At 35.1% G+C, this 70,561-nt stretch overlaps 8 protein-coding genes and 1 pseudogene across 19 annotated transcripts; 5 read left to right on the top strand and 4 right to left on the bottom strand.

Moving 5' to 3' along the window:
* Positions 1-12,726: 12,726 nt before the first annotated feature.
* LOC147478529 (WRKY transcription factor 28-like) lies at positions 12,727-14,917 on the bottom strand. Its single transcript, XM_086584535.1, has 3 exons — positions 14,301-14,917; positions 13,725-13,868; positions 12,727-13,213 (listed from the first exon to the last, which is right to left on the bottom strand). Exons 1-3 carry the CDS (start codon positions 14,753-14,755, stop codon positions 12,856-12,858), a joined length of 957 nt encoding a protein of 318 aa, XP_086440661.1. The 5' UTR covers positions 14,756-14,917; the 3' UTR covers positions 12,727-12,855.
* Positions 14,918-28,631: 13,714 nt separating this feature from the next.
* Positions 28,632-30,599, top strand: LOC147478530 (F-box/LRR-repeat protein At3g26922-like). The gene is made up of 3 exons (XM_086584184.1): positions 28,632-29,829; positions 29,953-30,129; positions 30,220-30,599. The coding sequence occupies exons 1-3, from the start codon at positions 28,816-28,818 to the stop codon at positions 30,502-30,504; spliced, it is 1,476 nt and encodes a 491-aa protein (XP_086440310.1). The 5' UTR covers positions 28,632-28,815; the 3' UTR covers positions 30,505-30,599.
* Positions 30,600-31,270: 671 nt separating this feature from the next.
* On the top strand, positions 31,271-33,782 carry LOC147478531 (transcription factor MYB3-like). Its single transcript, XM_086583822.1, is given in 4 exon segments — positions 31,271-32,080; positions 32,209-32,338; positions 33,092-33,101; positions 33,103-33,782. Coding segments are annotated over 4 exon segments (879 nt in total). The 5' UTR covers positions 31,271-31,947; the 3' UTR covers positions 33,709-33,782.
* A 278-nt stretch (positions 33,783-34,060) lies between these two features.
* Positions 34,061-34,651, top strand: LOC147478532 (uncharacterized). Its single transcript, XM_086586259.1, has one exon. The coding sequence runs from the start codon at positions 34,061-34,063 to the stop codon at positions 34,649-34,651; it is 591 nt and encodes a 196-aa protein (XP_086442385.1).
* Positions 34,652-39,022: 4,371 nt separating this feature from the next.
* Positions 39,023-41,999, top strand: LOC147478533 (mitochondrial import inner membrane translocase subunit TIM22-4-like). The gene is made up of 4 exons (XM_086584477.1): positions 39,023-39,315; positions 40,099-40,289; positions 40,377-40,449; positions 41,587-41,999. The coding sequence occupies exons 1-4, from the start codon at positions 39,129-39,131 to the stop codon at positions 41,667-41,669; spliced, it is 534 nt and encodes a 177-aa protein (XP_086440603.1). The 5' UTR covers positions 39,023-39,128; the 3' UTR covers positions 41,670-41,999.
* Positions 42,000-43,671: 1,672 nt separating this feature from the next.
* Positions 43,672-44,243, bottom strand: LOC147478534 (vacuolar protein sorting-associated protein 28 homolog 1 pseudogene; annotated as a pseudogene).
* Positions 44,244-44,799: 556 nt separating this feature from the next.
* LOC147478535 (F-box/LRR-repeat protein At4g14103-like) lies at positions 44,800-47,155 on the bottom strand. 3 transcript variants are annotated; one of them, XM_086582507.1, is made up of 5 exons: positions 47,033-47,155; positions 45,984-46,550; positions 45,580-45,774; positions 45,310-45,453; positions 44,800-45,221 (listed from the first exon to the last, which is right to left on the bottom strand). In XM_086582507.1, exons 2-5 carry the CDS (start codon positions 46,536-46,538, stop codon positions 44,940-44,942), a joined length of 1,176 nt encoding a protein of 391 aa, XP_086438633.1. In that variant the 5' UTR covers positions 46,539-46,550; positions 47,033-47,155; the 3' UTR covers positions 44,800-44,939. The 3 variants fall into 3 exon arrangements, with proteins under 3 accessions (XP_086438633.1, XP_086438632.1, XP_086438634.1); XM_086582506.1 differs by having other exon boundaries at positions 45,984-46,544; positions 47,033-47,151; XM_086582508.1 differs by lacking the exon at positions 47,033-47,155 and adding an exon at positions 46,710-46,945 and having other exon boundaries at positions 45,984-46,544.
* A 123-nt stretch (positions 47,156-47,278) lies between these two features.
* On the bottom strand, positions 47,279-49,545 carry LOC147478536 (FBD-associated F-box protein At4g13985-like). Of its 4 annotated transcripts, none has more exons than XM_086582503.1 (4): positions 49,393-49,545; positions 48,243-49,142; positions 47,928-48,080; positions 47,279-47,836 (listed from the first exon to the last, which is right to left on the bottom strand). In XM_086582503.1, the coding sequence occupies exons 2-4, from the start codon at positions 49,125-49,127 to the stop codon at positions 47,555-47,557; spliced, it is 1,320 nt and encodes a 439-aa protein (XP_086438629.1). In that variant the 5' UTR covers positions 49,128-49,142; positions 49,393-49,545; the 3' UTR covers positions 47,279-47,554. The 4 variants fall into 4 exon arrangements, with proteins under 4 accessions (XP_086438629.1, XP_086438628.1, XP_086438630.1 ...); XM_086582502.1 differs by having other exon boundaries at positions 49,240-49,527; XM_086582504.1 differs by having other exon boundaries at positions 48,243-48,721; positions 48,976-49,519.
* Positions 49,546-62,278: 12,733 nt separating this feature from the next.
* Positions 62,279-68,548, top strand: LOC147478537 (putative F-box/LRR-repeat protein At3g44080). 7 transcript variants are annotated; one of them, XM_086583806.1, is made up of 6 exons: positions 62,279-64,378; positions 64,484-64,645; positions 64,745-67,443; positions 67,535-67,692; positions 67,779-67,931; positions 68,024-68,548. In XM_086583806.1, exons 3-6 carry the CDS (start codon positions 67,434-67,436, stop codon positions 68,357-68,359), a joined length of 657 nt encoding a protein of 218 aa, XP_086439932.1. In that variant the 5' UTR covers positions 62,279-64,378; positions 64,484-64,645; positions 64,745-67,433; the 3' UTR covers positions 68,360-68,548. The 7 variants fall into 7 exon arrangements, with proteins under 7 accessions (XP_086439932.1, XP_086439933.1, XP_086439929.1 ...); XM_086583807.1 differs by having other exon boundaries at positions 67,596-67,692; XM_086583803.1 differs by having other exon boundaries at positions 64,745-65,138; positions 65,297-67,692.
* Positions 68,549-70,561: the final 2,013 nt, after the last annotated feature.

Raw genomic sequence — 70,561 nt, forward strand, 5'->3', positions numbered from 1 at the left:
TCTTACAATTTTTTGGGCACTAGCTTTGGTCCATTTTGGATTTCAATTAAACCGTTAACAATTTAACCAAAAGAAATAATACCAAAATCAATATACTCCTCACTAATTATTGAACCGTCAATAGACTCCTCAATTATGGAAACAGCTTTATCACGAGTTTTGACCGTGGGGTTAGGGCTTGACAATACCGTGGAACACTCAACACTTTGCCTTCCCCCAATCTTAAAAAAAAAAAAAAAAAACTGGACAGTTTCTCCTTCCCCAGCCACCACCTAGCTTCGTCTCCCACCGCCACTTACCTTTTTATTCTTTTTCCTTCTATCTCTCACCTCAACAAGGTAAGTAAAGTAAAAATTTTATTTAAAGCACCGATTTTTTTTCTAGGGTTTTATTTTAAAATTGGAAGAAGCACGTTTTCAATTTTAATTCTTAGAATTTACTGAACGGGAGTTCTCTTATCCAAACGTGATTCTCCCTATTACTTTTGTATCTAGTTCACTGGAATTTCAGATCTACTGTAACACTCTCGAATTGAATTATCCTTTACTCTTTTCTCCTATTTTTTTTGGGCCTTCAGTTGGTTGTATCATATTGTATGTACACAAGTTCACAAGCGAAACTAGGATTAAAATTTCTGGTGGTGATAAATTAAATTGTGTTCATTTCGTAATGTCAGATAATAAAATGGTAGGAAATTAAGCAATTGAGAATGTTTTCTTCCAACTTTTACACAACATGGGAAGACCTTCCCGGTTCATGAATCAAGACGACTTCTCTGGCAGTTTTTGTGTCGCACAAGTATTAAATATCTATAGTCTTTGATTGTGCGTAACAATGACAATATGATTTCCTTCCTTTGATCTAATTCTAGCTAAAAGAACACTTCAGACTTCTGAAAGTCGCACTGCTAAAACAAATGTACTACAAATTTACAATGGCTTGAGATTTCCTTCAAACTCAGAGAAAATAGTATAAGCAGTAACACACTAAAATCAGAAGCTATCCACCACTGGCCCTTCAACACAGACGCCTAGCTAGCTATTACAATTCTGTACTTATATTTGGTTTAATATGGAAGAGGAGGAAGCTGGGAGGGTCAAAGATTTGAACAGGGAAGAGGTTAGATAATGCAACATTACTTTTTCATTTTTATTCAAGTTATTTATATGATCAGATTTTTGCGTTACCTTGAGTTGTACCCCATGCTTGTACTTATAAACCGTTTCATTGTCAAAGAAGTATTGGATCATATGTTGGATCATGGATTATGAGTTTGTTTGAAGTATGCAATTAATGTGTGATTGAGTAGTGAGAATATGTACAATTGATAATCTTTTGTATGTGCGGGGCATTTTCATCATTATTGTTTTATGACTTACGTTCCGAGTCGGGAGTAGTCTATGGAGACTTGGGCACATCTCCGTTAATGCCTTTCTATAATACATTCCCTTATGGAGTTAAGGATCCAGAGGATATAATTGGAGCTCTTTCTGCCAGCATACACACACACACTAGCACGTATGTCTCACTCCAGAATTAAGATATCAATCATATATTTACTTTAGGTCATTCCCCGTTATTAAGCAGAATGTGTGTATCAACATAGTGCTCGAGTCAATGCCACCTCATAGAACAAGATGCCAACCAACCTATCTTCCTTTGGTTCCCTTGTAGTAATTGTTTTTTTGGGTTGTAAAGGACCTGCATTTTACTTCTCGTAAATAAATAAGTTTTTTCTAAGCCATTCATTAAAACTCATATTATGTAATCTGCAGATCACACTGGTTAATTTGGCTAAGAAAAATGAAGGCTTTATTGTTCCTGGGTATACACATATGCAAAGGGCCCAACCGATTCTCTTGCCACTAATCTTGTCTTATGTTGAGCAGGTAAGGGGAGGTTTCTTTGCCGTGCATATATTATATAATGTGTGGGCATCGATATAGTTTGTAATATGTCGTGAAGTTCTTGGCATTTGTTGCCTTTTTTACTAGTTTAAATGATACAACACCCCCCACTCAGACTAGAGTTACACACAAACTCTTATTGTAATTGAGCTTAGTATCTTGCCACTTGTTTTCACTTCCATGGCATTGTCAGTGAATGTTGGTATTGGTGAGTCGAATTTCCTATATATATTGACATATCGTCCTGTTTTGCATAAAAGTTTGGCGTCTTGCTCTATGATTTCAGTCACATGACCATGGTACAACAGTCAGACTGGAGAACATTCAGACTCTCTTCACAAATGAGTTTAGCATCTTTTCCACTTGTTTTGAAACAAAATGTGAAATGGGTCCACTTGTACGTTCAGGACAGGAGCAAAAAAGATAGCTATACATCGCTAGTTGAAACTAAAATCTTGATTCAAGTACCTTGTTTGTTGTATTCTTTTTAAGGTACCAGTTGACTTTATCGTTGTCTTTATCAATTAACAATTATTTTGTTTGCTTGAGACTTGAAATGCTTACAAGGAACTAATCCACATAGCTTAGCTAGAACGCTAGTGTAGTAAATAATTTAATCAATAGCTTCAGATGCTTGCCTCACCACAATGTCGTGCATCCTAGTCGATGAGAGTGTTTCTCATTGCTAAAGTTAACAAGAAAATGAATGCATGGATCTTGCATTCAGATCTGTCTCTGCCCCTTTTCCTACAACATTCAGTTTTGAAAATGCTTGGAAAATGTGGGGTAGTTTACCATGTTTTTACAGGTGAGTCAAATGTTGTCTTTTCTCGTTCATTTAGCTTCCCGCGTAGTTAACTTTAGCAATATAAATGTTTTGTAGCTTGAGTGTGATGATGCCGGATGCCTTACTTAATTGCAGAGGACGCTTTGAACTTTTGCCCTCTAGGTGCATGTGCTCTGGCGGTAATTGGTCTTCCCATTGATAGATTTATGACCTCCAATGCTCTAGGATTTACCGCCCCAATGAGGAACAGGTATATGCTCACATAGTTTTTCTTCTTGCAATATATTGCTGCTTCTATCAGTTGAATCCACAAAAGCAAATCAGTGATAAAAGATTACATTAATGAAAAAGGAAACTGTAGCTAACAAGTGTGCCAAGTTCTTTACAAGACAGGGGAGCTAGTCCCAGAATCTGGGGAGTTCGAAGTTCTTTACAAGACAGATGGGAACTGAGAGCTAACAAGTGTGCCAAGTTATACTCTTTCTACTATATTGGCAGGGGCGGTTGCCAAGTTATTAGTAGCTAGGCAGCTAAAAGGCAAAGTAGTAGTTCAGGTCAGTCGTCGGGGCATGAAGCTACGTGTTCTATTTGGCGGTCGTGGAGACGAGAGGTCGAGGCAACTTGTTATATAGGTAGCCGTGCGTGTTAATAGATCTTCTTCTATACTAGTAGTAGCGATGAGTGGGTGAATCGGTTTCTTAGGTTATTAGGCTTAGTTTTTTATAGAAGGATAAGCCGCGGTTATTGCCGTTTGTCCCAACATCCACCCGAGGTAGGCTACTAACTTGCTCGTTAGAAGTAGTTAACGAACGGAAATAAGGCCATTTGATGTCTATAAGTGAAGATTGGATGGATGCCCGCTCCTTCAATACAAGCAGAGCCAGCCTTGCACTCCTTCAATAATCGACTCAAGACGCAAGTATTCATGGTGGTGGGACAGCCATATACCAAAAGAATTCAAAATGGCTTCGGAAAATCTTACGGTATTGCTTTCCCATTACCGCTTTGGCTACATTTCGTTTGAGAATGTTGCGTGTTCTCGATCCTTGTTCGTTCATATAGATAAAAAAAAAGTGCATTTGTCTGTTTTTCTAATGAGCGAAAAGTCGCGAGGTTTTTCCTTGCTAAAGGATTATATGATACAAAGGTTTAGCTCAGCAGAGGTTTCAAATGCATTAGTTTGTCTATCTTTATCCATTGTCGGTCCCTTTCCATTGCTCTCTCATCAATCGAAAACCGGTTGTTGTGTTCTCAAGTCGTTTTATCATGAAATTGGTACCTCTTGGAAATTTGTATTCTTTTGTATCAAGGTTCAAAACACACTTTGGTTTTATATACTTGCTCGGTTGCACCATAAAGGCATATCGTGAACTAATCCAATCAAAAACTATAATGGGTTAGTAATGTTCACCGTAATGATATGGATTTCCTACGATCAATGATGCACGTAATGGATTTCGATCAATGATGTTCACCGTAATGATATGGATTCCAAGGTCAAAGCAATGTTCAAGCTCATTGAAGAAGATGCGCATTCTTTTGCGAAGCGGGGCAGATGTACTACAAGAAACGCCCGAGCTAATGAAACCGGTCAAGAGTTCTACCGAGCTTATCGTGCTTTAGCGTAAAGATACGATCACGCCACAGAGCACTCCGTCGAGCCCATCGGACCATGGTAGAAGCGCTTCCCCAACCAAGTCCCCTTTGTATCGCCTCGATGATTCACCATCCTTCGCGAATCGAGACTAAACCGCGACACTCGAGATGACACACGCGCCCCGTCGCGTGCATCCCTTGACCCTAATGATTTACAAAAGAATGCTTTGGGTCCGTCATCGTCCCAGTTTTACCTCGTTAGTAGAAATGGGGCATACTCGATGAATCGATCACTTTATAAGCAAAAAGGGATTGAAGCGACTCAATGAGTTGTTTGGATCGGAGAAGGAAGGGGTTAGAAAAGGCCTCCATTTTCATGATGATGATGACGAAAATGGACTCGAGAGCCGTAATCTCAAGGCAAAGGTAGCCGCAGAGTCGGTAAGAGCAAGAAATGCCGAGGCCCGGGTTCGAGACCCCAAAGGATGCCCTTGCAAAATTAGAAGCGAGAAAAGGAGTGAAGGGCTTAACAAGCTTAACAGCTTGCTTTTTCTTGATCTTCCCTTCAGGCTTAACAGGTTGCTGTGGGTTAGCCAATTTCACTCTGTCTCTTCATCTTCTTTTTCTTTCTTATCCGAAAGGAGGAAAGGCTTCCCGATGGGGATCCCGAAATGTATTTAGCTCTTTCTTTTGATTCCTCTATGCCTAACAAACTAGAGCAAACCATTTATAGAAGAATAAAAAAAAGCCTTCTTGCTCTTATCTTCCTCCTTCGTGTAGTAAGGGATTGTAATAGGTAGCTAGCTTGAGTCCGACACATTCTCCCTTCTTGCCGATCCCCGATTCGATCCATTGGACTCTTAGCGGGGAGGGAGATGGCCCCTTGGGGTGCGATCTAGTTCTTGTCCATTTTCCTTGCTTTGCTTCCTTTCCGTCCTTCTTTCCCGGTGAGTGTAATAAGGCCCGTAAGCTTCTTGTTTTCACTTGCTAGTCTTAGATTGAATCATTCTCATTGCCTCTATCCCTATGAGTGAGTCATCCTTTCTTCTAATGCTTCCATTGGAAATTCTTTACTCTATCTCTTCTAGTATCGGGTCAGATTTCACTAAAAAGAGTTATCGCCTCCAGGTTAGGTTTTTTTTCCTTCTTACGGTTAGTTCATCTTTGATATGTCCTTGAGTCCAATGAGGCTAAAAGAGTTAGAAGTCTTAGACTCCAAGAGCAAGTGGTCTAACCCGAACTACTAGTAACGGATTTGCCCTCGCAATACACGAGTAAGGGAATGGAACTCTTGTTTGAGAACTTTAGCTACGGACTTAGGTTAGCTAGCTCTCAGCTTCTCCTATGGCTATTTGGATTAAGGAAGTAGGGTAATGCACATACAAAGAGGCCTAATCTAATAATGGTGGTGAGTCGAATAGCGGCAGCCGCTCCAAGGCTTTTATGCCACCTAAAGGCCTAAGATAGGAGAATGAGGTTCATGTTTAAGTATCCTCCGGGTTTTGCCTATATTCTTTGCTTTAGCGATTGAGTTCCCTTTTTCGAGTGGTGGTAGCCTATACCTTTTAGTGCTTCGGCTGGTTAGTACATATCGGATATATCCTACAGCTGGTGTAATGCGTTATTTGGGGCTTAACCAATATGATTCTCTGTTATAGTTGATTGTATCTCTTTCGTTTAGTAGTTATTGACTTAGTGTGCTAACACATTGTTTGTGTATTTTTTAATAATCGTAAAAAGTTGTTATATGATTATATTTTTAGTTTATTTATTAAACAAACTAACACATTCTTTTCATATTGTTTTTAGGTTAGAAGTGAGATAACACGGTAGCTCAATTAAGTTTGTTTGAGATGGATCGGTTGATTAGCAATTTGTTGGATGGGTTATGTAAATTACATTGTTGTTGGATTATGAGACTTGATTTTGAATCAAGTGCTTAAGTTATTTAATTTTTTTTCCGTTGAATAAATCATGTAATATGAACAAGTTCTTGGAATGATTTATGTTAGTAATAAAAGTATGATTCTTGTTTCCGTAATGGACTCTAGGCTCAAAAGTGTCCGAATGTATTGGTGGTGTCGGAATGTATGTATTGGTTTATAGGAATTTTCAGATTTAAAAAAAAAAAAAAAAAAAAAAAAGTTATGACGGCTTCCAAAGAACTGTCGTGTGGCATACCAATTCTTGACAGTTTTTAGTGTTAATTTCTTGACGCTTTTGTTTATCAGGATGACACTTAAATAAAAACAATTATAAATGAAGGTTTATTTTTTGACACTTTTTCTAATAAATTATGACGGTTAAGTAAAACATGTCATGCAAAAGGATCCATTTATGACGTTTATAAATGAGTTTTTATCATATTAAATTCGAGCTTTGATGTCAGCTTCTCTAGAACCGTCATCAAAATTATGACGCTTTTGGTTAACTTTTATGACGGGCTCTATAATGACGGTGGTTTTTTTAATGAAAAAATGTCATTAAACCTGTTTCATGACGGCTAAAAGCCGTCATCACAAGTCATTTTTTTAGTAGTGTAAGTTGAGACATTCTCGTTTATCTTTATTTCGGTTTGATGTTCCTCGACATATCAGGATGATTGAAATATGGAGGTTATTTATTTTGGATTTACGCAAGTATTCTTATTCCAAATTTGTTTTTTTGCTATAATTATATGCATGTTTATCAGAAATGTACGATCTCAATTCACGCCTCGGGATTTGTAGGATATGGATGATGTGGAAATAGAGTAAATATCTATTTATTGTCGATTCAGATTCTACGAGAAATCAGGGTGTGACAATTTGGTATCAGAGCATTTAGTTACCCTAGACTAGCTGAGTCTAGGTGATCCTCGAAAATATGGAATATGGATAAAAGATAAAGGAGTGCGTGGAAAAGTTTGAGGATATTAATTTGGGGTTTTCGTTTAATTGTAGATTATGGATGGAACACGAAACGACAGTGGTAATGGACCATCTGGGAATACTCCCAACCAATTGACACAGAACCAGTTAGCTCAGTTGTTGCAAGCTATGCAGAATAACTAGTCTGTTCGAGGTGATCCATTTGCTAAGCGTAATAAGTAGTTTGGTACTCTTGGTGGGAAACGATTTACTGGTACTGGGAACGCGATAGTAGCAGAGGCTTGGATCTAGAGTTATGAGAATGCTTTTGAGCGCATGCAACTTATTGAGGTGCAAAAACAAGAGTTGGCTGTTCATCAGCTGGATGACACTGCTAGGTTTTGGTGGAGGGCTCTCGTCCCTAATCTAAACACTAGTACCTTGACTTGAGAGGGCTTCAAGACTAGATTTGAGAGCAAGTTTAGTCTTGAAGCAGTAAAAGAGAAGTTGGCTCAATAGTTCTCTGAGTTGATTCAAGACGGAAAGTCTGTGACTAGGTATGTGACCAAGTTTAATGAGTTATCGAGGTTTTCCCCCCATCTTGTGAATACTGATAAGAGGAAAAACCAAAAGTTCATACGTGGATTAGAGAGTTACTTGGCCAGCAAATTGATTCCTTTTGACGGGGACACATTTGATCGTGTGTTGGATTTGGCATTGAAATATGAGGAGCATAATGCGGCCCTTAGAGAGTCGAGAGGGAAAAGGACGTTTGGAGAGCTACCAGCTATTAGCCCTCAACATTTTCGATTACGTACATGCCAAATGATACAGCTCAGAGCGGTCAGTTTCAGAGACCACCACCATCGAGGTTTCAGGGAGGTGGAATTAATTCTGGATGTTATGAGTGTGGCCAAACTGATCATCACGCACGTGACGTACTGCCCACAGAGGAGGCAGAACCAGGGTAGACAAGGACATAACCAAGTCAATAGGCCAAATCCGGGAGGACCAACGCCAGTTTAGATTGCAACTTTATCAGTGAGAGATCATGTAGAAGGTATCGCTGACATACAACTTTATAGTTTGCATGTTTTGTTTGATATTAGTTAGTTCCTTTTTAGGTGTGTATATACTGGTATACGCATACAATCTATTACGGTGTTGCATTAGAAAGGAACAATAGATTCTCTGTGTGTAATAGTAATTATTTGTCTCATTGTGCTTTGGCTTTAAAATAATAATAATAATAATAATAATAAATGATAATAAAATAAAAAAGTAAAAAATCCTTTGGATCTTGAAACGGGAATCTTTTTAGGTGTGTATATTGTAAAAATCTCGTTTTTATTTTACTAATTAATTGTGGTATTATTATTTATTTAGTTTTATTTATTGATATAATTTTTTAAAAATTTCAAAAATATAAAAAATAGAAATTTTGGTTTAGCAAAACTAGGAGAGAAACGTGGGATAGTTATCAATTATAACTCACGTATCTAACTTTTTTTTCCCCACGTTTTTGAAAGAAAAACCCTAAAAACCCTACTGAAAAAGAAGGAAAAAATAAAAGAGAAGAAGAAAAGAGAAAAGACAAACAAAGTATTGGGCCCACCGCACTATTGATATTACTAGTTGTTTACATCTTGTAGATTTAATAAGGTGAGTTATATTTAAATTTTTTTTGTTTCCATAGAAATAGGATATGTTGTTTGTTATGTGTGATCATATGGATTGTATATTGGGAGTATAAAGCCATTAATGAACTGTATAGAGTTTTGTGAATAAGATGAACAATTAACAGTAAACATTATTCCAGAAAACTTGCCTGCGCAGTCTTTTAATTCTGTTCATATGGAGATCTTTCCTTACTTGGATGTCTCTCAAATTTAATCCTTAGTTACCTCATACATTGAACTCTGACATATATAAAGTTTAGACAAATCCAACGGTGGAGTTTTTGTCGAGGCACGCATAAGCATGACTGGTCGTAGTATATACTACGCCAGAAAACTGCACTGCGCAATCATACGTTTAGGCGTAGATGAAGGATGACCCAGTATTGGATTGTCCTCAAATTTGAGATGTATATTTATAACACACAGTAGTCATACCCACTAATATTGCAGGCCTATCCGACGGTGGGATGTCAATTGAGGCATTGAGATGCAAGACTATTGATTTTTGGATAAAGTTGTGAATGGAAAATGGTTAATTTTATTGAATGGATTGTTGTTTATGATCATTGTGCATGATTTTCTCCTGCATGAAATTAGTATATTTACATCACAAGTGTAACCTTGGTTTATTTGAATATTAACATAGAATTGATTGAGCTTGTGTAAACTGTCGCTCTTGGGAGTGTGTTATAAGAAATATTGCATGGAAAGTATTGTTGATCGTGGAAATTTATTTTGTTTTGTATAACATATATACTATATGGATGTGAAATTATTAGAAAACCTATGACACTATCAAAATAAGATGGACATTTCCTATACTCATGATGATTACGCATTCCATCTTTAGGAGATATGACGTGAATGCGAGTAGGATACATTTGATGTTTAGACGCATTCCATCCTTGTGAGATGTGGCGTAAATGCGGGTTTGGATATGTTTTATGATGCATTCCATCATTGTGAGATGTGATGTAAATGCGGGATTAAAATTTATAACAAGGTTCCATCTTTTAGGGGAGGAACTAAATGTCCTTTGCCTCACTAAGGGATGTGACATAAACCTTGGATATGTGGATTCATATGATATTTTATGACGCATTCCATCCTTGTGAGATGTGACGTAAATGTGAGATTAAATTTATGGCAAGGTTCCATCTTTTAGGGGAAGAACTAAATGTCCTTTGCCTCACTAAGAGATGTGACATAAACCTTGGTTATGTGGATTTGCATGATATTGGTATTTCACACGGTTGTTCACCGTGTCCAAGCGGCCGTTGTGTTATTGCATTTCTAGTTGTAGCCCCAACAAAAATATGAGCATGAAATGGACTTAGGTGTGAATGAGAGTCATGCTTGGGCAGGGCATGTTCTGGCACGAGTTCAAAGTGCGAAAATGGTAAATGGTCCTTTAGGAAATAGGAAGGATGTCTAAGATAATTTAATAAATCGTGGGGGTGTCTTAATTAAAAAGTATATTAATAATTTATATAATACTTAAGACATTATTTTTATGTGTTATTATTATCATTGAATTAACCCTGTTTTGTAAGAGGGTGGGCTACCTAATCCTTATTGCAGGGATGAAGGCCACTTTAGACTGTTAGGCGCTAAGGTACTGTATACTTCTTGAAGTTATTATTTAGATAGTTGGTTACAATGTTATATTAAATTTTATGTATTATATTGGTATGTGCTACATGGATTGCACGTTAAGAGAAACTAAGTTTCTCTTGTCAGTTAGTGACAAGGGATCGATGTCTCTAACGCAGCCGAATGATGTAGACGTGGTATACGTAACTTCATGGTGATAATGTGTATTGTTATGAACTATCATGAGCATTGTATTTAGGACACTCACACCAGCATTTTTAATACTGACCCCAGTTTGCTTTGCATTCGGGGGTATGTTCCTTATAAAACCTAGACTTTTCGCAGGAACCGCAACAGTAGTAGCTGTTTGAGTTGAAAAACCGTGGAGCTACAGTTGGAATAGCTGGCTTTGCTTAGGAGTTGTTTTTTTTATAAAGATTCTACCTTTTTTTTTTTTGTATGTTGGATTTTGAGTTAATAAGTTGAGACGTTCTCGTTTATCTTTATTTTGGTTTGATGTTCTTCGACATATCAGGATGATTAAAATATGGAGGTTATTCATTTTAGATTTATGCAAGTATTCTTATTCTAATATTTGTTTTTTTGCTGTAATTATATGCCTGTTTATCAGAAATATATGATATCGGTTCACGCCTCGGGATTTGTAGGATTTGGATGACGTAGAAGTAGAGTAAATATCTATTTATTGTTGATTTAGATTCTATGAAAAATTGGGGTGTGACATCAGCATTCAAAGAGTGGGCCATTTAGCATTCAACGTTCAGAGGCTAAAAAAACACAAACGACCCCTTAGTATCAGCACTATTCTACATTTCTGGGTCTGTGTCTGTGTCTTCATATTGTCGTAATCGGCACTATTAAATAACTTCCATAGAAAAAGTGGTAGAGAATAAATTTCAAACTATTTCCTAGAGTCTACAGAAACCAGCTGACCAGTTCCAACTAGATTATTGAGAAGATTGAATTCCAATTTGTACTCGTACTGTTTTCAGCTTCAAAAGGGGACTAGTTCGATGAGCGACAACAAAATGCTCAATTATTTTCTTTTAGTGGTTAGTTTAGTTTGTAACTTGAATTATAGTATGAGGAGTAGAGAGACTCACCCTTCACCAGTTCACCCTTAACCATAACAAGAAATGTACAAATAGGAAAAATCCCTTACTAAGAAAGTTAGAATAGAGAAGTAGGTACAGAAAAGAGATGATTGAGTGTGGTGAACAACCACTAAGGCCCTATCATAATGTAATACAAAGAGCTGTATCAATCAAATCTGCATTGTCCAAGCAGTTCTTTTGTTGGATTCAATATCATACTGATAACTGATGAGAAGAAAACAAATGCCATACTAAATTCCCTATCACATCAAATGATTTGTAATCAAAATTAATTGAAAGGCTATGTTTCAGAATTCGTTAAGTAATTGGAATTCCTAAAATTTTGACAACTCAGTGCCCCCTATCAAATATAGACAGTACGTAGGAAAAGCATTTATGACATGTGGTTTAGTACCGAACTTGGCCCCTTAAAATGGTCTAAGAGATTCAAACCAGTCAATTAACTTGAAAGAGAATCAAGTTTAATTCCTAAATTAATGCTGTCACGACTTGGTGAAAATTGGGGAACTTCTAGTATAAAAGGATTAGGCAAGAAAAGAAGAGAAGAAGAGGTAATACTAGCTTCTAATTATTTTCAGTAATACTAGCTTCTAATTAAACTATTGATGTATTAGTATAACTGATCGAAGTTGCTAACCTATGTATAGAAAAATTTCAACATGATGTGTGTATAACTTGCCTGCGTGTTTCCGTAGTGTGTGAGAGTAGGTTCTATTCACTTTCATATTAACTTGTGCCATGACAAGTTTTGAAGTCAACAAAAGGACTATTGAAAGCTCTTGTTGTTTCTGTTGTTGTTTCTGGTGAGGCCCCCCATTCATGATTTCCCCTTTCATCATACTAATATATACATATCTTCTAACCTTACCCCCAAAAGTGTAGCTTTTCTAATTTTAACATAAACCAGTCATGTGGCTTCCCAACTCCATAATGCAAAATCACCACTTTATATCAACTAACATATTAAATGCTTTTGAAGCAAAAGCATGCATTCTTCTTAGCAATATACCTATACATAGTACCTCTATCAAACCCATCACCTCTCATTTGTAGCATCATCTCCAACATTAGCAATCCCAAATCAAACTGCCTTTCCTTGAACTGGAACAATTCCACTCGCTTTTTGACAGAAGAATATTAGTAGGTTTTGCAAGATCGAGAACATTTGCACTCTTAACAAGTCAGAAAGATAATAATATTAATGCTCTATGGCTCTATGTGTAATGCCATACAAGTACTATATTGGCTTCTCGATGAAATAAGTGTATACATGTTCAATGAGAAAAGAGTAACAAAACTCTTGAGTTCTCATTGCTGTTGTTGTTGTCTATGTGCGAAAGGAGGAACCATGTCTTGCAAAAGGCCATAGTCAGGAAGTTGGAGCTGCTGAATAGTAGTTAGGTTATGTGGGTGCATGGTACTTGTGTCACCTTGGTTACTAGTGCGAGGAACCTGCATCAGTAGCTCTTGATGAAAACTTGGTCCCCCTGGCGGTGAAGTGAACATCGGATTAGCCAGCATTCTAGAAGCATTTCCTCGCAGTGTCGCCGGGCTATGGTGGTTATGTTGGCCTTCATATGTGGTTATCACAATTGATGGATTCTGAAATGATCTCTCTACACGTTTCTTCACAGTGCACTTCTGGCTAGTGCATCTGTAATAGCTTCTGCAATGGCCAAACAAAGGCCTGTTAGACAATGAAATGAACAAAAAAGAAATAAGCAAGAGAGAAATTGTAGGGGTACATTCTTAGTGACTCAAGTCATCTAACTGAAGTTTCATTACCTTGTTGAAGAATCTATGATATGATGTAATGCAATTCTAGCTAGCATCAGACTATCAGTCATAGTGTTTGCATTCACATTAAAGCATATATAGAAGTATATACATTCAAATTAATTAGATAAGGATTGAAGTTCATTGATAGATGATCTTACATCCATTTTAGAACCTACAAGCACTACATATATATATCATATCCATCTGAAATATTTTACTAATAACCATATCAGTTTCAAACGGTTAGCAAACTGTGGTGGTTTCACTATATGGATCAAATCCATCCTTCTTTCGAAGAAAAAGAAGTATATATACAGTTACATAGCTTAAAGATAATCTTGCACCGTTAAAAAGGCAAGAGTGCTCATTAACTCTGTGTATGTAGTAAATTAACAAACCTTGGATAAGGGCTATTCTTGACAGCCTTCTGGCCATATTTCCTCCATCTATATCCATCTTCGAGATGATCCACTTCACTCTCAGTCATGAAGGCGACACGTGGTTCTCTTGGCCTTTTCTCTGGTTTCTTCTTGGGTTTGTTCCTGAAGATCATGAAACCAAATGAGTACCACATAATAAAAATATATAAACATCCAAAGGCTAGTATCCACTCACAAACTGATCGATAGAACATGATACATACAATTCAAAGTCCCTTGATGGATACATGTGTACATATATAGGTCAACATCAATCTTGTTTGATCGATCAATTACAGCCTTGACTGATGTTCAGTTCATTTAGAATATGAACTTCGACTGTCAAGTGTAGATAATCAATAAAAAGCAATGGCTAGAATCATTCATTATAAAGGATTGCTAAAGGTCCTTTAACTTGTTAGAGTGTGAAAGCTAGAGTATACTTTTTAAGGTTGAACTTTTTCATTTTGTGATAAAGAGAACTAAAGAACATAGAAGTTCCTATATGACAAGAAATATGCACTACAACTAATTCACAAAGAACCAAAAACCTACACTTTTTTAGACATTTCATTTCCATCTTCACAGCCTGCTTTCTGTTGACGGTTTTTCTTACTCTTCCCAGAATCTTCTTCACCAGCTGCCTCAGTGGACGACGAAGAAATAGAAGAGTTGGGGGTTGCAGAAATGTCACCACTTCCAACTGTTTCTATTGCACCACCAGTATTCTGACCAGTGCCATCAATAGAAGAGAAAACTTCAGATGATGAACGTGACAGGTCCAAAGCTCTTTCTAGTGCCCCATAGTCCACTGAGCCTTGGAGATAGTCAGTGAAGCTCATGTTCATTGGATCAAAGCCATGTTGATATTCATTTGCTGTCACTGATGGTATTTGATGGAAAGGTGAAGGATCAGTTGACATGGGAAAAGTACTAGTTCCAATGATGCCAGATTGATCTTCATGGTATATGTTAAGGCTGTATAGATCTCTTGCTCTATGATCAGACATGGATCTTTGGGGTAAAAGAGTACACAAATGAGAAAGCTTAGTTGAAGGTTTTGTTCTTGGTTTTATGATATGAGGAGAGAGAAAGAGACTTTTGAAATTTGGTAACAAGAGAGGATTCAACACATCCAACTTTGAATACTTTTTATGTTCATAAGATTGGTCTTGGTCATGGATACACAAAGAATGGTATATTTGAGATGGCATTATAAAATTTTGATGAAAATTACTTTACAAACCACATGGAAAGCTAGTTCAGGCCCACTGAGCTTCTGAATGTCTGGCCCAAAGTAGGTATTTATTGGACTTATGAGACATGTCTTTGCAGCTGAATGAATCCAATGCTGTTTAACTTATTTTTAACTTTTTAATTTTTTAGCACTCTCTAATCTCTAATTGGTTATGGTCGTCATTGTGATCTTGTATACTACAACAGTCTGAGCCTTTAATTGCATTCATTATTAGACTCTTAATTGGTTGCCAAACCCTTGGAATTATAATCAAATTGGAAGGTGAGCACCAACATTGTCAGATATTGTTGCTTCTACTGATAATTCAGGTGTGGATCTGACTTTGAGGATACAATAAGGATTAAGGAAACGATCATGTCATGTGTCATGACTTGATCTAACTAGACACCAAAGTAGTCTTGGACCAACCTCATACATATTGGATTATAGCCAATATATTGATCAATTAATTAGCAACTTTTTTGGTAACCGCAATTAGCATCTTTGGATGTTCATAATTTGCATGATGTGTAGACAACTAGACATTGCAATATACTTCAAAACCTATACCCACATAGTTATCTTATTAGATTAAGGCATTTATCGATCAGATTGATCACAGTACACAATCAGATTCAGAGCTGAAACTAGGTAGCTAATATCTCATCTCCATTTAATTTTAAACGAGAGTAGTGGACTTAACTATACATGGTTTTGTAGCTATGTGCAGATTATGTTTAGAAATCAGTGGAATATAAAGATAGCACGTCATTCATAAATTGAGCAAAAAGTAAGTGACTTCTACACACATACATAACAGAGTATGCATGTATTATGTCTAAGAATCAAGTATTAACATCTAAATTGTTGGATTTGTGATGGCTCTCAAGAAATGCATACTAACGGTTTTATGTATTAGAAATGTAGAACCCTTATATCCAACAAAGATGCATTAAGACCTAAATATTTTGTCAGGTCCTATACAACTTAAAATTGAGTGTAGAAACCATAATTTTATGCATTGACCAAAATTATTAAAAAAAAAAAAAAAAAAAAAAAAAAAAAAAAAAAAAGAAAACAATATGGTTACGTACCTATGTTTTTGTCATTTTAAACGATACACAAGTAACACAACCCTAATATCTACTTGACAAACTAATCACACTCAAATAAGGACAACCGGTAGCAGACGGTAGTTAGCTTTATTATTGGCCGTCAATATTTCATTCACACTGTGGTCCTTCTGTGTTTCGAATTACATGTGGCACCGGCATTTGACTGTAGCCGACATTTGACTTCCCACGTGGCGACCTGTAACAGTTTGACATGTGCTCTCTTTGCTGATTGATGCTGACGTCGCGTATTATCGGGAAAAAAAAATTTGCTGACGTCGCGTATTCTTGCTCCTAGAATCACGTGATAATGGAATGTCAAAATCGATTTTTTTTTTTTTTTTTTTTAAGCTTGGGAAAAGTGGGAAAACATTCTATGATCAGAAGCTCCTGTGGTAAGATCAAGGCCCAAAATATCCTAGATATATATCGTTTTTTTGGTACACGATATAGATATATTCGATATATTTCAACTGAATATGGATTTTTTTTTCCTGATATATATCATAATTTCTGATATAGTGATATATATCGACCGATATATACGATATATCTGATATAAATTATTGATTTTGACCGATATTGTTGACTTTGACAAAATATTATTGACTTTGACCGATATATTAATGGTATTTCTAATATAATCGATGATATTTCCGATATATCGACATACAAAACAAAAATTTGACTGGTTAACAAAAAAATAGATATATTTTTTATATTTTCGATATATCCGATATATATATCGGTTTTTGGGTACATCAAAATATTTCACCGAATTCGATATTTTGGGCCTTGGGTAATTAAGCTAAGCTATTCAGTGTGTGTGTGTCTTTGTATGCGTTCATCTGGTCAGAAACAAGGCCCAGGTATCCGAGATATCGTCGATATATCTCGTTTTTTGGGTATACCAAGATGGAAATATCCGATATATCTCAACCAAATATTGAATATGTTTTTTTCCCGATATATTCCCAATTTCCGATATAATGATATATATCAACTGATATATACGATATATTCGATATAAAATGTTGACTTTGACCAATAAATTGGTGATATTTATAATGTAATCGACGATATTTCCGATATAATCAACGATATATCCGATATATTGACATATAGAACAAAATTTTGATTGGTCAACAAAAAAAAATATATCTCCGATATATCTCAGTTTTTTGGTACATCGATATATTCACTGAATTCGATATTTTGGTCCTTGCTTGGTCAGAAACAAAATATCTATAGGATTTTTTTCGTGAGAGGGCCAAGGTTAGACACTATGTAAAAAAAAAAAAAATTATTCGTGAGAGGGCCAAGGTTAGACACTATGTAAAAAAGATTTTTTTTTTTTAAATAACAACAAATAAAATAAAAAGGGTGATCTTGGACGCATCCATAAAAACACTCCCATACCACATAACTAACTAAAGTTTTTGCTATACCCCAACAATTGCCTCAATCCAATAATATCTCTCAAAAATAACTTGGGGTATTTTCAATAGGGACAAATTAAAAAAAAAAAAAAAAAAAAAAAAAAAAAAAAAAAAAAAACCACAACAACAATACACACCCTTTTTTTGGTAATTTTCTTCCCATATTCGTCAAAATTTGATTTCGATTTTTTTTCTCTTCATCCTCATTAGGTTTGTATTCATTCCCATTGTTCTGGTATGGTTGATTCAAATTAAATGTGGGTGCTTGCATATTTATTAGTGAGAGGAATATTGCTAAATAATAAGTTATTGGAGAATAAATCAATACCATATATATATATATATATATATATATATATATATATATATATATATATATAAGAAGAATATTATGTTCTTGTTCTTTTCAATTACAAGTGAAAAACTTAGAGTATCTAGGGTTTAGTATTGGGTCTTTAATAGTCCCAAATGAATATATATATATATATATATATATATATATATATATATATATATATATATATATATATATATATATATATATATATATAATGGAAGAAGAATATTATGTTCTTGTTCTTTTCAATTACAAGTGAAAAACTTAGAGTATCTAGGGTTTAGTATTGGGTCTTTAATAGTCCCAACGATGTGTATATTTTAATACATGAATTGTTTTATCTTAGATCGCCTAATAAAAAATAGGTAATTTAGGAACATAAATGTGTCTAAACACAATTTAATTAATTAATTTATTTTAAAATTGGGGTGGGGAGTGTTTTTATGGGTGTGTTGCTAATGTTAAAATTGTCAAACGAAATGAAATTTTGTAGAGACGATATTTAATTTATAGTCAATTAGATCATATCTATAAAAAAAAAAATAAGTTTTAATTCATTTTGTAGGTGATGTTATGGGTTATTTTAGATTTGGTATTTAGTTTAGTATTTATTTTAAAGTCATTTAAGAAGCTTATATATATATAATTTCAGTTTAGTTCAACATTTGCATAAAGAGTATGGAAGCATAATTAGTATGAAAACACCATGCAGTGGCATTTGAAACATAGACATCCACCAACCCCACGACATTCGAATCTTATCAAAGTAGTAAACTTCTTTAAGAATATGATTACCAATAAAGTGAATGAAGTACATGAAAAATAAAGTGAATGAAGTACATGAAAACTACGGGTGGTAATGGTCTAATGGATTAGATATGAATATGTTTCATCATGATTTTTAATTTTGATTTATCTCTAGGGTCATGCATATTTGTTTTCAAGCTTATTAACTATATTCTATATATTTACGCAAAGGAATAGACTAGCTAGAAATTACAATTACACTCTAATGTGAAAAGATTACTCAAGGTCTCAAGTTTTCTTATGATATTTCATTTTTTATGGATTTGAGTAGAGGGATTAGAGATAATAGCACATAAAAGAAGTTGAAAATGTGAACAAAGTTTTAGATTACAAGGTTTTATCATCTTAATAAATTCTTATGTTTCAGCAAATTACTATATCTCATTAATGTTGTGTACGGCTGTTGCTACAACTTTGTGTGCAGCCATGAAGCACAATTTGTAGTGCACTTGTCCTCTTATGCAGTAAAAAAATATTATGATCAAAATTTCCACATTTTAATTTACAGAGATATATCTTGCACCCTTTTCACATACGAAAAGAAAATATATTGAGGGGGATAAAGACGTAAAGTTTGTACATTTTTTGTTCACATCGTTATATGAATTATTTGTGTGTAAATGCAACAGAAGAATGAGAAGATCAATCATTTACCAAAAAAAAAAAAAATCATATTTTGTTTATTATAGACTTTGACCAAGTCTATATAATTGGGATATGTTTTTAACCCTTTTGACTTTTCATTCTTAGAAGGAATTTTTGGAAGAGATCGACATCGTCTAATTGAACTTGTGGTGTTGGTGGTCAAAGTTTGACGGTGCACATGATAATACCTTGGTTGACCCATTTTCAATTTAGCTTTTAAAAAGACTACTTAACTAATCAGGTATATTGCCCATGAACAATAGTCTTATGGAATATCTGCACAAAATCACAGACAATAAAATATTGATCGAGTATGAGAACTGTTTAATTTCCGCTGATATGTAATACAGTCATGCTTAAGTCAGAAGAAGAATTTTAAATATTAATAACAATCCTTGTTAGGCGCTTCGCCATTTTTTTAATTTTTTTTCCTATTAACATTTCCAAATTCAGATATAATTAGGCACTTAATTTGCAAATATTATGTATGAGAACTGTAGTGTGAGTTGGATATATATCTTGGAATATTTTGTTAAAATAGAATATATTTTCATCTCCACATTCAGATATAATGAAAAGTTGTAGTCAGTGAGTTCATAATGTGTAGTAGGAATTTCATATGCTTTTCTTCTTCTAAAGATACAAGAAGGGCCACAAGCTAGTGCTTCTGTACTTTCAATTTAACACATCATCATAAGGTCTTTCTGATGGTACTAAAATAAATCTTTCTTTGGCTTGTTTTCAAAGGAAATTAAAATGAATATGTGACCACATGCAACATGAATCACTTGAAAGTTGAACATAATTATTGGGCCCGTATGGTGGTAGTAAATATTTGATTGTTGCAACCATAAACTTTTCCAAAATAATTATTATGACTCATTTGCAAATAGAACTATGGTTTTCCTAGCATATGTAGCTTCATCCGCTAAGGCAGGTTTTTAAAGGGGCCCAAGACTCCCAAGAGTGTGAGACGGGAAATCATTTTGAAAATGGGAAAGAAGATATGGTTTGTGTAGAAGTAGAATCTCACAAATGTTGTTGCTTAAGGGGTACGGCTTTTTAATTGAAGGAAGAATAGAAAATGAGCATGAAATTGTTGACTTTATGGTGTCCTTTGTATAATAAAAGTATGTTATTTGGCTTTATTTGGGGTCTCAATCCATAAGTTGGAGAGCAGGTTTTTGTTAGGTCTATCTTCTTATTATAACTTATATTATAAGCGCAAGAGAGAATCTTTGCAAATGTATATCTCATAAATCTGAAAATGCTTTTGTTTGCATGAGAACCTAGTGTGATGGATCTGACCTTGGCCCCGAACTTGATTTGGATGTGTTCTTGTGAGTGGGACATATAATGTTAGCCACATATACCAAAAGTTTTGGAACAATAATGTATATATTGTCAGCACTCCGGAAAAAGCTTCTACTGATTCTATCTCAATTAGTTGGGTGTTGGTACTTGATAGGTAGGACGAGTTCTCTGATTCATGGCGAAAATGGCTAGCTGCACCAGGAGAAGTACAAGAAAAATGACAACTCTTTCATGTTTCATGCATGCTCCATTTGGTTAGGGGGGGTCGATATAGCACAGTATATAATGTAGTATGTACTAAATAACTTATATCGAGACAACTCTTCAGCTGCTTTTAGATGCTTGTACATATCGCACCCCTAACATGCAGAATGCCTGCTAGTTCTAATGGGACATGCGTATAGTATTCAATAGTTAATTGTCAGTGCCCAATTTTGTTTATTTTTGGTAACTAATGCCCAATTTTGTTATTCCTAATTATTGATTAACGTATCAGTTAATCTACCTATTAATTGATAAGGTGTAGTCAAGAAAATCATAGCAAATTACTTAATTATCTACTGTTTGTGAGTTCTCATAATATCATAACTTTACGTTCTGTGTATTTTGTTTAGAACTATTGTGAGTTAGTGACTAGTGAATAGTGATCGAAGCTTACTCCTTTAGCTAGTGTCATCTCAGGCATCTTGACGTCTCAACCATCTCCTTCTAGATAACTGTTATATTCACTTTTGATTAATAATACAAGGTTAAAGTGAATTCTTAGTCAAAGCAAGCTTTCCACAGGAAACTTTTTAAGTCTAATAAATCAACTTGCAAATTATGAGTCTCAACCTAATCCCACTTCCAATGCGAAACTGGCTCCTGGTGAGAAGTAGCTAGTATTTTAGACTTCTATCAATGATAATGTAACTAAATCCATCTTGTTGATTTATTTGTTTGTTATATTTCTTCTCAGTCATTTCACCAATAGGATATGTCGTAATTTACAGAAAATTAAAGTTGAGATCGAAAAAACTCAATACCAATTGCGTTTAGAAGTTAGAATTGAGTCGTTCTCAATACATATTCATTGAAATCCAATAGCCATCACCTTGTTGTGTCCATTACTTTCTACAAATGTAAATGGAGTTTTGGCATTCTCTAGTTTGATGCCTAAAAAACAATAAAAAAGAACAAAAACAAAGAATTGAGGGGAGGAAGGATCATCGATCTGAAATATTTCATTAAATAATTTCATGTTTTGTTTTGTTTTAGATACATTGACTTGTGAATAGCGGCCCACTGTTGACCCACCTAACCTAGTTTGATTAGATCTAGCTACATTTCCGATCATCTTCAAAATTCAAATAATAATCTTTTATAGTTTTAACAACTAACATTAAGGAGCAAAGATGCAAAGCTTAAAACCTCCAAAGAAGCAGATTATTGTGTTAGGTGTTGAGGTGATCAAGGGATTGACTTTCCTATCATGGGCAGTGAGTCTAGACGTACTCTAGAGAATATGTTATATGTGTCTTACAAGGTGTGGACCAGAATGTTTAATTCTTATTAATTGTATGGCACAAGACCATTTGATCTCATCTTCATTTCTAAAATTGCACAAGTTGACCCCTAATGTCATACTCAGTCAAGCTCAGTTTAGCTCATTAACTTTGCAAAATTTCAAAGGAGAAAGAGAGATAACATTACTTTAAGGACTATAGTTATTTGAATATTCCTCCACCAAATTCCAGTCGAATGAAAATCATAGTTTATATATTTCAGTTAGTTGGTGTTCGTAACTTTGTGTAAGAGAATGGACTTGACTTTGTTGAAATGTATTAATTTTCATCCTTCTCTTTTCCTCCTTTGGAGAAGCAAGTAGTGCACTTGTACTAAGATTTACAGGCAGCCAATTGGACCTAAGAGCGGACCTTGATTGACAAACACATAGGGACAAGAAACCCTTTTACATATTGGGCTTCACCAGGCCTCTATACAAATTCTAGACTTGGAGAGAAAGAAACCCAATTAGAATTTGCTAAGAGCAGACTTCGATTAATTAACAAACACTTGCACACTAAGGGTGTGTTTGTTATGATGGAAAGGAAATAATACTAAAAGGAAAAAAAAAAGAGTGGTCCCACTTTTCCATAGTTTTTAAAGCGTTTGTTTACCCAATGGAAAGGAAATGGGCTTTTCCATATGGAAACAAATGGAAAAGGTTTTGTGTCTTTAATTAACCCCTCGAATTTTTTGGAAAGGAAAGGAAAGGAAATAGATAAATAGAACTTACTACTAATACACTCCACTCAACAATACAATTATTCCTTTCCATAGCTTTTTGCAAACAAACATGATTATTCCTTTCCCTAACTTTCCTTTCCCAGGTTTTACCAAACACATACCATTTAAAATTATTTCATTTCCATTCCATTCTATTCCATTCCATAGTGGACCACCCATTTTATTTCCTTTCCTTTCCATGAGTTAAAATTTAACAAACACACACTAAAACCCCTTTTACATATTCGGCTTGATAGGCATTTATACAATTTTTGGACTTGGAAACAAGAAACCTTTCTAGAATTTGGTTTGGGCTTCGTTTCCAAGATTTCTCTCATTGCCAAATCCCACTTCCCTCTCTCACTTACGCAGTTACCCTCATAGAAAAGAGTAATATCTCATTCTTATAGATAGTTCTTCACATAAAAGAAGAAAGTGGCGCATTGTTTTAGTTAATCGCCAGAGATCAGAAATTACTTCAACATTACATTCTTTCTAAAGAAAGATTGTTTTTCTTCAGTGTTTGCTTTTAGTTTCATTCGTTTTCAAAAGAGTCAGAACTCTTTTCTTGATCTTTTGTAGATTCTCCATCTCTTCTTTCGTTTCTTGAATTTTTTCTCCATGGATAGAAACAGCAAGGTGCCAAGACTGATGCCTCAGGACACACAGAATGAGTGCCAGATTATTCATGATGGCCCGGGCATCCTCAATCTTCATGAATCCTTATTTCATTACATTATTTCTTTCCTTTCTTTGAAAGAAATGACGCGAATGAGCTCTTCTTTGAAGACATGGAGAAACTTATGCCGCACTACCCCTTACTTGAAACTCAACATAGATGAGCAAGCTGTTGGATTCTTAGATGAGAAACTTATGGGCTTTGTCAACAGGTTGTTTAGTCTTCGTATAGAAACCTTAAAAAACTTTGTATTAACGTCCAAATCGTATAGAAACCTTAAAAAACTTTGTATTAACGTCCAAATCATCGCATTGTTTCAGCATATCAACTTGAGACTTGGATTCTTAGCGCGATGAAGTTAGAGGTTCAAGAACTTGAGCTGAATATTGGTCTTCAAAACCCCGTGTTGCCCCTCGGCCTCTTCACCCTTCCATCCCTAAGGATATTAAAGTTGAATATGAATTTCCAATCATCACTCAAACTTCCTTATTGCATGAACCTCGCCATACTTGAAAGCTTGTATTTGATATCAATTCTGCTTTCTAATGATCCTTTAAGTGCATGGATTCTAAGTCGATGTCTTTCCCTCAAAACCTTAACTCTGTACTGTTGTTCTCGTATAATCAGGCACAGAGCCAAGATTCTAAACCAGGGAGTGCGAGATTATGTTGACACCCCACCCAAAAAAAATAGAAGTATGCAATTTTTTTATTTTTTTTTTGTCAGAAAGTCTAAATAATAAATATCAACAAAATTATGTATTTATTTCAATTTACAAAACTAGAGCGCGTTGACTACTAAGAATTTAATATTGACTGACAAAGTTAACTACTTAAATATTTAAGCCATTAATTGAAACTACTATGTCTATATATATCTACATAATCTAGTTCACAAGTCTATAAATTGTTAACTTCCTATAATACTAAGTCTATATAACCCTACTATCATGTAAAGAAAACTATAAAAGATTAATATTGAAAGTAAAAAATTGTTTTGTTTTGTTTTGTTATATAATTTGTTTTTTATATTTTTTAGTGAAAATTTTATTGATAATGATAATGAGTTTTACAAATAATTAGGACAAACACTATATCTATATATATCTACATAATCTAGTCTACAACAATTCAACAAATTGTTAACTTCCTATAATAATATAAGTCTATATAACCCTACTATCATGTGGAGAAAACTATAAAAGATTAACATTAAAAGTAAAAAATTACCTTGTTTTGTTTTGTTATTTGTTATTTGTTTTTTTTAGTGGAAATTTTATTGATAATGATAATGAGTTTTACAAATAATTATGACAAACATGCAATAAGCTCCGCCGCAAGTCCTTTATGAATTTGTTTTTTGTTTGGGTTGAGGTCTGACGCTTGTTTAAGAATTGAGAGTGAAATAAATGAGGATGAGCATTTGGGTTTGTTACGGGTGATTAGAATTATACAAACTGACCGGTTGGGCTTTGGGCCTTTGGCTATTTGCTTTAGTCTCATTAACTCATCAAACATTCAAAGACACATTTGTCCCTCTTTAATAGTTTTAGACTCAAAATAAATGATAAACTATAATTTTGTAAAGGCAAAAAGATAAGTAAAAAAAAAATTGGTTTATTATAAAGTTTTTTATTAGTTTTTTTTTTGCCGTACTATTTATTATTATTATTATATTCTCACAGTTGTGAAAATTTTGGGGGTACGGTAGTGGAAGTTTACTAAAAAATTTGGGGGGGGTGGGGGGGGGGGTGGGGTGCAAGTTCTTATAATTTGAAAAATTTTCTAAGCAATTAGTTATACACTTATGTGGTAGTAGAGCTTTTCTAATCTCAGGAGGTGCGACTGCCACAACACGCACCCCCCTATATCCATCTATGGGTATAATACACTCAATGTCACAAGTTCGTCGCTGGAAACATTAAAGATTATGAGAATGAATGGGGTTATCAATTGTAGTCTCTCATAATTTCTTGTCACAAACTTAAGACCCTATACCTCAGCAACTTTGCCTCTTCTCCTACATGTATTCTTGAATCATTTAATCTTTCTGCCCCTAATCTCCAATCCTTTGCATGGGGTGGTTGCCTTATACGTCAATATTTCTGTGAGCCCTGCTTTCATGTCTTTACAGGATGCAATGATTGCACTTAAATTTCTTCTGAACAATGCCAATGATAAGGATATTCCACATGTTTTTGTGGCTGCGCTTCTTTCTTGTGTACATCACGCCAGAGTTTTAAGCTTATGCAGTGTATCTTTGCTGGTATTTTACATAGTTTTATTTCAGTTGTACATATTCATGCTGTTAACTATACTCTTCTATGTCTATGAATGTCATGACCGCATTACTTAGCACACCTAATATGGTTGATTTTTTGGGCTGTGCAGTTTCTAGTGGGAATGCTAAGAACAAATATTTCCTTTTCATTGTGTAATCTAGAGGACGTGAACTTGTATATTAGTTCTTTGTACGGCGTTGAGGCCTACACAATCATGTATTTGCTTTTGCGCAATCCTCATATGAAGAGGCTTGTCATTAAGCAAGGGGTACACGTTAATCGTGATGTAGGTATTCCATTAATCCATTTTGTGAAAACTCGCTTGCATGCTCTTAATTCATATTGAGCTAATATTATTTTTCCCTTACATTTTTCAGGAGAGGCGTCCTTATGATGAATTTTTAGTCAAAGAAATGGAGGAGATGAGAAAAAAAGAGTTTGTTCATCATCTGAAGACATTGGAGATGAGATTGATGGGTACTGAGGAGGATAACCTGAAACTCCTGAAGTTTTTCTTCAAGAATGCAAAAGCATTAAAAGAAATAGTTATTCAATTCTCACCTTCACTCTCTGGAATGGTGAAAAGGATTGGCCAGAAGCTACGAAGTCTCCAGTGGCCATCATCAGCTTTTGTAGTATTGGTCGTACCATGCAAAATAAATGTAATAGTTTCTGTTAATTTTACTTGCTTTGCTTGCCAAGAACTATGTGAACGCATAACATATGTGTTGGTTGTTTGAATAGGTGAAAGAGCAAATGATTTTTTGTGAAACATGTTTTAATTTATCAGTAATAATAGAAAAGTGCATTGCCAATGTCCCATATTTTTTAAGAGATATGCTTGGTTGCGACATTCTTCCTCGACTTTCAGAATCGAACTTAGATTGTCCCTTTTGTGTATAAGTAGTACAACAACCAATAAGCTGAGGGTTCTAGTGCTTGTGATCTTTATTCTACTTGTTGCACATTGGCTTAAGCTTGCTAGTGTATTCTTATATGTTAAGTTTTTTTAAGCCTCAGTAACTTGAAACACAAACAGCCATTCCTCGAAAATACTTGGATTTGTTGGTATGTGGTATATAATGGTTTTCATCGCTAGTCGTTTTCTCAATTCTCACCATAGTTCTTCAGGTCACAGTGTTGTCGCACAATTTTTATTTTGTCCCTCCCTTATTCTTTAGCAGGGGTTTTTGTCCCTCCTTTATTCTTTAGCAGGGGTGGCTCAAAGTAATGGGGGGCCCTAAGCAAAGTTTAAATATGGGGCTTTTATATACCAATAAAATTGTTACATCTTATGAATTTATTTACGTTATTTCATATGAATGCAAACCTCAATTTATTTAACAAAGAATTTAGAATATAACAATTATTGTAAAAATTGATCATGATTTTTTTTTTTGAATAGTCATCTCATAAATTTGAAACTTCAATAGATTTATTTAACAAAAAAAATACACTAGAGATAAAAAGATTTCTATACAAAATAAAACAATATATATAGAAAAAATAGGGGATTATAGGGAAAAACCAAAGAAGAATAGAGGCAAGATTAAAGTGTTGGCTTCAATGTCTCATATTTGATTATTTGTTATAGAGTGATGAAGAACTTTAATAAATTATAGAGGCGTGTATGTTTTTTTTTTGTTGGAGAAGGCGAAAACGTGACGGAAACGAAAAGGTTTAACGTGATTTTCAAGTTTCCAAATTTTCAAGGTAAACACATCTATCTAATGGATTAAAATATATGTAAAACAATAATGGTTTTTTTTTTTTTTTTTTTTGCTAATAAAACAATAGTAGGTTGTGGGCTAAAATATATTGGGGGCCCTTAGGCTGTGGGGCCTTAAGCAGCTGCTTCTTATGCTATGGGGTAGAGCCGACCCTGTTCTTCAAGCACCTTTAGTCCCAGGAGAATGAATTTTGGAATCTTATAAATTATAGTTCTAAATTATACAAAGCAGTAAAAAGATTTGAAATGTTCAAAAAGTGTCGATTGTAATCATAATATCTAATCTATGTTAAATAGAGTTAATTTATTGATCCGATGGATCAGGACACCCTTAATTTGTTTACCCCTCTTTGGTTCCACCCTGTTTTTTAGTAGCTGATACTATTTTTGACTACGGCATCGAACGCTGGTCTAGTGATTTAGGTCATCGTAAGTGATATATAAGTACATAATCGAACAAGTGTGTACGTTATGTATAGCAGTTTATGATATTCTAGTTAAGATTAAGAATCACCGATTCATATAATTAAAGTGCACTTGCAACTATAAAACAGTTGTGGACTCCCCTCATTTGACTCTGTATATATGCTAGGGCAGCATAACTAAATATGGTGTGTGCAGAGGTTGTCAATCATCTTATAAGAGTTACCCAATGATCCTAAGCTAGATCAAAATTTTAAAATCTTAACCTATTTTAGGAGAATACTTTGCACATAGGTGAAAGCAGAACAGCACCACCCAAGGCATTAGGTTGTTTCAATTGGACCTTCAGAGCTACTGCTCCACCCATAGAGTACGTGCGCAAACAAAAAGCTTGGGAGGCTTTGTTACTTCTTTAAAACTTGTTTATCAGATTATTAATATTTCCATGCTAAAAGACCTTTTGATTAACAAACACTTAAGCACAAAAACCCTATTACATATTGGGCTTGACAGGCCTTCATACAGTTTTTATAATATTGGAAACAAGAAACCTTTTTAGAATTGGATACACAGACCTACTAATGATAACCATTGATTTCTCATTCCCACTTCCACTCTACCTCTCTTTTACGCTTATAGGAAAGAATATTTTCTCATCGGTAAAAGTTTAATATTTTTTTGGTTATTACTCACTCGTTCATAGATCAAAAAATTTCTTTCACATTCTTTCACTCGTCGGTTTCATTAGTTTTTATAAGACCGAGTTAGAAACCATTCTTATCTCTTGAATATTTGCGCCATGGATACAAACAGCAAGTTACCAAGACTGATGCCTCAAGACACACAAAATAAATCCCAGATTGTTTATCATAAAACAACCATTGTCGATCTTCCTGAATCCATAATCCATTACATTGTTTCTTTCCTTTCTTTGAAAGACATTGTGCGAATGAGCACTTCTTTGAGGACATGGAGATACTTATGTTACACTATCCCTTACTTGAAACTCAACATAGATGAGGAAGACACCAAAAGTGGTAGAGTTCTGTTAGCCTTTGTGGAAAGATTGTTTAGTCTTCGTCGTGGACTAACCTTAAAACGCTTTGCATTAAAGTGTGGACTTCACCTTGTTTCAGCATATCGACTTGAGACATGGATTCTTAACGCGATGAAGTTAAAGGTTGAAGAACTTGTGCTGAATATTGGTTTTGTTCAAAACCTTCCCATCGGCATCTTCACTCTTCCATCACTAAGGATATTAAAGTTGAATATGAATTACCGATCATCACTTAAACTTCCTTGTTGCCTGAACCTGACCAATCTTGAAAGCTTGTCTTTGATAGCAGTTAATCTGCCTAATGATCCTTTAAGCGCATTGGTTCTAGCCCGATGTCCTTCTCTGAAAACCTTAACTCTGAACTATTGTTTTGGGTACAAAACACTCAATGTCACAAGTTGGTCACTTGAAACATTAAATATTATGGATACGAATATGGATACGAATGCTTTGCAGTTTCTCATTGTTTCTTGTGACAAACTTAAGACCCTATACGTCAGCAACTTTGCCTCTCCACTTATTCTGGAATCATTTAATCTTTCTGCCCCTAATCTCCAATCCTTTACATGGTTTGGTGGTGTTATACATCAATTTTCTTTGGGCCCTCTCACATCTTTACAGGTGGCAAATATTACACTTACATGTCCTAGTAACAATGCGAATCGTAACCATGAGGCTCTACATGTTTTTGGGGCTGCGCTTCTTCCTTGTGTAGATCACGCCAGAGTTTTAAACATATGCAGTGCATCTTTGACGGTATTTTACATAGTTTTATTTCATTTGTTCTCATTCATGCTGTTAACTATATTTTTCTGTCTTTGGATGTCATTACCACATTACTTAGCACACCTAATATGGTTGATTTTTTGGGCTGTGTAGTTTCTAGTGGAAATACTGAGAACAAATGTTTCCTTTTCATTATGTAATCTAGAGGACTTGAACTTGTCTATTAGATTTTTGTGCGACGCTGATGTCTACGCAATCATGCTTTTGCTTTTGCGCAATCCTCATATGAAGAGGCTAGTCATCAAGCAACTGGAACACGTTAATCTGGATGTAGGTATTCTATTAATCCATTTTGTGAAAACTCGCATGCATCTTTTAATTCATATTGAACTAATATTATTGTTTGTTTACATTTTTCAGGAGAGGCGTCCTTATAACAAAATTATAGTCAAAGAAATGGAGGAGATGCGAAATATAGAGTTTGTTCATCATCTGAAGACATTGGAGATGAGCTTGAGCTTGTTGGGTACTGAGGATGATAACCTGAAACTGCTGAAGTTTTTCATCAAGAATGCAAAAGCATTGGAGAAAATAGTAATTCTATTCTCACCTTCAGTCTCTGAAATGGCAAAAAGGATTGGTCAGAACCTACAAAGTCTCCAGAGGCCATCACCATATGCTGCAATATATGTCTTACCATGCTAAGAATCTAAGATACAATAAATAGTTTTTGTTAGTTTTACTTGTTTGCTTGCCAAGAACTATATATATACATGAACACATAAGATATGTGTTGGCTGTTTGAATAGGTTAAACACTGCAACCTCTGTTATATGTGTTGGTTGTTTGAATAGGTGAAACATGTCTTTGCCAGTAATAACAAAATAGTGCACTCCCAATATCCCATATTTTTGTAGAGATATGACTGGTTGCAACATTCTTCCTTTGATGTATAGGTAGTACGTACAACAACCAATAAGCTGAGGGTTCTAGTGCTTGTTTTTTTTTTAAGCCTCAATAACTTGAAATACAGACAGCCAACAAATTTACATCTTTCCTCGAAAATCCTTGGATTTGGTGGTGTATAATGGTTGTCATCTTCGGTCATTTTTCTCACCATGCTCTTCAGGTCATGGTGTCGCACATTTTTTTTTGTCCCTCCCTTATTCTTCAGGTATCTTCAGCTTATGCACAAACATGACCACATATAGTTCTGATGGATCAGCACACCCTTAATTTGTTTGCCCTTCTCTCGTTCCACCCCTGTTTTTTAGTAGTTGATACTATTTTTGACTATGGCATTGAAGCAGGTCTAGTGAGTTAGGCCATCATAAGTTAGAACAGTTCATGATATTCTAGTTAAGATTAAGAATCAGCGATTCATATATTGATATATGACCAAACATGCACTTGCAACTAGAAAACAGTTGTGTACTACTCTCATTTGACTCTATATGCTAGGGTCAATCAGTTCATTGTGCTATTTATGTCATTACATCGTATAAGGAGTTACCCAATGATCCTAGCTAGATCAAAAAATTTAACCTATTTTAGGAGAATACTTTGCACATAGGTGAAAGCAGAACAGCACCATCCAAGCCATTAGGTTGTTTCCAGTGGAACTTCAGAGCTACTGCTCCACCCATAGAGAACGTGTGCAAACAAAAAGCTTGGGAGCCTTTGTTACTACTTTAGAAATTGCTTACCAGATTTTTAATATTTCCATGCTAAAAGAACTTGTTTCTTTTACATGAGGCACCATTTAGTCTGTAATACAAATCAAATTAAGTAATTTGCATGGTTAGATTAATGCTTAACCAAATAATTCGATCACCCAAAATGAACCTGACTAAATACTTTTGGAGCCAAGCATTTTGAGGTGTGGGAAGGGTTGGAGAGAGAAGCATTTCTATTTGATATATCATTTCAAACCGTTTTAGAGAAAATGACATTATCATGCAATTATAGTTAAATGTGAAGTTAACCCATGCCTTTCTTGCCTCCACACTTGTTAAATGCTTAAACATATCTCCCTCCTTCTGTCATTCATGTCACTCAAGATGAACAAGTATTTCTTCTAAACTTACATCATCGTTCAACACAATCTATCATTTCTTATTTTCAATTTCCATTACATCCTTGAGTGAGATGGGAAGACTACCTTGTTGTGATAAATCAAATGTGAAGAGAGGTTTATGGACAGCAGAGGAGGATGCGAAGGTACGTGCATATGTTTCAGAGAATTGGCCCGGTAATTGGACTTCTGTTCCAAAGAATGCAGGTTAGAAAATTTCTTGATATGCATGGTTGGAATTGATTCTAACTATATGTTGACTATGTAGATGAGTAGATCACCTTAACATTCCCCCCACCCCTCTTTTTCAATGAACTTTCGTGGATGTTGGACAGGACTTAGAAGATGTGGGAAGAGCTGTAGGCTCAGGTACACTAATTATCTAAGGCCTGATTTCAAGCATGACAACTTTACATCTCAAGAAGAAGAGTTAATTATCAGCCTTCATGCTGCCATAGGTAGCAGGTGAGTTTAGTTGCTGAATTTCTTATTTATCAACTTCAGTTATATCCGACATGATGCCGTTAATTAAGTACTGGTACAACTTTGGATAATGAAGGTATGAAAGACTGGTAAATTTGGACTTTTGATACGTATTATTACTGAATTTTAAGTTTCTCGGTAGGATATTCTGGTTTCAAATGTGTGTTCTTTTTGTCTGTTTTCATAGATGTTGCTTTAGTCTTTATATCAAACATCATGTGATTTTTAATTTTTTATGTGATAGGTCATCATAGCTATATATGTAGTTGCAGATTTATTTGGTCAATCACCATCATTCAATTGTATATAAGACATTATCAGTCAAGAATAATGTATTCAGCAGAGGGCTTCTTCCGAGAATTAATCATCTTATTTTGCAGTAAAAGTAAGTCAGTTGTCTGCTTATCAAAGAAAAGATGTTCATTCCATTCTTTATAGTCTATGATATTTACACTGTATGGCATATAGATTGATAATAAGATATCAACAATAAGCTCAGGGCAGTGACATTCAATTCCACCAGCGTATGTTTCCATGATCGATGTCATCTTAAAAGCAGAAAAAAAGTTGTATTGGCCATGTAAGAGTAAATCATAACAAACTTAACCTCCAATCACGCCAAGTTACAAGTACACAACTAGACATGCAACTGTAGTAATTGTTCGGTCACCTGTAACCAATCCGATGAGGAAAATAATTCTATATATTTCTTGATCTCATGACTATGTGGTGCAGGTGGTCGTCCTTAATTAATAGCACAACAACTGCCTGGAAGAACTCATAAGGACGTAAAGAACCATTGGAACACTAAGTTGAGGAAGAAGTTATGTGGAATGGGAATTGATCCAGTTACTCACAGACCCTGTCAAATGTATGAAGCTCTTGTGAATACAAGTGAGGCTGAATGCTCAAATACTATCAATGGTGAGGTCAGTAGAGAGAAAGAGAATGAGTTCTTCAATGACCATATTGTTCTTGCTACAAACCAAGTTGAAGGCACTCATCCTCAAGATTCTGTTGAGGTTACTTCTCAAATTTTGGCAGTAACACCTCTGATTAATGGAGATGAATGGAGAACTATTGAGAAGAAAAAGAAAACTAAGAAGCACGTTCAACGATCTCCTGGTAAAATTGATGATCCCACTCTCGCCATGATGAAGAAAGTTTTCTCTTTGGCTAGGAAAAAGGTTAAGCATCTTGATGGTTATATTAAAGAGATTTGGGATGAGCGAATGGGTCAGACATTTGCTTGCATCCATTGTGGAACCTTCTTCCGAGAGTTTGATAAGGCCCAAAAGCATGTTTCGAAAGATCACTCAGCCTTGGCCAAACAATTCTCAAAAGGAAAGTAGGTGGAATGAGGTACTTCTAGTAATGGTGTACTTTGAATAAATTTGGTGTTAGGCTTGAGGCCTTAGAATTTGTGTTTTTGTCGAACTTCCTTCGACTATACTCTTAGGGAAGGTATGGATGAGGATGATGCCTCAGGAACTCCATATATAACAAGTTGATTATCAATAAAATAGGTGGTGTCCCAGCTTAACTTTAAAAAAAAAAAAAAAAAATCCTTGCCGACTATGAAAACATTGGTGGCTTACTGAAACCAGGCACTCGAAGTGATTCCCTAAATCGAGACTTGAAGAATGCATTGTCGTAAAACCAGAACCATATGATGGCATTTCAAGCATCACAAATCATTCAATGATGCGAATCCGGATGCCACTGGGTGAACCAATCTTCAATAAGCCCTTCAGCATGAATAGCAACCACTCTCAGGAGCTTTTAGCCCAATTTCAAGCCATAAAACTTTTTACTGAAGCTTCAAGACGCACCAACCAAGAAACTATCCAATCCCATTTGTTTAGTGAAGGCTCTTCATCAGCATCCTCATCTTCCTCTAGTGTCCAAGTAAACTCATCACAAGCACTTGGTTCTACCTGCCAAGCTAAAATCCCAAACACGCCGTCATCTCCCTTTAGTTGGAGCGAATTTCTTCTTGACGACGCATTTCTTCAGCCTAATCAACAGCAACAGCAAGACATACATGTGGTGTCATCAACTGGATTAATCCATGGGAACCACATGAATAATGAAACTGCAAGGGACATAGGGTACAGCACCAATGACTATACACCTCATAGCAGTTATGCAACAACGACTAGTGCTGCCGAGACAAACTACACCTTTGGAGCTACTGCATCATCTAATAATTCATTTGTAGAAGCCATGTTGAATCGAGACAGTGAGATGTCTTGGGAACTTTTCCCTAGCCTTATAGAGGAACCATTCTACTAATTATAAAGTTCTTTGATATGCGATTACCAAAAAAAAAGTTCTTTGATATGCTTAATTAAGTAGCTCGCTAGCTATAGTACGTAGTGTGATATATTAACCATAGATAATATAAAACCTTAAAGCTTTGTACGTTTAAGGTCTTGTACTTGTTGTCTTAATGACATCATATGTGGATTGTCAGATTGTGGTCTTTTTTATTTTATTTTTTTGTGAGCAAAAGGGAGTTTACTCTTAAAAAGAGCCGACTCCCTAAGATTACAAAATTACAGACTCCATCACAACTCAACTAAGGACCGTGGTGAAACAGTACAGAGGGGTCATCATTCTCTAAAAGTTAAACTATGGCCTCTGTGCGACAAAGTTCCCAGGTCCTATTAACATAGTAAAGTTTATACTCAACTAATTTAGATAATAAAGAGTATATATAATGAGCTATAGACGCTTCTCTCCAAGAAAGCGTTGTTCCTCTATGCTCCAAAACAGCAACAAGAGTTTGATAGTCTGACAATATTACTATTTTATTGATTTGCAACCATTGTGCTAACTTCAATCCTTCAAGAATAGTTTTGGCTTCAGCCTCTTCTGCGTCTCCAGCTCTAGCCCTATCCTGCACCAATGCATACACTAACAGAATTCCATAAAGTAAAACCAAGATCCGTTTTGGTGTAATTATCCACTTATCCATCTTTACACTATATGATAGCCGGATCTTTAGGAGGAAAATTTGTAATCTCTCTATTTTATGATTTTAGAACCACCTCTTTTAATTATTCTAATAAGCTCCCCCTTTTTAAACAATTTATCAAAAACTCTCTCACTTTATTGAAATTAGAATTAGTTTCATATTATTTAAAATAATTTAGAAAATCTCATTTACGTCACTCAAATTATATTCAATCCCTCCTAATGTTTTTATATTATTTTTTAGATTATAACTAGAATTCAAAAAATCATACTATCAGAGAGATGTTAGAGCGACAAGTTTAAAGATTTGAAATGAAAAAACACAAATGCGTAGCACGGTTCGCATGCTCGTGTCATAAGATTGTGGTCTCTTAATTTGTAGCCGTAGCGAGTTCAAAACAAAACAATAATAAAGATTTGAGGTCAGGATTTGAGTTTAATCTCTCTGGTTAGAAATACGGTCCATTAAAACCCCCTCAAATCGTAACAACTCACAAAATCTCCCTGCTTTTAAGAAAATAGGAAACTGACAAAAATACCCCCCACTTAACAAATCCGTGAACCCGTGAATCCTTCTATTTTTTCTCTTCCTTCTCACTTCCTTTTCTCTAACTTTTTAGATCTGAAATATCTTCTCTTGCAAATCTAAATTCACATAGTTTAGGATAATAAAGTGACTTAATCATCAACAAAAGAGAAATGAAGAACTCTACAATTTCAAAAAAATTGAAAATCCAAAAAAAAAAAAAAAAAAAAAATCAAACTTTCAAGTTCTAGAAGAGATGGAGATGAAATTGAGAAGATGGTTGCTCCAAAAACTACGCAAACAAACCAAATCTGGTGAGAATCTTCAACCTTTAATCCTATTTTTAGAAATTTGTATGAAAAAAATGAATTTTTATATGCGAAGTTAGTTTGTAAATACAAATTTACATTTGTTTATTGATTTTACTCTGTATTTTATAGTTTTCATAGTTTTGCAATTTCAAGTTTGGGTTTATTCTGAATTTTATGTTTGTGTATGTAGTAGTTTTACCATGTATTTTTATATTTTTTAAGTAGTAGTTTTTATCTACATTCTTAAATTTATGTAGTGTTTTTACTTTCTGTTTTTCATGTTTGTGTAATATGTGGTGATAGTTTTACTCTGTATTCTTAAATTTGTATAGTAGTTTTACTCAGATTCTTAAATGTGCATAGTAGTTTTACTCTGACTTTTAAATTTTATGCGTATTAATTTATTTATGTTATTTTAAACTTTGCATAGATAGTCTTTGTTATTAATTGGTTTTCTCTCATTGTAAATGAAGGAAAACGAGAATAAGTCGTGATAAGACCTTTTTAGAGCTTCCTCGCATTACCTACGCTTTGGGGTTGTAGCAGATTTTAAGAAAAGGCTTAGAGCTGAGGACCATATCTCAACAATGAATATGGGATCTAAAAAAGAAGAATGCAAGAAATGATGAGTTGATTTTTGTTTAATCAGTTCTTGGTGGATTTGTTATTAGATCTTTGATGTAATGACTACAATTGTTAGAATTCGGATGTAAAAAGGCTGATTTGGCTTAATGTGTTGTTGGTAAATGATGTAATGGGAACCTGCTTTTATCTTTTCAGTTGGTAAAACAAATTGGGTTTGTTTTGTTTCAAAAATATATTGTGTAAAAATGATTTTGCATAGGTTATGATCTGTTTCTCTATGAAAATTTAACTTTTCATAGATCAAATTATTGTGTAAATTTAAATTTACATAGATAAGTTTCAGGTGAAAATACATTTTAACAAAGTTGTATAAAATTACATGAGTTCGTTTGTCGATATTAGATTGGTCAATTTCAAAGAAATGTTATGTGAAAACAATTTATCATGCATAGTTTCTTATTTGTGTTGCATACTTGCATGTAAACACACTCTTCTAAATAAATTTAAATTTTCATAGATCAAGTTACTATGTAAATTTAAGTTTTCATAGCTCTAGTGACTATGTAAATTTAAGTTTGCATAGTACAAATGTTTTTTCGTTTATTATGTTTTGTTTCACAAATCTATTATGTAAATTTAAATTTTCATATGTAAATTCTAATTTTCTTATATCAAACTACTATGTAAATTCAAATTTTCATATATCAAACTACAATGTAAAATTAAATTTTCATATGTCAAACTACTATGTAAATTTAAATTTTCACATGAAAATCGAAAATCTCTGCAAGCTGCAGGATGATGCAGCCGATGGGAAGGGCATCTTCATCAAGGAAAAAATAAGGAGAGTGTGGCGAAAGTGAACTAACCCAACTCCTCATTTATGATTCCAATACTAAACATTACACCAGGAATCACTTCTTGATAGAAAGCAAAGTCTTCACTTGCCAACACCTTGTTACACAACTTGACATTCTCGAACCGAAAGTAAGTGTTCCGCCAACCATTTCCACATGTTCATGCAAGGTTTCATCATTCATGACACCGGGTAGACTGGACGCCCTTCTCCTTCATGTCAATAATAGCCTTGCATCCGCGTAATCAAGCCCTCGCTTTTGTGACCACTGCATCCAAAACCATGCATATCAACATGATTAATACATAATTTTATTTCATGCGAAGTTGTTTCTTACAATTACATAGAACAAACACGTAATGGAGAGAAATATACTACTAACTTTAAGCAAGTATATCCCGCTTCTAAGAGAATCCACGAATATCTTCGCAAACTCGGCCATACACTAATATTTCATAAGCATCACAGGCTTGATCAATCAAGATGTGTTTAAGCGAAATAGAAAGGTCAAGTATGGATGATAGTTACCTCTTTTAGTCTCCACCGAGTCGGTGTAGGCCATTTGTTGTAAGACACCTCAAAGTGCCCCTCAACATCACCACATTTAACATACCCCCGCCAACATAGAATTCCAATAAACCACATTTCTTTCAGGCATCTCATCAATCAACCTCTTTTGCTTCCTTAATACTCCCAACCAATGCATATCCATTAATCATAGTATTCCAATGCATATATCCGTAAATCTATATTTACATAGGTATGCAGTATTTTCAACATTTAAAGCATGACAATATCACCAATTTAAATTTTAATGATATGAATCTAACGAAGAAGAGAATAAGTAAAATTAAAATAAAGAAGAAGATTGAAAAGAGGATAATCAAAAGTTCAAAGAAGTGTATTGAAAAGAGGTTAAAACAAAAGTTAAAATAAGAAGATTTCTCTCATGCCAAACCTTATTCTTTAATGATGTGAGAATGAAGAGATCAAATCGCTAAAAATAAAACTCAACTCCGAAATTGAAATCGGTGTGTTCTTTGTGTCATTGTTGGTTAAAAATGGCGAGAATAAAAACCCCAAAACAGAGTTGTGTGCTGGAAAAGAAAAAGGGTAAAAAAGGAAATCAATTTTGTTTGGAATTTAAAAATAGACCGAAATTTTATTACTTTAGCAAAAGGAGAGAGTTTATTTCATAAAAACTTAAAAATAGGGGGGTTTAATGGGTTGGGCCGACATGGGGGAGGTTTTGAGTAATGGGTTAGGAAGGCAGGGGTGTGAGCCACATTTCTTGGATTTGAGGTCAATACTAGAAAGTAGAAACATCGATTGGTTTTCCAGTCATATTGGGCCTTTCATATTGGACTTGCGTTAATAAAAAAAGCCCACCAACGGACACTTTCTCTTTCTCTTTCTCTTTCTAGTTTCTTGCCTTTGCCTTGTTCTTCACTCTCAAAAAACCAGTCCACACGCCAATCGCCATATACACTTACCTTCTTTTTACTGTATGCACAAATGGCTTCTTCTTCTTCTTCTGTAGAAACAGAAGCACCAACAACAACAACTTCTTCACTGCCTTCAGGTTCAAATGAACCAGGGAAGGCTCACATTCAACCAATAGCACCACCAAGACCCGAAGATATATATGCACAAGACTTCAACGAACAAATTTGGTTTCGTAGTTCACTAGCTGGAGTAATGGGTAATGTAAAGATCCTTTTTTTATATCAAAATTTTCGTTTTTCTTTATCTTATACCCTCTTTAAGAACTGGCATTTTGCATAGTTGTTTAAGTGTGTTACTTTTTAGTATTACATTCTAATTAAGTTGAACATGTGGAATTATAATGCTTACATGTCTCACTTTTAAGACCTGTTTCATTTTCTCATTTATATTTTTCACATGCTATACCATGAGTCCATGAAGGAATTTGCTTATTTAATTGGTTAAGGTCAATTACAGTTATGTTACTATCAAGGATGCAATGATCAGAATAGGCCTGCTGGATTACCTAGCTAGTCTTAGTGGTAATGAGAGTTGTAATACTGTACTTTGGTACTCCTTTAGATTAGAGACTTTTGTTTTATGTAATGGAAGAGATAGGTGGATCCATATATTTGAGATTATAATATAAAAAAAGAAGTTGAAAATGAGATATTATAATCTACAAAATCATTTTTTTTTTCATGTAAAGTGTTACTATTTGTTTCCAAACATTGGGGTTTTGAGATATTAGATTGTAACAGTATTGACAATTTGAAATACCTGAAAAGTTTGCAAATATAGCTTAGTTTTCAAGAAGTTGCATCTTTAGTAACGAGTAAATTGAGCTACTTCGTTCATCTTTTTCTTTGATATCATGTTTTTTGAAAATAAGATTGCAATTTTCGTTGATTTGGTATAATTGCAAAAGGTTTATGAATTTTTGTTTCTAACATTTTCTTTTTTTTGCTGTTTGCATGTTTGTGTTTTTTGTAACTTGTAGGAGGTGGGATGGGATTGATATTTGGTATCTTTTTGGGATCATTGGATAATCCTATAACGCAAGACCAAATGGGTGCAAAGAAACAGTTTATTTATACGGCGAAGCAAATGGGGACGAAGAGTCTTGGTTTTGCCAAGAATTTTGCCTTGATGGGTTTCGTATTCTCAGCTGCTGAAGGTGTTATGGAGAAGGTATGTAGTACTTTAATGTCATTAGTCTTCATTTTGTCACGATGTATTGGTTGGATTTAGGACTAAGAGTAAGATTCTTGTCATTAGACACGAGCGAAACACGACATAACAAATTCGACTGTGGCTGGATGTGTGACTGGAGGAGTATTGGCAGCAAAGGGTAACTATCATCCCTCTATCATGCTTCAGAAATTTATTCTTTTAAATTTTGATTGCACGTTAGTATGAGATTTTTTTGGATTATTGTATTATATGAGATACTGTGTTCTTGCAACCATTAAAACATATCAAAACTTAAAATGATATATATATATATATATAGGGATAGACCCACTCCCGAGCCACTCCCAAAATGTACAAAGCCATATCTCATCATACCAATTGAATTAAGGGCTGATATTTTGTAGATATGATCTCCCCACCATGAATAACATGCCCACAAAATGTCGGCTCATTCAAATATGTTTAACCTAATCAAATATTATTATGGAATTGGAAAATTCTGGACTGTTAGATAAATGTTCAAAATTGAACACTAGTTTTTGCAAGGTTAGACATATCCAAATAGGATGCAATTTTGTAGGCATGCTATCTATTGTGAGAACATCATATCCACAAAAAAATCAGGTCTTAATTCAATATTTAAGTCGATGGAGTGGCTCGGGAGTGACTCTATCCCTATATATATATTATGCTTGGTGCTAGGGTTGGCCTATTGAAGATATTGAAATCTTTCTTCTCCTCATGAGCTCATACTGTAGAGTAGGAGGATGTGGCTTGTCATCACTTGCTTTTGAACGAGGCAAATGATATATGAGTAATATGTCGTAGGAACTCAGGATAGGCATAAGATTAAAAAAGTGGGACGTAGGAGCTCCCTGTTCTGTTGTCCAAAGTTGGTGGAAACACTAGTTCAATCTTTGAAGGTCATTACTAGTAACCTTGTTAGGTTAGTCTAGAGGCTCCTTTACTTCTTGTAAATTGAACTGCTAGCAGTCGCTTAATGAAGCAAGTCACACTTCTGATATGAATTTTAACAATCAAATATTGCAAAAAAAAAAGCCCTTGCTTTGCTGGTGAAGCCAGTAATGGGTTAGATAACAATCTGATCCAAAAAGGATGCTTCAATTTGTTATTAAGTGTGTTGTCAAGATGGTTTAGAAGTGTAAAAAGAAAGTTGAAAAACAATGAAGAACTTAATTATTATCTTTCATATTTGTCATTCAAGTTATCTCTTCTTTAATTGTTCTATCCTGTTGAAAGATTTGCCAACTCTAACGTTAAAATGTTTCTTTAGGTGGTCCACAGGCAGCATGCTTGGGATGCGCCGGTTTTGCTGCATTTTCTTACGTGATTGATAAGTTTATCCAAAGGCATTAGTTGAAATAGGTACCCTGTTCTAATTTGGACACCGTCTGCAGGGTAGAAACTCATAATTAACAGTTTTCCAGGATGACGCTAGATTTCTTTCAACCTTCTCGAGTTATATTTATTGTTGTTTTTTGTAGAAAAGCATTTGAATTGTATTACAAGTATCATCCCATGCTGATACTTCAGCCCATTTTGAACTAGGGAGTTTTAGTTATATGTAGAAACTACACATGCAGTTCTGTTGGGAAAGAATAAGATGTTGAACGATTCTTTTTGTAATTGAGTGCGGTATATTAGATTTCCAATTTTTGGCTTATTTCAAGTGCAATTTTTGCGTCAGTTGAGGTGCAGTTGCATAAATCCCCTAAAAACAGGCATCAAGTAAACTCTTCAAGAAATAAGATATAATATAAATGTCAGTATGTAACCTGCTGACCATTCTATGGAATCAGTGCATGTAGTGTATTTAAGAGCCTATGAACTGAAATATTAATCTTTTGTAGAAATCATGGGAGATCAAAATAATAGATAAAGTCTGTACTGGTCCAACAGCAGTAGGTAGAGATGAAAGGTGGAAGATTTGAGCATTTAAGTATATTGTTAATCTCGTTTGCAATGCCAACTTCGACTCTTATATGAGAACAAGCTTTCACTTGTAACTCTTAAACCACTTTCAGTGGCAGGAGATAGGAGCTAATGGGTTGATATAGTGACATGATTCTTGTGCGTTACGCACTCGGGTTGCCTCCTTTCGCTGTTCTACGTTGGAGAGAGATGTATGTATGAAGTTGAAGATTAGTTGAGTGCTAAGTCACATAATTAATTGTGGTGATTTCAAAAGTTTTCGGGCGAGTAGGCTAAACTAAAGAGGCATTTAGACTCCCACTTTGGGCTGTCCTAATCTGGCAGCATTTTTAAGCAATTAGTCGATCACCCAGTTTGGTGCGTCCTAAACTCTTTTCGTGCAACGTTTTTAGGCATTCAGTGGATCACCCACTTTTCTGCACTAAGAAAGGCATAGGTTCCTCCCCCCCCCCCTGCTTCAGCAAAATTTGCCACTGAAAAACAAGATTAGTGGTACATAAAATGTCAGCATGGTCAGTTTTAACTAATTAGCAGAGCCAAAATTATTGGCGTTTGATGTTTGATTGATGTTCTGCATTATAATGAGGTGGATTAACTGGAACCAAGCCAGTCATAACACCTGGGCGGGTGGAACAGAAAACTGTGGTCTGATGAAATCATCTTCGGCCTTTTATTAGCAAATTTGCTGCTGATAGGACCCAAGATTCTAGTTCCTATAAGATAGGGAAACAAATTCGCAATTAAGAATCCTTTAAGTTTTTAATGAAAAAAACTTACAATGTGAGTCGAGTTTAAACCATCCTCTCGACCAGCCCCAAAGTCCCAAACTAAAGTTTTCTATAGAACATAGCCCTCTCTGAGCATTTGATGCAACCAATGGAAGTACTACTGGGTCTACTAGTGCTAAGATCAATTTGGACACAAGTGGTCCCTGATTCCTTGCACTTCAGAAGAAAATACTGGCCCACTAGGAATGTGTCCATTGTTCCAATGTGGTTGTTTATTGATCATGGGACTGCCACAACTCAATTCCTCTTCCCCCCTAACAACTATGACTAGTCCTTGTTTTCTCCTGACGAAGCACCATAGAAAATTTATTTCAATTCTTCTAATCACAGAAGAAATGCCCAACCAATAAAAACAGAGATAACACAATACAAACAGAAGAAAACTTGAGTTGTTTGTGATATATATAGAACGTTTTTCACTACCTAAATGATTTCCCAGCTTAAGAGTTTCCTTTGCAACAAAAACATCATGAAACAAAAGCATGGATAGTTGCAGAACTAACAACAAAAGCATGGATAGTTGCAGAACTAACATTAACATAAACATAAATCATATACCATTATACTAGTTATGTATCCTTCAAAATCAATACAACCATAACATATTTAGCCCAAAGGTGAGTTGTTACAACATAGCACTAGTTTGCACTAGGCAATGCAGCCATAAACAAATCATAAGAAGACTCCAAATCAAAATGCAGTTGCCTAGCTTGCTGATCTGTCAACTAATCCGCAGCTCCCATTCTCGACAACTTCCCAAACCATTCCTCCATCTTATTCCTCCCCTCAAATTCCACAGGCAATATACTCAACTTATTAAGCGAAGTTAAGTAAATCAACCAACACCGGATGAACTTGATCCACCGCAATCATTTCCAACTTCAACGTATCCATGGCCATAATAAAATGCTGCACACATTCCGCCACATTAGCAGCAGATGAATTACTACTCGCACTCGCCCTCGCCACTGCCCTATGTTCAACCGTTGCGGGCACACTCGAAGTCACTAAAAGGTTAAACGCCAATGGGCAATCCATTTTATACGTTTCCATAAACTGCTCAACACTAGGCACAGTGTCCTTTAACGAAGATGTTAAGGTTTTGAATTGGGCAATGAGACATTCGGTTTTGTATTCTTTGGTTGAGAATTGAGATGACGTCCCGAACTTATAACATTTCTAGCTTTTCAGTTACTCTAATGATCGCATATAACCATTATTAATAGCACCCAAAGGTGCAGTATTTGGCCCTTGTTCTTTTTTCAAGTGTTCAATGATACTTCATTACTTTGGCTTGAAATCTACAACCAGAAAAAACGAGAGGAGCACAATAGTTGACGAGATCTCTCCCAAGTCCTAACACATTTGAATTAATAGCTAGGAAGTCACCCCCACAATCATACCAAGGTAACCAAGCTAGTTCAAAATTCAAATTAAAATGTCTCAAATCTAACTGGAAAACTATCTCCTAACCGAACTACAAAATGATGAATGCCTAACAAGGACTAGCGCACCACTGCTTACACAGTCCATACGATTGGCTCAGAGATGAAATCTTTCAAGTAATATATCAATTACTGAAAATCTCATTATTCCAACCAACAGATTAATTGACACAATAGATTCCAAAAACAAATATCAGCAATATCAAGGTCAAAAGATTACAGATAATCTGTTTCTCTGTGATTCCATACTGAGAAGTGAGGGAGAACAATTGCAAATCATTTGAGTTGGTGAAAATTGTAGAAGGATATAGATCCATCACGAACTCAAAATGCAGTAGACTAGATTAGTTGTTAACAGACACCAAATGTAAAAAAATTCATAGAACCAAGTACCTCTCAATTCCCTGTCCCTTACTCCCTATAAAAGGGGCCACTGGATGTAGAAACAAGTCAACAACCATTCAGAAAAATGCAATTACACTACGCGCTGAGAATCTAGGAAGCATTAGTAACTTTTTACAAACTTCCAATTGTTTGCTTGGACCTGCAGATAACTTTGCGAGACAATTGATACTCATTTTCTCCAAGACTGTTGCATTCTGCAGCAAAAATTTGATAATACATAGCTCATTGTCGTGCCCATATAGCCATCTGAGTTCAACTGACTTCAAGTGTGACAAAAAATGTTGCGGAAATGTTGCCAATGTAAGAAAATTTTCTCCCAGAGTACAATTCTCAAGTTCCTATATCAATCAAAATCAAAATGTTAGCATGGTAAGGACATGGATCCTAATACATGATAATAATAAGGAAAAAAATAAAGAGACTTACAAGGTTAAGAGATTCAATATCAGGCATGTCGCAGAGTAAGCTTATCAAATGACTTCCATTAAAAGGATCAGTTCCTGTAACTCTCAGGCGGGTCACGTTGGAAAATTTAGGCATATTGGTTGAGAGTTCCGGATGGGAGAGAGCCTTGAAATACCAAAGAACAATTCATTAGTCATTACTCGAAAATGAGAACCGTAAGTTTATCTCTTACACTTGATAAAGAGTTGATAATAAACAGGAAATGTCAGGGGAAACAACAAGGAGACTTACTTCAACGAGATCACGAGATAGTGTTAAGTCCTTCACATTACAGATCTCTCGAAGAAGATTGATCACACTGGGACCATAATCTTCGAGGGAATATAAATCCAATGATGCATTAACTATTGAAGGTAGGTGGTGCAAAAAATACATACATGAAAGACCACTTTTCAGCACCAATGATATGAGATTCTCAGCACGAATCTGCATCTCACAATCATATAAACCAACAATATAGGTAGAAAGATCATTTATTTCTAATCTCATAAGCAAAGGAGCATATATATTGATAGTCTTGATCTTCAACCATGCACATTCTTTCATTTGGAACTCTTCCAGGAGTGGGAAATTAAAACTGACTTGCTGAACCGATTAAATTAGCAGTAAAATCCTATAGAATGGAAATGCAGTACCTTAAGCCTTGGAAAAGTAATTGAAGTAGGAAGTGTCAGAACATCCTTCATATTAATCTTCAATATCTTTAGTGATTCGCAGCTAAAAAGACAGCGGGGGAATGCCAAGGAATCTTCCAAAATAATGTCAATAATGAGTTCACGAACTTTATGCCATATCACAGTAGAGATCCATGCATTAACGCGAGATGCATCAAGATCCCCTTTACATGTCAGACAGAACTTTTGCAAATCTACCTCATGGAAAAGAAGCACTCTATCCACAAAATTCATGAAAGTTGTCATAACAATTGGATCCCCAATTGTTCGTTCATTCGAAAACAAAAGATGATCACAGAAGTCGAGAATAGGGACTGAAGTCCAATTGTACCTCCAGCTTGTTGATAATATACTCGTACCAACAGCATACTTTGTCGGAAGAAATGAGAGTATATAATGAAGAATCTTATCAGGTAAACTGCTCAGCCGATCTCTAGTCTCATCGCTTGCACCACTATTATGTCCTTCAAGCAACTTCTGCCTTTTAGATATCGGGGTAGAAGTACTTGCATCCATGACAAACTGAAACTTCAAATTACACAACCCTTCTAAGTTAGAAAAGTACAAACAATATGCTGAAACTAACGCATAACAATCGGCTCACTTTTTTTGCATAAATGTTCAACAAGTACGATTGTGTAACACAGATTCTTTTGTTATAGAAGCATAAATTAGACGTTTTCATACCTATTAAAACTTCCATGAAAAAATCTCCTACAAAAGTCCTTCCCAAGTAAATTTTCCCATTAACACTGTTCTAGTTGATGGTGAAGCATTCAATTATATGCTCCTAATTCATGAAATATCCACTAAAAAGTGCAGTTTACATGAAAGAATCCCTCTAACCATAAATATTATATGAACAGTACAGTTAAAAACTACACATTTCTGGTAACAAAATGCTACCCACCCTACAAGCCTTCAACACTACTTCAAACCCATTAATTTAAAACGTCTTTGCAGTAAATATACACCATATAATATTTAAATGAACAAAAAAAAAATGTCACCTGATGAAGTTTTTCGGGGCCCAAAATATTTTGGCAGCGTGGAGGGGGGAAATTGAGATGGGGGCTTTGGAAAACAAGTTAACTGCACGTCTGCACTACACATTTCAGTTCCTGCCACTTGCAAGTAAGCATAACGATATTTTGGATACCTACCGATTTTTGCGAAATTGTGATACTTTCAACAGTTCCCAGGCCAGCAATACACAAACTACTGTATGAACTATGAACTGAGGAGACAACTACCACTTTTAGACAAGTGAACAAACATTCATGTATTGATTCGTTAAAATAACATTCACATTTCGCGCTATTTCAGCCAGCTCAGTAACTATTACAGGCATAACCATTCAGCAGGTGAAAATAACATTAGGAATTAGACTTTGCTACATAAATTGTTCTTGGACATCTTAAGTATATTTAAGAATCCCTTAAACCATGTCTACAAAGCAATACAAACTTTCCAATTGCCTACACATCATTTTGCTACACAGTCACCAGATGAAGTGCCAAGCCATCAACCATTTAGGAGAAGTCGATTACACTGCAACCTGAAGCTCTAGGAAGCATTAGTAGTCTTTTACTAATTTTCATTTGCTTTTCTGGATCCACAGATAACGTCGAAACAGAAATGATAGTCATTTTCTCCAAAACTCTTGCGTTCTTCAGCAAAAACATGATAACACTTATCTCATTCTCCCACCCGTAAAAGCACCTTACTTCAACTGTCTTCAGATGTGGCAAAAAATCCAGGTCAAGTATTGTAAGTGTCAGAACATGTTCTCCACTAGACCGAAGAGCGAGTCCCTACATAAATCAAAAAAAAATAAAACTTGAGCATGTTAATGGCACTAATATTATTCCGTTAAGAAATAAAAGAACAGCGAGAATGACTTACATCAGGAAAGACAAGGGATTCAATATTAGGCACTTGGCAGAGCAAGTTTACAAAATGACTACCTTCAAGTATATAATCTCCATTAATCACTCCAAGGTTGGTCACCTTAAATAGTTTAGGCACAATTGATGCGAGCTCTGGGCTTACAATATCCTATAAATATCAGATACAACTGCATTAGCCAGTATGAATCGGCTAAGTTTCAACAACAGAATGAATGTGTTAATCATCCATGGATTTATGTCTTAGACTACTAGCTTTATAAATAAATGAATTAAACTGGGGGAAAAAATGAAGAAGAAGAAGGAAACTTACCTCAACGATGTCACTAGACACCACTAAGTCCTTAACATTACAAAGCTCTCGAGTGCCAACTAAATATTTTGATGCATCAACTAATGTAGGTAGGCAGTTGAGAGAATAAGCACGTAGACATCTAGATATCATTGTCAAGGATATAAGATTCTCTGCACATATCTTCATCTTCCAATAACAATCAACAATATCCGATCCCGTCTCATATATGTATAAGCTTATAAGCAAAGGAGCAAATACAATTATATTCACATTCAACAACATAGAATTTTCCATTCGGAACTCTTCAAGGACCGGGAGATTAAAAGTCACTTGCTCAACTGATTCGTCCCAGTGAAATGTTGTAAAGTACAGATGTAGAACCTTAAGGCTTGAAAAGGATATCAATGCGGGAAGTTTGTCTTCTATGCCTTTAATATGTAATATAGCTAGTGAACCACACCTAAATAAGTAATTGGGTAATCCGATGGAATGAACTCCTGAAGACATTTTAATAATGAGTTCCTTAACTTCACGCTTCAACACAGCAGATACCCACGCATTAAAGTGAGACACATGGTAGGTATGTGAACATGTTAAGCAAAACCTATGTATATCAGAATCATGGAGAAGCAGCACCCTATAAACAAAACTAATGAATTTGTCTTTAAGAAATGGATCCTTATAACTTCTTGTAGTAGAATGCAAGAGATCATCAGAAAAGTCTAGAATGGGAACTGAAGTCCAATGGTACCTCCATCTTATCGCTAATATGCTTGTACCAACGGCACATTTGGTTGGAAGAAAGGAGAGTATATGATGAAGAATGCTCTCAGGTAAAAAGCTCAGCCTATCTTCACATTCACCACTACTTTGTCCTAAAAACTGCAAATTACTTCCTTCCATAGCAGCAAAATTTCTCTGAAAATATATATTCCGTGTCACCATAGTTAGATAAAAGTGCATATAATATAGAAATTACTGTGTTTATGTATTGAGTAGTAAGCAAGCTGCAAACCTTTTACAGCCTTAAAAGTAAACGATGCACACAACAATGATTCTCAGACAATTAAGGCCACCAGTAACAAACAAACTAAAACAGTAAAGAGATTCACTGGGAAACGTCCACGTCAGTATGTGAATCAAAAGTGCAAGAGTCGGGGACGCTTACAAATGATAACCAGTCCCAAGTTATGAAGACCACGCCAACTCTCTCTTTGCTCTCCCGTGAAAACAATATTTGACGTGGTGAAGAGATAAACAAATTTTCTTCACTCAAACACTCGAGGACTAAACTTTCTTGGGGCCTTGTGAAGGACCAACTATGTCTGATCCACTGGGCCTTTTTATGCCATTCTGCTATCTATCTAAATTGAATTTCAAATGCACAAGTTATTGATTAATGAGAAAATTGGATTAAATACATTTTTCTAAGTTATTTTAAGTTAAATCCATGATGAGTCGTTTTATAAAACTATTATAAAATATATATTTTCGTTAACACTTGTCATGTGGCCCAAGTGGGAGACTGTTTGATTTTATTGAATCCCTAAATATGTCCCACATAATCGACACATGTCATGTATAATTGATGGTTTACAAAACATGGTCTTATATGAAGTATCCAAATCCATATAAATACGCTGCCAGCCTCTACTATTTAGGAGAACTCTATCACACTACAATCTGAAGCTCTAGGAAGCCTTAATAGTTTCTTAGTAACTTATAGTTGTTTTCTTGGATCAGCGCAGAATAAGAAATAATTGTCATTTTCTTCAATACTCTTGCATTTTTCAGCAAAAACTCGACAACACATATCTCATTCTCATCCTCATCCGCATAAAAACACCTCAATTCAATTGATTTGAGGCGTTGCATACAACGCACGAGAAGTGTTGGTAATATCAGCAAATTTACTCCAAAAGTCCAATGTGTCTACATAAATCAAAACTAAACGCTTTAGCACTAGTGTAAGGCCAATGAAAGATAAAAGGGAAGTGTTGAATGACTTACCTTAGAAAAAACAAGAGATTCAATATTGGACATGTGATAGAGTAGGCATATCAGACTACTACTACCGTCAAGTGCATCATATGTTTTATTAACTTCCAAGTTGATCACCTTGAGAAGGTTAGGCATATATAATGGATGAGATCTCTGGACCAAAGAGAACTTAGATTTACCAAGTACGAATGCATTAGCCTGTTAGGGCATCTCCAATGGAGAGTGTAAAATCCACCTCCACATAGGCTGTTGGATGTGAATAAAGAAAACAATAAAGAGACAATGACAGAATTGACAGGTAATAACCAAGGCGCAGATTAGGCTGTCCTTAAGGAAAGATTTCGCCCCTTCCAATGGTGCGAAAAGGCAAAGAAGATGGCGTCTTCCTCACAGATTCAATGGTTAATAGCAGGCTGACTTTGCACTATAACAGACTACCCTTTAGAACAGCAATATAACTCTCTCTGGCGGCTATAGGAAGAAGAGAAGAAGAATAGGGCAGGTTATGGTTTCTGTTTATTTGAGATGGGTTGAGATCAACTGTACCTTCTATGGACGCACAACCCCTGTATTTATAGAGGTAGGTCGGTCACGTGTTGTCGCCAGGACATGGTTGGTCAAGAGACCAACTCACACTAGGACACCAAACCAAACTTGCAAAGAAAAGCAAAAATAAGTTTAGGCTTTTGGTTAATCCACTACCCACTAGACAACAACAGCCAAAGCCCAAGCCCGACACGGCTCGGCTCGTACAAGGCGTGCATGGCTTTAGTTGAGTCCTCCCTCCTAACACAAAGCATTTGTACCCTAAGGGCACTCTTATGGTAAAGGAATGTCTCTTATACTTCACTTGCTAGGAGTGGATAACCACTGTGGGACTATCTACAATACACTAAAGTGGAGAGAACACACTTTGTTCATCTCCTCCACTTTGCACACACACACTAGTATTTAGAAATACTTATAGAGATTCCAACAATCCCCCACTATTTCAAAATACTAATAGTCCCCCACTATTTTGGAATAGAATATTACAAAAGAAATGGGTTAACGAAATGCCAGAGAGAATCGAAAAAATAATGCATAAGATACTGGTGCTTTACGGGCTTGAACCAATCATAGGATAACATGTCTTATAATACGTGAAAGTGGTGGATTAAAAAATCTTTGAACCAACATTCCCTTGTAGTAAAATAGATCACATACACCCACACTGCTCTTTCATATATGCCTGTTTTGCGGTGTTGCGCTTTTTGGCCCCTGTGCTGCCTGTGTTCCATGAATGCTCTAGAATATTTGCCCGAATACTCATAAGAACCGACCCAGTTCTACATTCACGTAGGTGGATATCTATCAAGTGTACATTACAGTTAAAATACTTTATCTTATAAAAAATAATTGACTATGGATTCCAATAAGAGTAAAATAACTCATCCTTTTCTCATTGCAATTCAAGTTATACAAAGTATACAAAAAATGCAATCTAGTCATAGGGTGGGACGTCTCAAAGAAAGACAATAGCATACCAGAGTGACGAGGTGACTTGTTTTTCCCTTTAAACCTACTTCATGGGATCTCCAATTGCATAGGTGGGGTTACCGTCAGTGTCGCCCTCTATCTAAGGCAAAAGTCTCATCCCCCTCGACGTTTCAACCACTTGTCTCCTGTTAAGCGGTTTTGTCGAGGATCGACCAAATTTAACTCGACCTCACATAATCTAGAGCCACAACTCCAGGATTCCAAAGAATGCTTTTATAGATCAGTAGTCTCAAACGGATATGTCTGCTTTTCCCATTGTACAATTTGCTTTTTGCCTTTGCTATTGCGGCCTGATAGTCACAATGCATAGGTACAGCTGGAGGTGATTTTGTACCAATAGGAAGATCTGCCAAGAGGTTTCTAAGCCACTCAGCCTCAGCACTTGCTTTATCTAAAGCAATAAGCTCGGACTCCATGGTTGAACGAGCTATCAAGGTATGCTTAGAAGATTTCCAAGTGACTGCATCTCCAACTAGGGTGAAAATATAACCACTAGCGGGCTTGATATCATGAGAATCAGATATCCAGTTTGCATCACAATAACCTTCTATCACAAGTGGAGTTTGTCTAAAACGTATGCCATAATCCATTGTTTCTCTCAAGTACTTGGCTAGTCTCTCTAACGCACTCCAATGTTCCTTGCTAGGACAATAAGTGTATCTGGTCAACCTGCTAACTGCATAAGCAATGTCAGGTCTAGTGCAATTCATCAAGTACATGAGACTACCAATAATTTGGGCATATCTAGATTGAAGGACACCATGTTGATCATTTTTTGAAGTTCACCAAATTTATCATAAGTCATTTACACAGCCTACTATCATAAAAGTTAAACTTCTTCAAAAACTTCTCAACATAATGCTCTTGTGAAAGCGTATAGCCATCACTATTTCTGATAATTTTGATTCCAAGAATCACATCAGCTTCTCCCAAATCTTTTATTTCAAATTGGGAGGATAAGAACATCTTGGTGTTTCTCACAACATCAAGGTTAGAACTCATGATTAACATGTCATCCACATATAGACAGATAATCACATATGTATTCACATCAAAAGATTTAAAGTAAATACATTTATCAACATTATTTATGTGATATCCAATGGACATCATGACACTGTCAATTTTTCATGCCATTGTTTTGGCGTTTGTTTCAACCCATATAAAGACTTAACTAATTTGCATACTTTTTGCTCATTCCCTGGTACTATAGTACCCTCAGGCTGCATCATATATATTTCTTCATCAAGATCACCATTTAAAAATGCAGTTTTTACATCCATTTGATGAATAAATAAATTATGAATAGCAGCTAGAGCCATTATAACTCTTATAGAAGAAATCCTAGTTACAGAGCATAAGTATCAAAATAGTCAATGCCTTTTTTCCTGAGAACCCTTGACTACTAGTCTAGCATTGTATTTCTCAATGGAACCATCTAGCCAGTTTCTTTTTGAAGATCCACTTGTAACGATAGGTTTCACCAGAGGTAGATCAACTATCTCCCATGTGTGATTAGCTATAATCGAATCTAGTTCTCGAAGTTTATAGCATCCTTCCGTGAAAAGGTGCATCTCGAAACCCATTGCCTCATTATAATGCCACAGATCATCATCAAGAAGAAACGTGTAAAAGTCATCACCAAAATTGGTGGATTTTCTATCTTTTTTACTCTTCCGAATTTCTTGTTCGAAAATTCCAGATCTGCTGATTGTTGTTCACTATGAGCAACCAACCTCTCAATGCCAATTTTAAATGAAACAAATTATCAAAGAAATCAAGATTTTTTACTCTATAATAATAGTGTTAGCATCGACAAGGGCATTATCAGATTTTACTACTAAAAATCTATATGCAAAGACTATTATGAGCATAACCAATGAACATACAATCAATGGGTTCTAGGTCCTAATTTTTCTTTTTTAGGTTCGCTCACTAGAACCTTTGCAAGACACCCCACATTTTGAAGTATTTCAGGGTATAAATACAGAAATATATTTAAAGGTCTTTAACACTTGTATCAACATAGAATTTTTTTCAAAACGATACAATGTACTATGCTCGATTTCACAAAAATAGCAACTGTTAGGTTCCGTCTGGTTAAGTGAGGATGTGTGTTGTTTTTCATTTTCGTTTTATTTGTATTTTCCACTGGGCATGCCACATCAAGATTTTTACCAACTCAAGATTTCCCTCAAGATTTTAACTTGACTTCAATGCCAACTCAACATTTTTTTTTTTTTAAGTGGTATAAAAATAAATTAATAATTTTTGAATTAATAAATATATAAAAAAGAATAAATTAATAATTATATAATAACAATTAAATAATTATATAAAAAAATAAAGAAATATATAAATAATATATTATTTTATTTATTATATATATTTGAAAATTATAAAAAACTATAAATAATAATAAAAATATATATATTATTTTATAATAAAAATATATAAAAAATATATGATTTTATTTATTATATATATTTGAAAATTATAAAAAAAAATATTATACTATAAAAAAAAAAAAAAAAATAATATATATAATATATTATTTTATTTATTATATATATTTGAAAATTATAAAAAAAATTATAAATAATAAAAAAATTATAATAAAAAAATATATTTGTATATATATATATATATATATATATATAAAAAAAATATATTATTTATAAATTTCTTTTATTTATATTTTTTTTTATTTATAATATTTTTTTTTTTTATAATTTATAGTTTTTTTTAATTTTCAAATATATATAATAAATAAAATAATATATTATTTATATATATTTCTTTATTTATATATTTTTTTATATTATGATATTTTTTTATTATTATTTATAGTTTTTTTTATAATTTTCAAATATATATAATAAATAAAATAATATATTATTTATATATTTCTTTATTTTTTATATAATTATTTTATTATTATTATTTTATTATTAATTTATTAATTTTTATATATTTATTAATTAAAAAAAATTATTAATTTATTTTTCAGTCACTTAAAAAAAAAAAAAAACGAAAATGCTGAGTTGGCAATGCTGAGGTGGAAATGCTGAGTTGGTAGAAAATGCTGATGTGGCATGCCAAGTGGAAAATACAAATAAAACGAAAATGAAAAACAATGACACATCATCACTTAACCGACGAATCCCAACAGATTGCTATTTTGTGAAATCGGGCATAGTACATTGTATCGCTTTGTAAAAAATTCTATGTTGATACAAGTGTTAATAGACCTAAGTATTGCATATTTCTGTATTTATACCTACCTATTTCAGATTAGGTACGTGACGACTTTCCATAATTCATATGGTGTCTTATTCCCCTGCTTTCTTGTTGGATATCTTATTCTCAAATGGCAAGCAGATAGGATTGCTTCCCCCACAAGTTCGTGGGAAGCTCTAGAACTTACAAGCATAGCATTCATCATCTCTTTTAGTGTTCTATTTTTTCCGCTCGGCTACTCCATTAGACTCGGGAGAGTATGGTGGAGTAGTCTCATGAATAATGAAATTTTGTCACAAAAGTCCCCGAAGGGGTTAGACTCATATTCTCCACCCCTCGCCGACGAAGTCTTTTAATCTTACAGTTAAGCTAGTTTTCAACTTCACTTTGTACTTGAGAAACATTTCACCTCGCCTCATGCTTGTTTCTAAAGAAATATACCATGGTGTACCTAGAGAAGTCATCTATGAATGTAATATAATAAAACTTCCCCTAGACATGGTACTTCCACCCAAATCTATATGAATAAGAGTTAGTAATCCAATTTTATTTCTAGAAACAGCCTGAGGTTTCTTTGTGGCTTTAGTCTCAAAGACATATCTTACATTTATCATTAGAAAAATTAGAAATATTAGACAATAAACCACATGCTTTCATCCTTTTCATATATCGAACATTCACATGTCATAGTCTACCATGCCATATATTAAAAGAGTCAAGCAAGTAAGCAGAAGCAGATTCATTCTTATTAATAATAATGTTGTCAAGTACATTCAACATGAAAAGACCACTGTTATTACAATAAACTTTCCCAACAAAACCCTCATTCTTTGTCAGAACAAACTTGCCACTCTCAAAAGTCACCTTGATGCCAGCTTTTCCCAGTAAGGACACAGAAATCAGATTTTGATGAATCTCAGGAACATGAAGAACATTACTAAGTGAAAGGGTTTTCCCTGAAGTTAACTTCAAAAGAATCTTGTATGTTCCCTCAACAGAAATGACCTTTGAGTCACCCATATAGACTTTTTCATCTTTCACTAGCATGTAGTCCGGAGAAGGCTTCAACATCACCACAGACGCATGGTGGCACCGTAATCTAGTACCCAGTTCTTCTTCCCAAAGGCCATGAACACTTGTGACACCACAACAAAGAATAATATCATCTCCCCAACTATATTAGCATTGGGAGGATCATCGGTGTCTTTCTTGTGTCCCGCGACCGAAAAGCCCTATGTCCAGGTTTACCACAAAACATAACAATTTCCATTGCCAAGCATTACCACTCCTTTTAAAAGAAGTGCCTTTGACCTTGAAATTTTTATTTTTTTTGTTGTACGCTTTTTAGAGGTTTTGTTAGATTTGCCGGATTATCTTCAATGATATTACCTTTAGAATGGAATTCCTTAGACAACACATCATCCCGAGTCTTGTTCTTTTCCTCTATGTGAATGTGAATGATCATATCTTCAAGAGTCATCTGCTTGCGCTTATGCTTCATACTATTTTTATAGTGTTTCCAAGACTCGGGGAGTTTCTTAATCAAACATCCAACAACAAAGGTTTCGTGTAAATTAATACCCTCGGTTTTCAAATCATTAATCAAAGACATGATAATCATGGATTTGAGACGCGTTACATCTCTATCCTCTCTCATCCGAACTTTAGAAAAGTCCCAATAGCATATTTCGAAAGTACCAAAGATCCTCATTATGTATTTTTGTTCAAACTCTCCCATATATCATGTGTATTCTTATTTGAACAATAAATAACAAAAATTTCATTAGACAAAGTACTCAAAATAGCATGACGACATACCTTATTCCCATTGAGCCAAGCAGCTTGATTTCTTTCAAAATCATTAGAACCCTCCACGGGTGCTGTATCAGTGAGATACTTTGCACAGTTAAGTACATCTAGGGCTATGAACACCCTTTCTCTCCATTGCTTGGTGTGAACCGCCGAAAGATTCAATCTTTGACACATTGGGTAAGTTCTGAAGCATTCAATAGAAGTCAAAGATCTCTCATAGTTGAAGTAACTTCCAAGACTCCAGAATTGGTTTCTTTGTTTGGCGTGTCTGTTGGTGTAGACATCAAGGCGCGGATTAGGCTGTACTTAAGAAAAGATTTTGCCCCTTCCAATGGTGCGAAGACAAAGCAGATGACGCCTTCCTCCACAGATTCAATGGTTAATTAATAGCAGTGACTTTGCACTAGAACAGACTACTCTCTAGAACATCAATATAACTCTCTCTGGCGGCTATAGGAAGAAGAGAAGAAGAATAGGGCAGGTTATGGTTTCTGTTTCTCTGAGATGGGTTGAGATCAACTGTACCTTATATGGACGATTGCCCCTGTATTTTTATAGAGGTAGGTCGGTCCATGATCTTAACTTCGCAGAAAGGACATGGTCGGTCAAGAGACTCACACTAGGACACTAAAACCGAAACTTGTAGCAAAAGCAAAACAAGTTTAGGCTTTTAGTTAATCCACTACCCACTAGACAATAGTAAGCCCAGCCTAAGCCCGACCGACCGCGACTTCGGTGAGGGCAGGCTCTCCTGACGCGGTGGCTTTGGTTGAGTCCTCCCTCCTAACACAAAGCATTTGTACCCTAAGGGGAACGCCTTATGGTAGAGGAATGTCTCTTATACTTCACTTGCTAGTGGTGGATAACCAATGTGGGACTATCTACAATGCACTAAAGTGGAGAGAACACACTTTGTTCATCTCCTTCACTTTGCACACACATAGTATTTAGAAATACTTATAGAGATTCCAACATAGGCCATTAGGATTATACACTATCTAACTTCCAAATACATAAAGTATATATTTACTACTTGTGACTATTCCAATGGTAGGTGGAGGCAAATGTGTAAAAAGAGATAACAACGAACTTAAACTGTCACAGCCCATTCAAAATAATGAAATATGACGGGCTTGGCCCGTCACAAAGGCTTCAATCAAATAGTGGTCCAACTTCATACGTCATTCAAAACAATGTTCGTGTTTCTCAATAACTTATAAATCACTAAATCTTAAGGACATAGACCGGGCCGCAAACAGAAAAATAAGCTTCAAACGTGAGTTGAAGTGACGTCCGAGTTTTTAAGTTAAACAGACGTTACTATAAGTGTCGTTCGGGCTTTTTTATTAACTAATAGCCGGGTGGGGAATTTCCCACCCAATCTATTGACTAATAACCTATTACCTACGATATACAACCACCACTGGAAGGAGTTTTTTGGCACTTGGAGTATAAACTTTACACTTTATACTATTTACACCCCCATTGGATGAGATGCCCCTTAATTGAGTCATAAAGAAATAGAAATAATTGTAACCTGAAAAAGTTGGGAAGAAAAGTAAAATGAAGACTTCCCTCAACAACCGAACTAGATACTTATAAATCATTTACGTCACAAAACTCACGGAAGACTTAGATGAACTACATTGTTCCCCATAAATTAGGTACCAAAAAAATTCATTGATGGATCGATTCAATGTTACATCCTTAAAATGGAGGACCTTAAGGTTTGAAAAGGTGATAAAAAAAAAAGGAAGTTTGTGTTAGAGTGACTTAATTTTTAGAATATTTAGCGATTCACAACTAAAAAGACGGTAGGGCAATCCCTTTAACTTTGATTATGACGAGAGTTTAATAACAAGTTCACAAACTTTACACCTTAATACAGTGGAGATCCATGTGTTGGATTTTATTGAATCCCTAAAGATGTCCTACATGATGGACACATGTCATGTATAATTTATGATTTACAAAATATGGACTTATATGATGAAGTATCCAAATCTATATGAATATTTTGGTAATTAGAAGTTATTTTCAATTATAGTTTAATTCTTATGAGAAATTAGAATCATTGTCCAATTAAGGAAATCGTCCTCTTCCCCTTTTCTCTATATATACATTAGTGTTAGAGAAAAGATTTAGGAGTGAGAAACAAGTTCTCATTTTCCATTCCACACGCTTCATTCATTAAAGCTATAGATTAAGATATGTATGTTTACGTTTAATTATTGATATATAATTAATATGATGTTGGTGAGTTCATGCGATTCAAGATACTTGGTTTAAGTTTAGAATATGTTTACACAATGCACTTAAATGTGAGACGATTGTAATCCTTGTACATGTTAGCGCACGCTTTTCGTGGATTTGAATAATGGAAAAGCAAGACCATATAAACAAAATTCACAAACTTCTCCTTATATTTGGTGAGGGACCACCCAACACTTTTTATATGCCCTACATATCATTTCCTTAATCAACCAAAACACACAATAATTGAATGACAAGTCACCCCACCATTTAGGAGAAGTCAATTACTAATCGCAATCAAGCTCTAGGAGCGTTAGTAGCTTCTTACAAACTTCTATTTGTTTTCTTGGTTCTGTAGATAATGTATCATCATAAACAATGGTCAATTTCTTCAAGACTCTCATGCATTCTTCAAAAAAACTTGACGGCACATATCCTATGCTCATAAGCACAAAACACCTAAATTCAATTGATCGGAGATGTAATTGTGTTAGAGTGTAATTAACACAACCCCGAAAATAAATAAGATCTTAGAAGCAATGTAACAAGAACGCTACGTGTTTAAATTAAATAATCACACAAAACAACCTAATAACGCTAAGAATTTAACGAGGTTCGACAATATTGCCTACGCCCACCAAAGCACACCAATTTCACTATTTTAAAGATGAAAGCTCCTACAATTAGCTCTCTATCTCTCACTCAAAGCCTTGATTTCCTTTAATTGAAATCGAGGCAAATCAAAACAAATGTTGATTCTCACCCTCAATCACGATACCAATTCCACGAATGATAAAGCACATATTTATAGGCTTTTCATTTACCTTCAAATAGTTGCAAATAGTTGCAAATAGTTGTACCTTTATTGTTGAATTTGAATCCTTATATTTAAGGGTCTTAGACATGACTTTGAGCTTCCGCCAACCTCCTTTGTTGAATGAAGTTTTACCACGCGGATGAATATAGCCTATCACTAATCTTCAATTCACAATGTAATGATTTAGCTCCATATGTAACTAACAATCCTCCCCACTTGGAGACTGAAGCATAACATCTTTAACTCCCCGCGAAACTTGGTAGACGTCATTCCCTTGATTTCACGATGAAGACCTACCGGGTTGAACACAACTTCAGTTTGTCAATGGTGACCCGGTTTGGTTGGGGCATATTACCGAAGTTCTTACTCCTGAATATTTTCAAGCTTTTAGAACACCATCTTCCAGAAGTGTACGAATGAAATGGTACCTCCTGGTCTATATGCTTCGCTCTCGAAACGAAAGCAGTTCTCTGCAAGATGAATCGCGACTGGATCAAGCCAACGTGATAATGTACTATTCTCTTGTTCCCTACCCAGCCCTCCAAAAGACCTTGCAACCAAATCATCTCCCTCGCTATAGCTTCCTCGTGGATTGGCATATTACCTAGCCTCCTCGCTGTCGATAAAGCTACTGCCTCTTATAAGTTAAATTTACTAACATCTGTAACCTGAAAATACTGCGAAGAAAAACTGGTCTCAAAAGATACCACTAATTCCTTTAAGTTACAAATCTCTCGAAAGACTTTAACTGCACTATGCCCCATAAATTCGGTACCAACTAAAGTTTTTGATTCGTCAAGTAATGAGGGTAGCGTATGTATGGAATACACATGTACAAAGTTACAATCCAATGTCAAGGATTTAAGATTCTCAGCACCTATCTTCATCTCATTATCATAATCATCGCCATCTTCATTGAAGCAAGAAACATCTTCTATGTATAAGCTCTTAAGTAAAGGAGCAAATACAATGATATTCATGTTCCACCATCCGCACTCTTTGCAATCTAACTCTTCAAGGAGTAAATTAAATGTGACTTCTTCGAATCGGTGTGTCACAAGTATTTGTAAATTCTACATACTCCAAATGCAAGACCGTAGCGCTTGAAAAAGATCAAAGCAGGAAGTTTGTGTTCAAGCGATTTCATTTTTAAAGTAGTTAGCGATTCACAACTAAAAAGACATTGAGGCAATCTAATCGATACTCGATCTCATTTTTATAGTTATCGATTCACAACTATAAAGACATTGAGGCAATCTATTCGATACTTTTGAAAAATTTAATAACAAGTTCCTTTAACCGACACCACACATCGATCCACGAGATTAACTTGAGACACAACAGTTCAGTTAGAAACTTAAGGGAAGAACTTTTGTATATTTGAGTCATGGAAAAGCGAACTCTATAAACAAAATCTGTAAACTTCTCTTTAATTATTTGATCTTCTCTTCCTTTAGTAGAATGCAAGAGATTATCGATTATTTGATCTTCTCTCTTACTTTTAGTAGAATACAAGAGATTATCGAGGAGAAGTCCTGAACCCGAAGTCGAAAGGTACCTCCATTTTGTTGATAATATACTTGCACCAATGCATCTTTTGTTGGGAGAAAAGAAGAGTATGTGTTTGAAGAATGACTTCGTGTAAAGAAGTCGATATCTTCCGTTTCACCACCTTTTAAGTTTCATCGCGAATTTATCGTGATCAAGCTAATCAGTTAGAACCGCGGGTAAACTTTGTCTTATTATAGGGGGCTTTATAGGGGCCGAATGTGTTAGTTGGGAAGATTTGGTCATCAATTTTCAAATTCCAAGAATACCAAATGATGTTCATTGGAACTCCAGGGCGTGCGAGTTCGCCTACCCTCATCCCTACGATGGATATCCACCGGATAGCCCGGCCTTTTCACGGTGGAGAATTACATACCGTTGAGAGTACTCACCGGCTGGCATGCATAGACTATAGAGTGACTCAAAGAAATGAGTTTGCACATTTATCAATAAGTTGTGCATTTGACATTCAATTTAGACACCCTCGTTCCCAATGAACATCATATGGTATTCTTGAAAATAGAAATCTTGGCTTCCCAATGAACACCTTCATCCCATAAATCTATAAGCGCTGGGATGACTACGCTCTAATCTGATTAGCTTTGATCCCAGAGGAATTCATGATGAGCAAACAAAAGGTGATGAAACGTGAAGATAAGCTGACTTTTTTACCTGAAGTCACTCTCCAACATATACTCTTCTTTCTCTCAACAAAAGATGCAGTTGGTGCAAGTATATTATCAACAAAATGGAGGTACCTTTGGACTTCAGTTCCAGTTCTCAACTTCTCTGATAATCTCTTGTATTATACTAAAAGCAAGAGAGATGATCCAATAGTTACATAGAAGTTTGTGAATTTTGTTTATATGGTGCTGCTTTTCCATGATTCAAATCTACAAAAGGTATGCCTAATATGTAAAGAGGATTACAATGCGTCTCACATTAGTGCATGGATCTCCACTGTATTAAGGCGTTAAGTTTGTGAACTCGTTATTAAACTTTCGTCATCATTAGAGTCAAAGGGATTGCCCTACTGTCTTTTTAGTTGTGAATCGCTAAATATTTTAAAGATTAAGTCACTCAAACACAAACTTCCTTCTTTGATCACCTTTTCAAACCTTAAGGTCCTGCATTTTAAGGATGTAACATTTTCTTGGGACGAATCTCAGCCGGCTCAGCAAGTCACTTTTAGCTTACCGGTCTTTGAAGAGTTCCAAATTAAGGCGTGTCTATGGCTTTACATGATTATAACTATAGTTGCTCTTGTTCTTAAGAGCTTATGCGTAGTTGATACTTTCGGCACTCTTGACTGTCTTGATGATGAATGCTATAATTGTGAGATGAAGATATTATGTGTTGGGGATCTTAAATCCTTGACATTTGATTGCAACTTTTTACGCGTGTATTCTTTGCATAAGCTGCCCTCATTGGTCGATCCATCAATGAATTTTGTTGGTACCCAATTTATGGGGAACAATGCAGTTCATCAAGTCTTCCGTGAGTTTTGTGACGTAAATGATTTAGAAGTATCTAGTTCGGTTGTTGAGGTAAGTCTTCAACTTTTTTAGGTTACAATTCTTTCTATTTCTTATGACTCAATTAACAGCTAATGCATTGGTACTTGGTAAATCTAGGTTCTCTTTCGTCCAGAGATCTCATCCATTATGCCTAACCTTCTCAAGGTGATCAACCTGGAAATTAATAAAACATATGATGGACTTGACGGTAGTAGTCTGATATGCTTACTCTCTGACATGCCCAATATTGAATCTCTTGTTTTTTCTGATGTAAGTAATTCAACAGAACTTCCCTCTTATCTTTTATTGGCCTTAGTGCTAAAGCGTTTAGTTTTGATTTATGTAGACACATTGGACTTTTGGAGTAAATTTGCAGATACTACCAACACTTCCCGTCGTTATTTGCAATGTCTCGAATCAATCAATTGAGGTGCTTTTATGTGGATGAGGATGAGAATGAGATAACGTGTTGTTGAGTATTTGCTGAAAAATGCAAGAGTATTGAAGAAAATGACAGTCATTTCTTGTTCTGCTTTATATGCTGATCCAAGAAAACAACTAGAAGTTACCAAGAAACTACTAAGGCTTCCTAGAGCTTCAGATTGTAGTGTGATAGAGTTCTCCTAAATAGTAGAGGCTGGCAGGGTATTGCTGCCTAGGGAACTTATATATAGGCAAATGATCAAAAAGTATATACTTAGTTTACTTACTGTTGGACCTGTACGTGGTTGAATCTTTTGTTATTGAAATGTCGTATGGCATGCTTAAATTGATATAAAAGAATAATTGATATTGGCTAGTAGACAGCAATAAGAGTATTAGGCAACGGTTTTTATCTCTTTTATCATTTTCAACAGCTGAATGGTTGTATCCGTAAGGAAATAATGGCTTTTGGTTGTATGTCTACAGTCAGAAGTTCTGACGCCTTGATAACTTGTGTTTGGAAATAATGACGTACTAGTATAGACGTGTTCTTGGTAAAATTGGATTTTAATTAGTCGCCAATAACTAGTTTAGTCGAAGTAAGACACTGGACATGATAAAAGCTCAACTTCTGTTGGAAAATCTCTGGAAGTGAGAATTTGCTCCAAGGCACTTAAGAGCAGAGATTTCCCTGATCATAAATTCGTCATGTTGATGCAAGGGAACGGTACTCAAAATATGCAGAAATCTTGGGAATACTAAATTTCTTGTGGAGATGAACCGTTAAGATTTAGTATCATTTTAGGGAAATTGTGTATTCCGGTAATCCACCGGTTATTAGGGAAGAGACCCTTTCTTGTTTGAGTAATGCTGAGTTTGAGTTTGCTTCGCCGCCCAAGGATTTTAATGGGATTGATAGGAATTTGATTGAATGTCGTGCGTTTGAGATTCTTGAATGGGTGCGTAATGTGAAGAAGTTGGCTTTGGAAGGACTTTACATTGAGGTATGATTTGATTCAATTTGGTTTAGTTTTTATTTGTGTCGTTAGATGATAGTGTTATTTGTGTTTGTATCGATGAGATGAGACTTGTTTTGTTTGTATACTTAGTTTTTGACTAGGCATCAAGAGTTATTAGCGCGTTTGCCTACTTCTTGTGCTACTGTGAAGCATTTGAAGCTTGATTTGTACCCGGATAAAAAGCCGGTCGAAGTGGTAATGTTCTTGTTAAGGAGATATCCTAACTTGCAAACGCTTTGTATATCTATCAAGGTATTGTTAATTTCACCAAGTTGTTTACGTCTATGAATAATGCATTGGTTATTTGGTTCGTTATATATGAAAGTAAACGAAATGTGTATTATTGAGCAGACACCTAGTCTTACGAGTATGGGCAACATGGGAGGACAAATACCATTAGAAGAGTTGAATAGTCAGAGCATGTTGAAGTGCCTTAGAAAAGTTGAAATTAAGTACTTTGGAGGAAGTGGGAGTGAATTAGACCTTGTGAGATTTTTTTTGCTTGAATGGGGAGTGCGATGAAGGAAATGGATATTACCTACTCACACACAAGCGAACAGATAAAGCAACCCGAACTTTTTAAATGACATGGTACTGGCTTTCACCAAAGTTTCTCCTGATGTGGCAATATCATTTTTAAGTGAATCGCTTTTGCGTGATTATGCACAGATATATATTGCTTGTTGACTGGATGTATGTAGTCTTTCAAACTTTTTGGTCTAGAACTTGAAGTCACATTCAAGAGGTATAGTACTTTGTACTGCCTATATATGTACATTTGTCTTATTTAAATCTTTTTAATATATACATATTAGATATTCAGATAGACTTTATATTTTCAGTTCAGATTTACTTAAATCCCAAGTTTTTATGTACTCTTCTTGATTATATGGGTTTTTTGAGATTTAAAGGGGTATCTTGAAGAACCTGGACGTTTTGCTTCAGTAGGAGTTCAACAGTTCAACCAACTTAAGAGTAGACAATCCTTGCTATTGAAGCCAACTAGGAAAGTTCAGTTATGCATAATTGCCTAATCCGGGGTTGCTACTTCTTACTTATGCAAAACCTAGGCTTCAAGCAGGACAATGAACTGGCAAACAAGGTTATTCTTTTTGTATAAAAATTGCATATTTGACACACTCATTATGAAATACGATTTAATTCAATGTCAGAGGATTGTTTAGGATTGTTTTAATTCAGTGTCAGAGGACAGTGCTCTAATTCAATGTCAGAGGATTGTTTAGGATTGTTTTAATTCAATGTCAGAGGACAGTGCTCTACTTGCAGAGTTTGAGTTTCAGAATTTATTCCAGGATTCATTCCATCGACAAGATAAAGTCCCTTAATGACAGGATTGGCTTGTTCTGCTTCCTTCTAGTATAGTGTGTCAAAACTTATATCCTATGAGTTTCATGCTACATTACATTTTATCAGTAAATGTTTTCCTGTTCACAGTTCTAAACACAAGGTTAAGCATTCCAGAGTGTTCGTCGTAGGCTCGTAGCGTTGTGATTCTTTCTGCTCGTAAGAGTCAGGTTATTCATTGACAGGTACTTATAGCAAAAAGTTTCTCCCAAGTAAAGATATCAATTGGATAGTAACCCAAAACATTGTGTTCAAGTCTGCAGCATACAGTAGTATACTGCGGCAAATATGTTTCCTTTTACCTGGTTCATCATCTGTTGCTCTAAGGAATGAACTTTCCAGCATTTTAGAGGTATACCTGTGTAAACTTCATCCTTTTTAGTTTGGGAAGGTATGTTTACCAAGGATCCAAAGAGCCTATTAATATTTGATTTGTGTAGGCAAATTTTCAAAACAAGTTAGGTCAAAGGTATTTTGTAATTGGAGTAATAGAACTTTTTCATCTCTTTCTAAATTTTGCTCAACTCTAGGTTCAAATATGGATAAGATAAAGGTCATTAATATGACAAGATTGACCTCTTGTTCTTCCTTCTGGTATGGCGTGTCAGAACTTCTTTCTAAAAAGAGTTGATGCTACATTGAATTGGATCAAATGTTTTCCTGTTCACAGTTCTAAACACAAGGTAAGCATTACAGAGTGTTCGTTGCCGCATTATGAATTTATGATTCATTCCGTTTGTAAGAGTGAGGTTATCTTCTTTGATAGGCACTTTATTTAGTTCATTCTTCAGAACATAGACTCCTTACTCATTATTATGGATAGGAATACAAGTGAGAGTCAACGGTCATCTCTTTTTCGTATATTGCTAATTCGAGGCACTACAGTTATTCTTCTGTAAACAACTTTATCTTCTGAATGAGCCTCAACCTTTAACCTTTTTGCCCCGTTGAAATTATGCATCATGTAGCGGTCTTCTAGGTGGATGAATGTTGAAAAGAGTAGCTGAAGTATTCCAGCTGCTAAGGCATTTCATAGAAAAGATGGTGAATCTGGATGTCCTGTGACTGAAGCCTTTCGGCTGGAAGTAACTGTATTGACTCTTGCTCAAATTCTGAAACAATAAGAGTAATCCAATGCTGCAATGCAGTATAGTTTTATATGGCTGTGAAAGCAATCGAGGTTCCAGGACAATATTGCTTTCACTATCTTCCAGTTAGAAGTTACCCAGAAATTGGATAATTTGATATTTCATAATCAACACTTACAAAATCTTGACCAGGGACTATATATCTAGTCCTTGTAACACCACAACGTCAGGCCACGTTTCTCGACTGCAACCTTATCTCATAAGAGTTTCATTACTGTTAGAATTCGGTTAATCTATATAATGTAGTTCCCTAAGAGTCTGAGACCCTAACTTAACCCTTCTCTATTTTATTTAAGAAACTTGTAATAATATAAAATAAAAACTTCTATCCCTACCATAATCTATCTCGGCCCTTTGAATCTATCATTGAGTATTATTGGACGATATTGAAGTACAGGCTTTGATCACCATAAGTGCATAAGAATGGAGATGGACAGGATCAGCAATTTGCCTGAACCAATTCGAAGCCACATTCTAGACTTCCTTCCAATGGAAGATGCGTTCAGAACCAGCATCCTTTCTAGACAATGGAGATATGTATGCTTTTCACTTTCCAATCTAACTTTTGATCAACATTCTTTCATGCAAAAGAACTATGGAGATTTTGCTTGTTTTGGTCTTCCCCCAGACATCAGTTTAGAGACCCTTTTGTCTCTGCGCACTGCATCATTTACTTGGTCTGTAACCAGGTCAGATCAGCGCGCTTCTTATATTCATCCCGCACATAAAATTGTGGCAGGACTTCGTAATGTGACCGAACTATGCTTATATGATTTCTATATTGAGGTACGTTTCAATTCTTTTTCTTCTCTCATGTAACATTTGGCAATAATGGGTTTGACAATGAGAACTTATATGAAATATCTGCTCAGGCTCTCACCAGCAGGGATCCAGTTTGTCTGCCTACATATTCTACTTTGAAGCATCTCCACCTTCATATGTTTCCCATTGAAAACCAAGTTCAAGCTGTTATCATCTTACTAAAAAGAACTCCTAATCTGCAGACTCTTGGTATCTATGTCATGGTAATACTAGAAATCTTATAAATTTTACATATACCATTATGAGGAGAATTGCGGTTTATATAGCTCATTTTATTTATTTTTTTCAACTGCAGATGGGAGATACAATGCAAGATACACTCGTGGAAAAGGAATATTGGCAACCACAGGAGTTGTACTCTGTGCATACATTGGATCATCTTAAATTACTTAAAATCGAGTCACTTCAAGGAACAGAGAGTGAATTTAGACTTTTGAGGCATTTGTTTGAGAATGGTAACGCCATAGAGAGGATGAATATCTGCTATTCAAAAGAAATGACTGAAGCCGGAAGAACTGATTTTAGCGAGAAACTAATGAAACTAGTAAGAGTTTCAACAGAAGTAGAGATATCAGCTGGTGACGACTCATATAAGCCCCACACCCACGTTTTCAGATGGCTCACAGTTTAGCATGGATTGTAACCCAAAAAAATTACATTCATGTCTGCAATTTTTTTCCTTTTTCCTGGTAACCTGGCTCATCATCTGTTGCTCTAAGAACATGCATGCAGTTTCGAGGATTGCTTACTTTTTTAGTTTGGCTACGTATGTTTAACAATGATGCAACGACCAATAACATTTTGTCATTCGTTTTGCAAATCAGCTCATTACGTCTGCAAATCAGCTCTGCTTGGATAGCAACGCCGTGATCATACTAAAAAGTTATTTGTCATGGTTAGTCCTTTATCTATGTTGTCTAACCTATGCCCTTCCATTAAGTTTTACATTCATCAGATAAATATTACTGTGCAAAGGATTTCTACATAAGCTACCGTCTATATGCTAGTTTTCTTTACATAGTTGTCTATAAGCTATATATACAAATAAATTAAATGTACACAAATAATTTCCTTAACCTAACGTCAACTCAAATAAAAGAAATTTTAATCTATTTAATAAAAAGGGAGCCATCCAATTGTTGTCATTGTTTTTCAACAATTTGTGACACGGTGGAATCTAGGTGTTTGAAGGGGGGTGCATCCAGTTTGCTATTACAGTTCAACATCCAATTTACTTTCTTGATGGGACAACACACTATTTAAAAAATACATCTAATATGAATGGGCTATTTCGTGATGGCTATAGCCTATATGAATGGGTCTAATGGGAAAATATGCCCGTAAAATACAATAGATTGTCGTCACTACCTTGGTAAATTTCTCTCAACAAAGTTTAAAATTTCAAACCAATATATAGAAGAGGATCCTTTGAATATCAACATATATATTTTTTTTTACAAGTAAAATGGAAAGTTGCAACCGAATTTTGAGAGTCAAAATGTCGAAAATTTCATTTAGTGTCAACCTTATAAAACCTCAGGAAATTATCGTCGCACAACTTTTTTAGTGTATAACAAGTAAATTCATATATAGCAAAATGATAATACATAAGTCTATCATCTAAAATTCATAAATTTTGTTTTCCTAATTTAACGTGTGTTTCCGATTAAACTTCCTAATCATATAATCTGAATTTTTCGCTTGCAAATTATCTTAAATTAAATGAACCGATACACCAATATAAGGATGTGAGATGTCGAGACAAATATTTTTATTTTATTTTCAAACGGTCAAACTTTTTTTGTGAATTCATCGAATTGAAGATGGACCGTTGCATAAAATTAATTATTTTTATAAACTACCAATTAAAATCCAAACAAATGGAGTAATTGTAGAGATGGATATTAATAGCATTATAAGAAAACCAATTATTAATTATCATACTAAATTACTAACGTAACTTATTACGAAACTCTTCCTATGTCTTATTGCATATATTTCTCCTCTATATATATTGTTCACAAACTCTACTTATTGTACCACCGCAATACATCAACATAACCAGTAAAACAAAAGACTGAGACGACGTAGAGATACATCATATCATGGAAATGTTCTCAAGTACAAAATTAATTTTTGGACTACTGTTGGTTATGGTAGGGTTGACGATCACATCAGCAACAGATAAAAAATGTTGGATTAGTGACCAATGTGGAGATGAACTAGACATACATTTGGCTGAGAGGAGTTTGAATGGTAGTTTCAGTTGTTGCAGTGAAATTGTAGTTTCCAATCCAGAGAAATGTTGGGGCAATCTTGTTAACTATCTGGAACGTACTAAGAATGAAAAAAATATTAAGTGGGCACATCATTTTTGGAACCAATGTGTTGTTATCGTAAACAACAACAACAACAACAAAAACTCTGCACCACTTCGCTCTCCTTCAATCCCACCATCCTCATAATTACGGCGGAAAATTTTGATGATGTAATTTCACTTTTTTACTATTGATCGAATATATATAGTAAAATAATATTCATATTTTAAACGGTCTCAGCTTTCCCTTTCCCAGTTAGTATTCTCAGTGTGGACACAATATTTAAGTTATGCAAGTTAAGAGAATAAGGATCCAACATCAGAAAACATTAACTTATTGTTTACTAAACAATAATAACCACCAACAAATAATCTCATGGGCTCGACCATTAATTAAATAGTTTTAATTTGCCTATATAAAGTGTGTGCGTGTGTGTGTGTGTGTTTTTTTGTTGGTTACACTCTTTCATTTAATCATTCTCATATTGTTAATAAAATCCATTTTCCGCATAAATT

This window comes from Coptis chinensis, chromosome 9 (genome assembly GCF_015680905.1).
Source record: "Coptis chinensis isolate HL-2020 chromosome 9, ASM1568090v1, whole genome shotgun sequence".
Lineage (NCBI taxonomy): Eukaryota > Viridiplantae > Streptophyta > Magnoliopsida > Ranunculales > Ranunculaceae > Coptis > Coptis chinensis.

Excerpts from the sequence above, each read along its gene's own strand:
- LOC147478533 (XM_086584477.1), top strand. The coding sequence starts at position 39,129 with ATGGCTTCTTCTTCTTCTTCTGTAGAAACAGAAGCACCAACAACAACA. Across the intron at positions 40,290-40,376 it reads CTGAAGGTGTTATGGAGAAG|ACACGAGCGAAACACGACAT; the intron begins GTATGTAGTACT and ends TCTTGTCATTAG. Across the intron at positions 40,450-41,586 it reads AGGAGTATTGGCAGCAAAGG|GTGGTCCACAGGCAGCATGC; the intron begins GTAACTATCATC and ends ATGTTTCTTTAG.
- LOC147478530 (XM_086584184.1), top strand. The coding sequence starts at position 28,816 with ATGGATACAAACAGCAAGTTACCAAGACTGATGCCTCAAGACACACAA. Across the intron at positions 29,830-29,952 it reads TATGCAGTGCATCTTTGACG|TTTCTAGTGGAAATACTGAG; the intron begins GTATTTTACATA and ends TGGGCTGTGTAG. Across the intron at positions 30,130-30,219 it reads TGGAACACGTTAATCTGGAT|GAGAGGCGTCCTTATAACAA; the intron begins GTAGGTATTCTA and ends TACATTTTTCAG.
- LOC147478529 (XM_086584535.1), bottom strand. The coding sequence starts at position 14,755 with ATGTCTGATCATAGAGCAAGAGATCTATACAGCCTTAACATATACCAT. Across the intron at positions 13,869-14,300 it reads AATGAAATGTCTAAAAAAGT|GAACAAACCCAAGAAGAAAC; the intron begins GTAGGTTTTTGG and ends CATGATCTTCAG. Across the intron at positions 13,214-13,724 it reads AAGAATAGCCCTTATCCAAG|AAGCTATTACAGATGCACTA; the intron begins GTTTGTTAATTT and ends TGGCCATTGCAG.
- LOC147478532 (XM_086586259.1), top strand. The coding sequence starts at position 34,061 with ATGCGAATCCGGATGCCACTGGGTGAACCAATCTTCAATAAGCCCTTC.
- LOC147478535 (XM_086582507.1), bottom strand. The coding sequence starts at position 46,538 with ATGGATGCAAGTACTTCTACCCCGATATCTAAAAGGCAGAAGTTGCTT. Across the intron at positions 45,454-45,579 it reads TATCTCGTGATCTCGTTGAA|GCTCTCTCCCATCCGGAACT; the intron begins GTAAGTCTCCTT and ends TGGTATTTCAAG. Across the intron at positions 45,222-45,309 it reads ATATTGAATCTCTTAACCTT|GAACTTGAGAATTGTACTCT; the intron begins GTAAGTCTCTTT and ends TGATTGATATAG.
- LOC147478536 (XM_086582501.1), bottom strand. The coding sequence starts at position 49,187 with ATGCACTTTTATCTAACTATGGTGACACGGAATATATATTTTCAGAGA. Across the intron at positions 48,081-48,242 it reads TGTCTAGTGACATCGTTGAG|GATATTGTAAGCCCAGAGCT; the intron begins GTAAGTTTCCTT and ends TGATATTTATAG. Across the intron at positions 47,837-47,927 it reads AATCCCTTGTCTTTCCTGAT|GGACTCGCTCTTCGGTCTAG; the intron begins GTAAGTCATTCT and ends TGATTTATGTAG.
- LOC147478537 (XM_086583801.1), top strand. The coding sequence starts at position 67,330 with ATGGAGATGGACAGGATCAGCAATTTGCCTGAACCAATTCGAAGCCAC. Across the intron at positions 67,693-67,778 it reads TATATGATTTCTATATTGAG|GCTCTCACCAGCAGGGATCC; the intron begins GTACGTTTCAAT and ends ATATCTGCTCAG. Across the intron at positions 67,932-68,023 it reads CTCTTGGTATCTATGTCATG|ATGGGAGATACAATGCAAGA; the intron begins GTAATACTAGAA and ends TTTCAACTGCAG.